We start from the raw sequence: 72,089 nt of genomic DNA on the forward strand, positions 1-72,089 counted from the left end.
TAGAAGAGAAGAATGAGGGGGATTTGATAGCTGCTTTCAACTACCTGAAAGAGGGTTCCAAAGAGGATAGATCTAGACTGTTCTCAGTGGTAGCAGATGACAGAACAAGGAGTAATGGTCTCAAGTTGCAGTGAGGGAGGTTTAGGTTGGATACTAGGAAAAACTTTTTCACTAGGAGGGTGGTGAAGCACTGGAATGGGTTACCTAGGGAGGTGGTGGAATCTCCTTCCTTAGAGGTTTTTAAGGTCAGGCTTGACAAAGTCCTGGCTGGGATGATTTAGTTGGGAATTGATCCTGCTTTGAGCAGGGGGTTGGACTAAATTACCTCCTGAGGTCCCTTCCAACCATGATATTCTATAATTCTATACTTATGTTACCCCAAACCTCCATGGTTCTGTGTTTTATTCCAGCTGCCCTTGTCCCCACTGAGCCAGTCTGGTAGCTGGGGATCACTGAGTTGTAAAGGAGACTGGGCCATACACTTTCTTCCTCTGCCATGTTTCTTATGTGGTGAATATATAGCTCAGGAGTTATTTCAGCGGCTCTATGTCACCATTATGTTTCCCTAAAATAAGGAAATTCTGAAGCAATTGTTCAAACCTCTTTTATGGCTGCTTTCACTGCCAGAGCAGCACAAAACGGCCTTAACATATCAGAAAATCTGGCATTAAATATTTGGTTATTACATAAAAGCATAGGCATAATTTGACTTCTATATGTCAGGGGGCTGCTCCAGACAAGCCAATGAGGCTGTGAGTGGAGGGCAAATTCCAGACCTGTCCAAGGCTTGCAGTTTGGGGGGGCAATGCCCTTCCTGGCCCTCCAAACTATGCCCATGCTAGAGGGCAGAGTCTATCATCTTTGTACCATCTTTGATGTAATTAGGAGATCCACTTTGGGTGGAGGGTAGTATATTATGGTGCACTGGTTAAGGTTATGCTACAGAGTGCAGAATTTTTTGTAATGGTGATGAAAGATGAATTGATACAGAAAGAATAAGAGTTCAACTATCACCCCTTGTGGTGACTTTTTCACTGGATTGTCTCACTTTTCCTGTTACTCCATTTGCAAGAAATCTAAAACACTGTGAGATCTGACCCTGGGCAACATTATTGTTCATCATGTGCTGATTTCTAGAATATTAGTTCTACACTTACAATGTTTTCTTCTAAACCATTTTATAAATTTTTAGTCCTAGTGAAAACGCCAAAGCAAACCCCCACAATTATCATTTGGCCATAAATCTCGGGAGAAAGTTCCTTGTCCTTGGAAAAAGGAATCCAGGAGTTCAACTCTCACTTCTTGCTACAGGCTGTTTAAATTCTCATGCAATTCAGCACTCTTATTATTTACTACAATCATGACACCCAACTTAGAAAACAGGGAATCACTGATAAACACTCCCTCCCCCATTATTTAAATAAATTAGTACAGAACTCATGCAAGCTCACTCCAGGCCCAGAACCTGGTCACTAATATGACAAACCATAAAACTTATCTGCTGCCTCACCCTGCCTTTCAGAGTGACTAACCCAGTTTCACGGATCCTACCACTATAAACCACTGCCTGGATCCACAACTGAACCCAGAAAATCACTGGAAGGCACAAAGCTTGAGTTATCCACACAGGGGTCTGTCTACACTGCACTTAACCCCTGCCTGGCCCCGCCGGCTGGCTCTGGCTCAGGGAGCTAGGGGCTGTTTAATTGCTGTATAGACGCTCAGGCTTCAGCCCAGACGCTAGGGTCCTGCAGGTGGAGCCCCTGTGTGCGACTATCCCCCCCTTGCCCAGGGGGGAAGCGGCGTGGCACGGGACCCGCTAACCCGCCTGGGGTTCGCCCAGCGAGCTGCGGTGCGCGGGGGCTCGATGGACGATGCGGAGTCACGGGACGGACGTGGCCGCCTGGAGCCGCCGCCGCTGCCCCAGGGCTTGTAGGCAGGGCCGGGCCGGGCACGTCGCGGCTGCAGCCCGGTGGGGGTGGGGCCTGGGTTCAGGAGATGGGCGGGCCCGGGCTAACCACCCTCATGGTCACTGGTTACCATAGAAACAGCCGGGAGGGCCCGAAACTGCGACCTCTGGCCTGACGTGGGTGCTGACGTAGAAGGCGCGCGGGGTGACGAAGGCGGAAGCGGGGAGCAGGATGCAGCGGCACTGAAACCCCCCCGACCGCCGCGCCGGGAGCGGCCCCGCCATGGAGGTACCGGGGGAGGGGCCGGCGGCCGCTGCTCTCCCTGAGCGGGGCCGGGGGGGGGGGATTAATCCGTCACTGGCGGGCGCCCCCACCCCGCACGCGGCGGGACTGGGGCCGCGGCAGCATCTCGCTGGGTGGGACCGTGGGCGCGTGGGCCCCCTCGCTCGTCCCCCTCCCCGCGCGCCACCGGCCCCCTCCTCCTCGGCGGGGCGGAGGAGATTGCGGGTGACCCCTCCCCCCATGTGCAACTGCTCCCCCCCCCGGCTTCCTTCCTGGGGGGACCCCACAGTGTGCGCCCCCCCCCCCGCCCCTGGCTGCTGTGAGGGGCTATAGGGAAGCCGTAATGTCACCCCCGGCTTTACACTGAGTCTGTTTATAAAACGAGAGTTCAGCCTCATTTCTGCCTGGAGCCCGGCCCCTGTGGCAACTCTTCTTGGGAAGCCACCACTAGCAGAGAGGGGTCACCGAGAGTCCGCTGGAAAACTGCCCGTCAGAGGTGTTTCTGTGTTGGCAGGAGGAGAGCTGTCTACATCCTCGCACTTCACACTGCTTGTGACTGTTTTATGGTAACAGCAGGGTGATGATGATTGCCCCAGTAAACCAGACCTCATGCACTTTTCCAGTCTGGTATCTTCCTTGTGGGAATAGAGCCAATCTCATGCTTCAGAGGAAAGTGAAAACACTGATGCACCTGCTGGGTTAGTCAGTGTCACCGTGGGAGGTAAAATTCCATCCTGACCACAGTTGGGGGTGACTAGATCAATACTGACTTAGAAGTTTTATAAAGTCTAATAAGAGTACTCAAGAGCTCTGTGGGACCTTGACAATATTTTAGAAATATGCTAAATGAATAGATTTCCTCAGTTCTGCAGGTCAAATGAAATAACCAGTGACTACATAAATATAATGGCAAGTGTCAAGTAATTTCTATCACACAAGCACTTATATTTCATGTAACTTTTTTGCAGTTACAAAGAGAAACAAAGATACTTCCAAAGGAAGTTTCAAGTCATTTGTATTTGCCGTGTGGAATAAACTGAAAAATCCAGTGTGATCCCTGGACTTTCCTGATACATAACTGTTAAGTTATGTGATCACATCTCAGAACATGGCATAGTTTGGTATGCTTGGTTTAAAGATTTCTAGAACTGGTATATTTTCTACAAAACTGTAGTTTAGGATTGGTACTTCTGTGTAATCTGTTTGCATTGTACCTACCTAACTAGAAGCCGATTTAATTGCAAATTATTAAAATAGACTATCAAAATTTTTACTCATGTAAAATAAACATGAAAGTAAATTCATCTGGTCTGATAGTGTGAAAAGAATGGTGAATCAGGCATACAATTTGTATATTATGGAAATACTACCTACAGCATGGCAGAAAAGTCTTATGTTGCTACACAGCTTACTCTGTCTCTCATCCTGTCTGTTCAGAGTTGCTGTAAGGTCTGTGTGTGGAGTCCAAATCCCTTTTTCATATGCCCTTGCTTGAACGTTGAGCTTATACTAGCATTGTCTCTTCATGTTCAGAGCTCTCCAATGACCCGAAAATCAAAAAGGAATCCTACAAAAAGTGGAAACAGACAAACTGCTAAGGAAGAGTACAGAAGAGCACAAGCATGTACAGAAAGGCTAAGGCATAAAATGAGTTACGCCTAGCAAGGGACATAAAAGGCAATAAGAAGAGGTTCTTTAAATACATTAGGAGCAAGAGAAAGATGAAGGAAAGTGTAGGTCCTCCACATAGAGAAGTGTGATTTAGAATTACTATAAAGTGAAAGACTGTTCTTGAAAAGTAGTTTTCAATGTTTGTCAAACTGGGAGGGCACATCTAATGGGGGTCAGTCCTGGGGCTGGTTCAGTTAAATATTTTCATTAATGACTTGGGTAATGGAGTGGTGAGTATGCTTATAAAATTTGTTAATAATACCAAGCTGGGAGGGATTGCAAGAACTTTGGAGGACAGGTGTAGAATTCAAAATGACCTTAAATTGGAGAATTGGTGTGACATGAACAAGAGGAAATTCAGAGAAGACAACTGCAAAGTCACTTAGGATGGAAAAATCAAATGCACAGCTACAAAATGGGGGAATAACTGGCTAGATGGTACTGTTGAAAAGGATCGGGGCATTATAGTGGACCACAAATTGAACACGAGTAAACAATGTGATGCAGTTGTGAAAAAAGGTTAATATTATTCTGGTGTACATTAACAGAAGTGTTTCATGCAAGACATGGGAGGTAATTGTCCTGCTCTACTCAGCAATGGCGGAGGTCTCAGCTGGAGCACCGTGTCCAGCTCTGGTCAAAACACTTTAGAAAAAATAGATAAATTGGAGAGAGTCCAGAGGAGAGCAACAAAAATTATTAAAGGTTTAGAAAATCTGACCTATGAGGAGAGGCTGAAAAACTGGGAAAAGAAGACCGATGATAACAAGTCTTCAAATATGTTAAGGGCTGTTATAAAGAGGACAATGACTAATTGATCTGTCTCTGATGATAATAGGACAAGAAGTAATGGGCTTGATCTGCAGCAAGGGAGATTTAGGTTAGATATTGGACAAAAATTTTCCACCGATAAGGTTAGTTAAGTTCTGGAATAGGCTTCTAAGGGAGGTTTTAAAGAATAGGTTGTGCAAATACCTGTCAGGGGTGGTCTAGGTCTACTTAGCGCCAGGAGCTGAACTGGATAACTTTTTAAGATTCCTTCCAGCCCTGTATTACTATTATTCTATCTTCCCCAATATACATGAACATTAAATCACCTTCCAAACCCAGACCAAGATGATGATGTAAACCTCTTTGAATGTAATTTGGGAGATCCTACCATAAAATCACTGTTCATTTAAATGCTGCTCCTCCAATAGCATTTTCATTTGTCCACATCTTTAAGGCAGGCCTTTTGCTAGGTTATCAAGCCATACTTTCCGGACCAGTTGTAAACAAAATAAGTAGATTTTGCCCAGCCTATGTATACCAGCTCTTTGGATAGAAATTCCATATCTAAAAGACAGATTTCTAAGAATATATTGGCTCACGACATCATGCTGTGATGCATCTATCCTGATCCAGCTATCTGTGATGGATGTCTGAACTCATTTCTTCCATTCTTCTTCTTCTTTTTAAATCTTAATTTTCTTGAGTTCCAAGTTCTACTAGAGCTGTTATTTACTGTCAGGGTACCACAGGCTCTTAACCAGTTCCATTAGTGGTCTAATGAAGAGTTCAGTTCTGACATGCTGTGCTTTTTGTTTTTCAGGTACAAGATGCTGGACAAGATATGGTGGCTTCCTATGCCACACCAGGAAGCGGTAAATCGAAGGTAAACTTTCTTTACAAATATAACTGATTTGGACAGATTTACAACCTGCTACACTAGCTGCTACTGGGGGAATAGTCAAGAGAGATTAATTTTAAAAGGTAAACATTGACTTCTCTATTTGCCAAAATTAAATTGTGGTTGTTAAACCTAGAGAGCCCTGTTAAACTTTGGAGAATGCTGAAGAAAAATCTAGTTAATGCTATTGGCAGTTATTACTGGAAGCAAATGTACTAACCCTTTAGAAAACACTTGGCAGCATCCAGTTCAAACAATGGACTTTTCATTTCTTTAGTGTATAGATTTCTTCATTTAAATTTACTTCTCACTTGTACAACAATGTTAAGACAGCATGCCATGTTAAAAACATTCAGCAATTTACATTATTCTCAAGTGCCTCCTTAGCTTTTTCAATTTGGCAGGCCTTATCTTTTTTTACTTGTTTGAAGATTTTTAATCCATCTCTGAATGCTAACCCTTCACAACTGAGTCTTACTTTCACATTGATATTGCCTACTTAAGCCCTGTGGAGTAAACTTGTAAGAGTTAATGTAGAATTAGTGGGTCACTTATATTGCACTATACGTTTAAATTGTGCTTACAGACATATGATAAGATGTGTTTCATTCCCTAAATTTTAATATCTTGAAAGTCAGACATTTAATATTCCTTGTTTTCAGTGTTATAGTCCTCAGGCATAGATTACAAAACATGCTTTCCCTATCACATTCTACAGCTGGATACACTGTCCAAAGAAGATCTCATCAAATTTGCGAAGAAGCAAATGATGCTTATGCAGAAAGTGAAGTCAAGATGCACAGGTACCATACAGAAAAGGGATTTATTTGGCTGTTCCAAGATTTTTATATTACACCTCTACCTCGATATAACGCCGTCCTCGGGAGCCAAAAAATCTTACCGCGTTATAAGTGAAACCGCATTATATCGAACTTGCTTTGATCCACCGGAGTGTGCAGCCCCACCCTCCCGGAGCACTGCTTTACCGCATTATATCCGAATTCGTGTTATATTGGGTCGCGTTATATCGGGGTAGAGGTGTACTTTAAAAAAAAAAAAAAAAAAAAGTGGGTGTAGAGGGAAGGGACTGCTGTATTGACTTAATGGTAGTGTTCTCTGTTACAGTGTTTGACCTCTGGATTTGATTCCCAGGGGAAAAATTTAAATTTTCCAGCAACCCGTTTGGTTCCATTTTCCCTATTTCTTTGAGAGGATAGAGGTAGAAATCCCAGAGTGGAGGGAAGAAGAGGCATTGCATTGATCTTATAGTAAATTTTACTAACCAAGCAAGGAGGAGTGTGATGGGAGAAAACAACTTGCTTAAGAGAATAACTGAACTGTATCTTGAAGTGGGGCCTTTCATTGAGTGTCTGCTCCCCATACTTGCTAGAGTGTTTGCTTTTTCATGTCATGGCATACAGTAGCAAGTTTTGATGTTGGTGGAGAGAGGGTGGAAACTCCAAGCCAAATAATTGATTTTACATATTAAACAAATCATTATCATGCAACCCTGTCTTGGGGGTACAATAATATTTTTAAGTAAGTTAGCTATTGTGTAATTACTCAATGTTACTTCTTTTGAAAAGAAATAGTAAAAGATTGCAGACACCATTTTGGGTTAATTATGGGAAAGCTTATCTGGTTTAGAAAAAAGCGTGAGGATGGTAGTGTAGAGGGGTTCACTCACCTCTCGCAAGTGCCCCCTGGTTGAGTGTGTGCAGGCCTGCACTTTCTCTCCATGTAGCCCAGTGGTTCTCAAACTTTTGTATTGGTGACCACTTTCATACAGCAAGCCTCTGAGTGTGACCTCCCCTTATAAATTAAAAACCGCTTTTTTTAATATTTACCACTATTATAAATGCTGGGGGTGAAGCAGGGTTTGGGGTAGAGGCTGACAGCTCGCAACCCCCCTCACAACCTCCTGAGGGGGTCACGACCCCCAGTTTGAGAACTCATGCTGAAGGCCTCCTTGGGCTTAGACTATGGGACTAATTAAGAACCTATCAGTGGTATTGAGCTGTACCCAGGGCTTCCCCCAGGAGGCAATGTCTTTGCCCTCTCTGGGTGTTTCAGGTCCCAGCTCTCCTGCTGGGCCACTAAAGAGTTCAGTTCCCCTTCTGGGGCACCTCAAAGTCCAGGCCACTTCCCTCAGTGCCTAATGGGGTGGGGACCCAGACCCACCCACTACTCCAGGTCCCAGCCCAGGGATTCTGTAGATAGCAGCCATCTGCCATGTCCCTTTATCTAAGCTATGCCACTTCTCTGATTCCATGGGCCACTTCCCCACAGCCCTGCACCTTCTTCACCCTTATCTCAGGTAGGGTTACCATACGTCCGGATTTTCCCGGACATGTCCGGCTTTTTGGACCTCAAATCCCCGTCCGGGGGGAAATCCCAAAAAGCCGAACATGTCCAGGAAAATAGGGACAAGCGGGGCCGAGGGTGCCGGGCCGGCGGTGCTGGGCCGGGGGTGCTCGGCCGGGGGCTGGCCCGGGGCCGGCACCCCAGGGCCCAAGCCGAGCCAGGCTGGAGATGCCAGGGCCGGAGGGAGCTGCTCGGTTTCGGGGGCCAGACTGGGCCGCGCCTCCTCCCCCCACCTCCCCCCCCCAGCTTACCTGCTGCCTGCTTCAGGCTTCCTGCGAATCAAATGTTCGCGGGAAGCAGGGGAGGGGGCGGAGTTGGGGCGGGAACTTTGGGGAAGGGGTGGAGTTGGGGCTGGGGCGGGGCCAGGGCCCCGTGGAGTGTCCTCCTTTTGGACACTCAAAATATGGTAACCCTATCTCAGGGCCTTGTCCTAATGGAGTCCCAACAACCAGCCCAGAGTTCCTTGCTCTTCCCCCACCCCCATTTCTGCCAGCTCTGCTCTGGCTGAGGTCCTGTCACTCCCTCAGCTAGCCACACTCCTCCAGTTCCAGCAAGGAGTTGATCTCATGCTGGCCCTGCAGCTCTTCTTATACTAGTCTGCTAGGCCCTGATAGGGGCTGCAGGGAGCAGCCAATTTGACAGCTTGGATGACTTTGTCCACTGCCCTTTTCTGGGGTGGGGTGTGGCAGGGCCACAAGGCCTCCAGCAGGGGCCTCAGAGGGTCACAGGTGGAGATAGAACTAAATGTTTTGCTTTTTCCTTTCACTGATATAGTGCTTCACAACTTTTAACCCATCTATTTAAGGCAAATACTACATTTTTATATACCAAGTTTCAGCCTAATGTACATTTTGATGACTGTGACTTTTGAATACTAATATGCCAGGAAATTCTTAACTTACATTGAGTTGGTGTTTTGAAATTTTTAAAATTTGATGTCATTACTATACTATTGTAATACATTAATTATATTTATAATCTCATAAAGTTACAGATTCTCTTCTGAGTTAGAAGCTGCTCTTTGAAATGTGAAACAACCTTATGGTGAATTTTTTTTATATAAATAATTTTTTTGTTTTAGAATTGGAAAAAGAGATTGAACTCAAATCAAAACCAGCTGCTGGAGAAGCTGATGATATTATTCAGGTGGGACTATATAATTGTTTTTGAAGTACTATACATAATAAATGACCCCTGGAAATCTTTCCACTGGTGGTGTTTACTGAATAGCAAACTATTTTACTCAGACTATCTGGGACCAGTCCTTCTCATGCACTTAAGACACTTTCTTTATCATCCTCCACCAAGTGTCTTGTGAGTCTTGCATCATATATGGAAATATTAATTTTTGTGTCAGTTTATGAAAAATTACTAGTAAAATGTTAATCTTCTTTTCTTAAGTTTCTTCTTCTATAGGAGAATAGTCCAGCTCCTGATGAACATTTGCACTGCCACTATAAAGAAATGGGGCAGCAGTTTTACTCAGTCCAACAGTTAAAGTGCTTTTTATTTTGTGAATTTATCACAATAAATACTTCTCAACTATTTTTAGATTTGAACTGGCACTTTGAGTTTAGTAGTGAAAGCATCTATCTTGCTGAAAGTGTAGTAACTTATGTAACTACTCAGATGAAAAGTTAGTGTAAGAACCTGTAAACTACTGAAACAAGATTCTAATTGTTTAAATATTAGTTTAATGGTTAAAACAATTATTTACACACAGCTTTTTTTCTGGAGGTATAAATAATAAAATGGGAAACCAGTTTTCCAATGTAGCAAGTTCATTCTGCTCAGTAGATTAACTGTGAGAGGTGTTTTGTTAGCAGTATAGCTGTAACTATACTCTGTCTTCTCTCTTTGGAATGAAGGTAATTATTGTAACGGGCTTGGTTTTCTGTTGCACAATGTGCAGAAAATCTCATGGCCAATATCTGAGCTCTGTAGCATTGCCTCACACAGGTTGCTGAGACTCTGCATTTTCACCTTTTTTTCCAACGGTCTTCTCGCTCTCTCTCCAAATTAGGCGCTCTCAGAAAGGCTGGATGCTGTTCTTCTGGAAAAAGCAGAGATCCAGCAGCAGTGCATAGCCCTCAAAAAAGAAAATGCTAAAAGGAAACAAGAAGCAGAGGTAATGAAATGAGCAATAACCTGTTTCTGCTATAAACATTTCTAGTCCATAGTATTTTTGTTTTCTAGTTTAATAATTATGATTGTGTGGTTCACTTTTTAATCCCTTTTTTCCTCATTCTCTTTTGTTCATTGTTAGTTAATAATACTCATAGTTTGTATATTTTTAATTATAATCACCAATGTAAATACTTTCCCAAAATTATTACAATACCTGTTTGCAAGTCTTAAAACAAATGGGTTATGCACAGACTAAATGGTCTGTGTCAAGTTGTCCTGCCCTGACTCAGGAGCGTGGGTACCTAAGTTGCCTCTAAGCTGCATGTCTGCACACCAGGCTATCAAGGGCAATGCAGGCGTGCCGCTACAAGGGCCTGGACTGGGGAGGAGAGAGGTGCATCTCCCCCAGCCCTAGGCTGCTGTGGCAAGAGAGGGCTGGTGGGGAGTTCTCTCTCCCCATTGCAGCCCCGGGGCAGCCTGCACTCCAAACCCCTCAGCCCTGGCCCCATCACAGAGCCCACATCCCCAGCCGGAGACCTCAACACCTCCCCCTCTCCCCGAACCCATCATCCCCAGCCCATCCCCAGAACCCTCACTCCCCACAACCTAACCCTCTGCCTCAGCCCTGAGCCCCCTCCTGAACCCCAAACCCCTCATCTCCGACCCCCACCTCAGAGCCCACACTCCCGGCCAGAGCCCTCACACACACACCCCGCGCCCTAACCCCAGCCCTGAGCCCCACCTATACTCCGAACCCCTTGGCCCAACCCCCACCAATTATCACCTCCATATTGGTGTACATAACAAAATTAATTCCACACATGGATGTAAAATAGTAGAGGGAGCATTGGTGAGTACCAACCTCAGGGCAGACTATTAAGAACCAGGGCACAAACCCCAAATTGGCTTTGGGTTTTATAGTTAGATTTCACCAATCAATTTTCAAATGTAAACTCCTCGGGCACTATAACAGCTTAAATATGGAGTCACAGACAGACTCCTTGGGCACTCCAATCTATCTCATCACCTAGGCAAGCCTACCCTTGTGATAGATGGTCGAATCTACCTTTATACCACGAATCACAACAGCAGTCAGGTTACTTCCAGTCTCAAAGGACTAGTCACTTACCCCAGGTCAATTGCTCCTTAGATCTCACACCAAAGACCACACTTGTAGCCAATCCTATAACAAACTACATACAGATTTATGAATAGGAAAAGGGAAAAAAGAGTTATTCACAAGGTTAAAACAGTTAAACATACATACACAAATGAGTTACAATCTTAAGTTTCAAAAGGTAATATAGAGCTTGCTTATTATAGAAGCTTCAATGACCTTTAGAGCTAACCCAGGCTAAGCAGCTGGGGATTCCTTGCTTATGTCCAGAAACCCTGCCTCCAAAATCCAAGCAGCAATGAGATACAGTTCCTCCTTGGTAGGGGTTTTTAATTCCCTTCCCCCCTTCTGCTTTGAGCTGCAAACTCACAGATGGGAGGAATTCATTTCCAAAATTCATCTTCATGGGGAGTGGGAGAGAGTAAACAACAAAATCTTTTGTCCTCTTTAATATTCCACTCCAATCTGTCTGGTGTTGATGCTCCTTCTTTGTTGGGAGAGACATAATACCTTCTGTTGGAGACCAGCATTTCACTCTAGTTAAGGTCTTTCTCCTGTCTAGTGATTTACACAGTTAAAAAGGCTTACAGTGCAAATCCTCAAATATTACCTTACCATATGGAATACAGATGTTATAAGTGAGAGTAATGCTTTCAGCAACTCACAAGCATTCAATAAAGTTTCCACACTAAACACGTTGGAATCCCAATACCTATTGTAACAATACTAACATACAGGTGAACCAGACTGATTCCAGCTAGGTAGTTGTCAGTATTCAGTCAAGGCCTGGGGACCATCAACAAGTTTAGGCTTGAAATTAGGCGAACGTTTCTAATCCACAGATGAGCCAAGTTCTAGAACAGCTTTCCAAAGGGAGTAGTGGGGGCAAAAAAACCTAACTGGCTTCAAGACTGAGCTTGATAAGTTTATGGAGGGGATGGTCTGATGTGACTGCTTACAGTGGCATGTAGCCAGTCTCTGACTGCTAGCAGAAAATATATCCAATGGCCAGTGATGGGGCAGTAGGTGGGGAGGTTCTCTGAGTTACTACAGAGAATTCTTTCCCAGGTGTCTGGTTGGTGGAACTTGCTGAAATGCTCAGAGTCCAACTGACCACCATATTTGGGCTCTGGAAATAATTTCCCCCTGGGCCAGATTAGCAGAGATCTGGGGGGGGAAAGGGGGGTCGTCTTCCTCTGATCATGGAGCGTGGGTCACTTGTCTTTTGACCACCCATCCTGCAGTGAGTTTGCTGTTCCTAGTGTGCCCTTTATCTCACCTAATTTGCTTGTACATTTTTTCTCCCATTCTAAATTAAGTCCTCAAATGTCATTTCCTTGTTCCAAATAATTTAGGATTTTAAGGTGTTTCTTCTTAGGCCACAAAACTTAATATGATTTCCATCTCTGGTACACTAATCAATATCAAGGACTCGTTTATTCCAAACTCTTTCCCGATTTCCTTGGTCATCCATGAGACAGAGACCTTTGCAATTCAGAGATCACAATATCCAAGTTTGCAGGTATCTGAATTACTTGATAAATTATTAGGTTGTAAAATTTAACCAGTTTAATTACTAATATCTAACTTCCACAATAGCATGAGTTCAAATGGCATTTATTATGCAGATGAATTACTTTGTCACTGATTTTTCAGTTGGGGAAGTCATATGCTGGGTTTTCATCTATTTTTGGTTTTAGTTTGTCTGTTTGTTTCTACGTAATTATTGACATATATGTTTGTTTTAGGTTGCTGTAACTAAGACAGAAGAACTGCAGAAGCAGTTGGAACAATCAAGCATTGACCACTTGAAAGATATTGAAGGCCTTAAGAATGAAGTAGTAAGAGCACAGTCCAAATACAATGAAGACTTAGCCAAACTGCAGAAAGAACTGCAGGAAGAAGTGAAGAAACAAATGGGGCTTGCAGAACAGCTTGAACTTCATAATAATCAACAACAGGAAACTAAAAGACTACAAGAAGAGGTCCAGCAAATTAAGCATGCATATGAGGAACAGATTTTATGTCTGAATAAACAGTTGGAAGCTATCAGTGAGGATAAAAACAAAAACATTGAAAATCTGCAAGAAGTTATCAAAAATAATTCTCAACATTACTGTAGTGAAATCAATAATCTGCATGAAGAGCTTTTACAGCTAAAGGGTGCACACCAACAAGAGGTTTCAGAATTGATGTGTCAGCTTGAAGCCACTTCTAAAGAATATGAAGAGGAGAGAAACCAGATAAATCAGCAAAAGCCAGACTTAACAGAGCAGCACTTGGTAAAAGAAGAAAGCATGAAGGGTGAATTATATGCTAGTAATGAGAAATATGAACATGAATTGGAACAACTAAGAGAAGCTATAAATAAAAATCAAGAAAATGAGACAGATGTAACAGATGTACAAAGAGACACTTATGGGGACACAAAAATGGAAGAAAAGGTCAAACACTTAGAACATATTTTAAAAGAACTGGAATCTCAACACAGTATATTAAAAGATGAACTAACCTATATGAATAATGTTAAGTTAAAACTGGAGGAGGAAATCCAGCACACGAAGGATGAGTATTTTCATGAGCGGGAAGACTTGGAGTTTAAAATTAATGAACTGCAACTTGCTAAAGAAGATCATTGTTGTGTAATTGAAAAACTAAAATCAGAGCTCCAAGCAACAAGACACCAATATGAAATCACTGAAAAAGAGCGTAACCTAGAAGTTCAAAGTTTGAGAGAACAACAAGAGAGAGAGATTTCGGAACTACATCAGACTTTATTGTCAAATTCAGAAAAAGAAAATATGGTATTGGTTTTTGAAATACAGGATCTTAAGGAACAGTATCAAAAGCTCATACAGGAGAAGGAAGAAGCAGTGTTCAATTATGAGAGTTTGAGGGAAACCCTGGAAACTCTACAAACTGAATTGGGGGAATCAGCTGGAAAGATCAGTCAGGAGTTTGAATCAATGAAGCAGCAGCAAGCTTCTGATGTCAGTGAGCTACAGCAGAAACTCAGAGCTGCTTTCAATGAAAAGGATGTTCTTCTTGAAACAGTGAGTCGTCTTCAGGAAGAAGCAGAAAAATTATCATCTAAACAAGCGGAGGCGGAAGAACTTAAGCATAAAATAGTCAGCTTTCAGGAGGCGAATGAGGCAATGGTGATCTCTCTTGATCAAAAAGAGATCACAATAAAAGAACTGGAGGAAAAGGTGACTAGTCTTGCCTTTCAAAAAGATGGTATTTTAAGTGAACTGAAATGTTCAGGTGAAGAAGTAGAAAATCTCCAAGAAATGTGTAAAAAAGAACAAGAAAAGGTCCTGGAACTTCAGCAACAAGCAGAATTTGTTAACCAGTGCAACAGTGAACTGAAAAAAAATGTAGAGGATTTAACAGAGACACTAAAAGAAGCTTTAAAAGAGAAGGATGAGAATAACCAAAAGTTAGTGCAATTAGAGGAACAAATGGAAGCTCTCTCACTTGATAGAAAGAGTCTGTTATCTCAAGCATATACTCTTCATAAGGAAAATGAGAAAATCAATAAGGAAAAAGACAAAATAAGTAGTAATCTGGAAAAGGTTGCCTCTGAAAAGGAGGATTGGCTAGTGTTTAAAGAACAAGCTGAAAGTTTAGAAAAGAAATTACAAATTGCTGTTGAAGAAAAAGACCATTTAACTATGCTACTTGAAAACAAACAAGCACATGCATTACTTGTCAAAACTCAGCTGTACAGTTTGCTTGAGCAAATAGGGTCCAGACTTTCAGATGATGATGAGGAACATGATGCTATTAATTTACTGCAGATTGCAAATGAATCCTTGGCAAAAATGAAAGAAGAAAAACAGAGCCTTACTTTGCAGAATGATGAAAAAGTTCTTCATTTACAGCAGAAGGTTGAGAGACTTCAGGAAGAAAATGTAGTTCAGTGTGCAGAGCTCAGATCTTTGCTGGAAAACTTTGAAAAAGAAAAGTCTCTCTTAGCAGAAAAATTAGAAGGAGCTTTGTCAGAAAAAGCAGCCTTGCAGCTAGACATCCAAGAGATGAAGAGTGCCAATGAGAAAGCAAGGATTGAAAAACAAGATCTTCTAGCTTGTATTGAAGAGATCTCTCAAAAACTTGCATGTTATGAAAGCCAAATACAAGAGCAACAGAAGGAATCTTCTACAGAAGAGCAAGAAAACCTAAAACTCAGTCTAGAACAAAGAGAGGCTGAACTTAGAAATGTGAAAGCTGAACTGACCTTTCTAAAGGTTATGCTTTTTGTTATTTCAGTATACAGACTAAACTTCTAACACTTAATGAAGGTTCAAAAGTATTTTCACATTATTTCATGGCCCCCTGCCCCCAATCAACTGATCTGTTTTTTTCAATAAGTATTTCTAATGAAGAGTGCCTCACCAAAAAGGCAACACTAAAAGTTACTTTAGCATTAAAAGCTTGCTTGAGCAAAATATAACCTTCCCCCTTTCCCACCAGTACCTCACAAATGATCTTTCATTTACAGAAGGATGGCCTAGATGACTTAATAATGTCTCTTAAATGTTATAAATCTACAACTTAAATAAGCACAACTTAAAGTTGGTGTTAGATCAGTTATCTGCCCTGCCCTGTTTGTGGTAAGTTTGCTGGAACTTCCTTACATCAGAGCATTGTTAGTGCCCGATAATGACTGAGAAATAGCTGGCCAGAACTACATGGTCTGTTCTTTCTTGTTCTTGACTGGGTAGGATGGAAAGCAGTTCCTATGAGGATGATTTCCCTGCCCTTACATTTTAAGTATCTTTGTAAATTATCAAGAAAACATAAAATTGTACATAAATCGTAATATTTATGTCTCGTTCATATAGAAATAGCCCAGATTCTGGGCTTAAATTTAATATATATGAATCAGCTTCTGATTGTGACATGCAAGGAATTAGCAAATACCAAAAATGTTTGTAATATTTCATTATCTTTGTTTTATATCACAGGATTTCCTGGAGAAGTCGTCTGTAAAAAATGACCAACAATCTTCAGTAGCAGAACTACAAGAAAAAATTGGTGCTTTTCTTACTTCTTTACATTTAATTAGTTGTGACTTTTAATCCATTATTTAACATACTTCATCTTTCATTTTTTAACCCTAGTTTATGAGAAATACTTAAAATAAGCAAATGACTTCCTGATGTCCAATAAGGTTTCAAAATATGCCTGTGGTCTGTTACCCTAACAGTTAATACTTTTATTTTAAGGTAGACATCTGTGTATCACTGGCTCTGTACAATTGACCCCAATTAATAATAACTGTGTCAGATGGAGGGGAAGAACTAATAAACTTAAATATTTTAAATGGGTAACGGTTAAGATGCCACTGAACAATATAGCTACTTTGAGAGAGAAAGCTAAGCCCTCTGAGCATTCCGGTTGGCTTTCAAAAGAAAATTAGCACTAGGTGGAAGCAAAACCATTGAGTTTCACCAAGAGGATCGGTAATGTAATAAAACAATAGGCTCCTCATGGACTATTTTAGAGTCTAACCTGTTTTCTCAGAAATGTACTTGTCAGCTGTTCTTTATAGTTCAGTGTCTTTTTCATTTAAAAAACAAACAAGATGACAGTGCAGATTAGTGGCTAGCTTAATTATATTAGAAAGCTAGTCACTTTCACATATGAGGATAGCCCAAAGCATTAAAAACTAGTAAATGTTAGTGGATGGCTTTGTGACTTAGAAGATGTTGTTCTGCATCATAGCCCTGAGTTTGATTGCTCTCCCAGTTTTGCTCCCTATAAAACCCATGCAGTCAAATAAGGAATAGTGGTAATGACTTGTTACAGAGATAGTCTTGCCCACTTACGTGTATAGAAAAATAATAGCAAGGTGTTTTGGGGATATATATATATATTTTTTTTTTTATTTAAGGGAAAATAGTTGTGTGGCTGGGACAACTCTTCAGAGCTGCCTCATGAGAAGAGGGAGGAAATAAAATCTCCCGCCTCTCAGACAAACACCTCACCCGTGCATTCCTACAACATGTAATGACCAATGCAGTTACTTTAAAATGTTATGTTAGGGAGGAAGTAACGGCAAACTGAAACAACTGTATTTGTCACAGGAGTAGCTGGAGACATGTTTTTTGAGTTTTAAAATCCTAACAAACCAAAGTTTGCTAATGAAAGTCTCTGGAACAGTGGAAGTGTTCACTATTATAGCTATTTTTGTTGCTGGGAATCTTAGCCTTCAAACCAGGCCTCCAAGAGCTTAAGTGAATGAAGTGTTTTAAATGTCTTCCTGTTTTTCAGTAGTAATGGATGAATATACTTTTTTGTTTTGCTAATGTTTTCAAAATCACGTAGATACTAGTTTTGTATTTTACTTATTCCGTTGCGTAGATGAATTCGTTTCTGTTTTTTGTGTTAGTATGTCTGGAAAAGCAATCTGCAGAGAGAGAAGAGAAGTTAAATAAAGTTAAAGCCATTGCTGTGAAAGCAAGGAAAGAACTAGATTCCAGTAGAAAAGAGGTAACTTATTTAGACGGCATATTGAAGAGCTTTCTGGCATTGTAAGGTTCTGTTGTAAACTGTTACGTATTGCTTTGAAATAAGGTGCAGTCTTTGAGAGAAGAATTAGAGTTGGTACGATCAGAGAAAGATCAGTTGTCTACTTCTATGAGGGACATCATCCAAGGAGCAGAAAGCTATAAGGTAAGAGGTACTAACTATATCTTCAAAAATGTTTTATTTATCAGAAAATATTATTTAGAGATGGCATTTCCTAGCCTGATTCCAGTTTGATGTGTCCATGACTCTCTACTGCATAATTACAGTCAGCCTACCTAATTTCCCTCTGTAGCTACAGGGGTCTTTGCTTCCTGTCCTAAACTATTGTACAGTGTTGCTGTGTGTTGTTCAACAATTGCCATATCTCACCTCAGAGGTTTCAGTGGTGGATGAAGTGATCCCTGCATTTATACTTGGCATTTAGTAGCATATATTACACTTATTTTATTAAATTTGTTATTCACATGAAGTGTGTGTGTGGTGGGGCACTAGAACAATGACAATTATGTTTATAATTAAAATTGCAAGAGTTTCCATAATAATCCCTGTTTTTATGGACTCAACTTTCAGAAACATTCATCCTTGTATATGGAAATATTCCATGCTCAGTACCTGCCCTTAAAGTTTGCTTAACTTTTCTGTGTTATAAGCAATTCACCTTTGCATGTATATTTGGTTTAAAAATACATAAATAAATCTAACCATACTTTTAAATATGGGCCTACGCCTCAGTGGAGTTGTGAGGTTGTAAGGTAGCATGTTCAGAAGTAGATTTTTGTTAATATGCTTACTGCCATTGATCCATTCTATCTGGCTGGAGTGACCAGATGGTCACACAAGGACACCAGTGATATTGAGAATGCTTTCGTGAAGAAGAAAACTGTCTCCTTAAAACATGCACAACAAAGTGCTCCCAAAAATTACCTTTACTATCAGAGACCAGAGAAAACCATGGATGCAATATTTAAGTTTTTCAGCAAACTTCTGACATTCTTCAGTTCTTTCAGTTTTAAATAAATTCTTTTTCTGGTCGAAAGACCGCAACTATCAGAATATAAATCAATAGAAAATGCTGCGGCCTTGTGAAACCAGAGTTGTGTAAAAACTGTATCCCACCAATCAATACCAGCAGCAAACTTGGGGATTCCCTTCTCCTCACCCCATTACTTCCATTGAAGTGTGAATTTCAAAGTTTAATTAGGACCATTTGAATGCTAATGTTAAGTTTGGACAAAGAAAAATATAATGGGAAATAACCCTTGTTAATGCAGTTAAATTGCCAAATCAAGAAACATAAATAAGGTTCCAACAGCCCCCATTTCAAAAAAAATCAGTCATTTCTTTACTAATACACCCTTTTTTTAAACATCTGTGGTGACTTAGAGCTCTTCAGTGAATGACTTAAATCTAGAGAGGAAAATTTGACAGAGCTGTTTTCAGTAGAACCTAGAATGGAACTGCAACTTTAATTCACCTATGGTACTTCTGATGTCACAATAAGAAACATCAAGTACTGAACAATAATAAGAATGTGCAAACACCCATTTATTTCCTATAAGCACACCACAGCTTCCATGTATTTAACAAAAATTAAAGTGCTTTGTGCATGTTTCAAGAATCTTTTGCTGGAATATGACAAGCAAGCAGAACAGCTGGATTTGGAAAAGGACCGAGCAACTAATCTTGAACATCAGATGGATGGCCTTACAAGACAGCTACAGACTTCAACTCAGCAGGTAGCTTATTTTGTGACTGAGCAAACAATTTTTATGACAAATATGAAGTAATTGATCTTAAGTCCCATTTCAGTTTGATAAACACATACTTACGTAAATTATCCCTGTAAATATTTTCATAATTCCTTCTGTATTTTTGAATAGATACAATCAAAATAAACTAATATTTGTGTTCTGACAAGGTAGGAATCCCAGTGTTTGGAATATTTGGATCTTGAAAAAAAAATGAAAATAGGGACATTATAAAAATATCTAAATTTCTCTCTGAACTGCAAGAACATAGGGGCCTGTTTGGAGTTATAGAATCAGGGCCCAAATCCGAAATTAAGCCGATTTGTCAACACCTGTAGTACATGAGCTTGAGCTGGCTCTCAGAAAAGAGCAGCTGCACAACACTGACAGTGGTCATGCAGATTTTAAGTCCTTTATATCTAATGGGTAGTACAGAGCTTTATCTACCCTTTATTGATACTATCCCTTCTGTCTACTTGACACAAAATACAGCAGCCATTAGTAAGGACTGAGAAGGCAAAATGTGTCCAGTCAACACCCAAAACATCTGAAAAATGAGTGGGTTCTAAGATGGCCTAAATCCAATTATTGATTAGCTGAAATACTCTCATGAGACTTTAAAATCTCCTTTTTTGCCCCCCAATCTCACTCTTGAATACATTCTACTGGTTATTCAGCAGGTGAATTTTTTCAAATTGATAATATGAAATATTTCTTGAACAAAATATGGCCAATAATTTTACTGTTTAATTTTTTTTCCCGTGTATTCATCCTTAATTCTGGATTCACATAACAAGGGGAAGGACAGTGAGATCATATGGTGAAAATGCTGATGGTTCAAAACCAGATAGGGACAGATTTCTTACCTGTGCCTTAGCTTTATCTTATTTAAAACAGATAAATTGGCAACATTTGGTGGTATTGAAGTAACTTCTTTGGTGTAGGGGTTGGTGTCATTAACATCTGCTCAGAACTATGGCAGCTGTATTTGAGCAGAGGTTGGCATGCTGTTCCTGAAGAGCTAGTGAATAGTTTTCCAAGCTTACCCACTGTTCTCCCTCAACCCCTTAAAAAAACTGCAACAGGGTTGTAATATAGTTTCAAAATTGTGTTGTGGGAGTGTCCAAATTGTGCCACCCATTTTTAAACCAGACTATTTGCTATTCTGGTTTTAAACTGTTGGTATGGACAGGGTTTTGTCCTGTCATGTTCAAGCATCTGCAGGAATAGTTTACAAAGGGTGTTGGGTGGAAATCGTTGTGTATTTTCTAAACAACAACAACAAAAAACCACAGTCAGCATCTCTGCCTGTAAGAATTTCAAGAATATTAACTGCCACTTTCATCTTGTTACTAATATTCTAGCAAGAGCAACTAAACTCTGCCAATGAAGACCTTATGGCTCGTCTTGAAACTCTACAGTCTAATGTTAAACTGCTAGAAGCCCAGATATTAGAAACGCAAAGAGCCAAAGCAAAAGTCGACAAAGAACTGGAAGCTGAAAAATTTCTAAAAGAGCAAAAGATAAAGGTAAAAGCAATGTTGTGGGTCCATAAAAAAAATAAAGCACAGGCTCTTCCCTGAATTAATTGAAGGGAAGACTTCCTGAAAGTGTAGTAAATGGTCAGAGTGGAATCTTTAAAATATTTTAACTAGTTTGGTTCTGTTGCCTTTATAGATCAGATAAAGCATTGTATTCTGTTGCCTGGCTGACCCTTTCAGTCTTGCCCCCATTGACAGTTTTGTCATAGTCCGTAGTGAGAATAGAATGGGGCCTTAGTTTAACATACAGTCATAAAATTGCTATTAATTTTATAATCCATCTGGGATTTAATTTGGAGGGTAGGAAGCTTTTTTTCAAAAACCTGTCATTCTTACCTACATAAATTTTGTGACCTACACATTATGAACAAACATTCATGAACTCAAATTATGTAACTGAAAAGCATTTCAACTAATTTTCAGGACCACAGCAGTGCTGTAAGAGAACTTGAAGACCTTCAGCTTCAGCTTCAGAAGGAAAAGAAACATCTTCAGAAAACTATGCAGGAACTAGAGCTGGCCCGGCGGGTAGGGTAATTGTTTCTGTTACAGTAGTGCTTGGAGGACCCAAATAAGGTTCTAGCCCCCACTGTGTTATGTGCTGTACATAACACATGATAGAACATCCCTGCCCCCAGAATTTAAAATCCAAGTATGACAAAGGGTGGGAGACAGGAAGTCTTATCCCATTTTATAGATGGGGAACTGAGGCATAGAGAAACTGTTACTAGCCCAGATCACACAAAAGACTGAATGGAAGTGGAAATTGAATCCAGATCTCCTAAGTCCCACTCCAGTGTCTTAATTACAAGACTATCTTTGCTTTTCCAGAGCCAAATTCCTTTAGAATGCTTATCAGAACATGCTAACCAACATTTTAATATTGTAACTTGTTTCTTTGTTTTGATTCTGATACAAGCAAATGAGATTTAGAATGCTGATGAGTATGTGGCTATAGACTTTAACAAAAATCGGAATGGTGAGGAACAGTTTTGCAGTACAGAGTAATCAAAACAAAAATCCTTCAGATCAGCCCAAGCAATTTTAAACTGGGACTACAAAATATGTAATCTACAGGATGCCCAGAAGAGCACACTAATGGATATGGAAATGGCTGATTATGAGCGTTTAGTGAAAGAACTTAATCAGAAGATTACAGATAAAAACTGCAAAATTGAAGATCTTGAGCAAGAGATCAGAATTCAAAAACAAAAACAAGAAACACTACAAGAAGAAATAAGTGAGTAAAATATTAATTTTTAAAATTTCTCATTGTCTGCAATGGGACTTCTTATATCCAATGTGGTGGGGAGGCAAACAGCTTGGGAACATCATGTATGTATATCTTAACATTCTCAGCTCAGGAGACAAGAAGGGCTGCCAAGAAAGAAGTTGAAAGAAGACTTGTAAAAATCCCTTTCTTATATGTTAAATGAATTATTGTAGTTCATCTGTCACTTGTTTACTAAGCAGTAAACTAATAGTCAGATATGTGAGAAATGCAATTTGTCCAGTAAGATGTCTGTTAATCCGAGAGCTAGTGAGCTAATGACACTTCAGAATCTTTTTACAGAGCTGAGTGACTGAAAACCCCTAATAGAGTTATAACACTCTACTTAAAAACATTATCAAATAATGGTGTGTTAAATATTGCATTTTTTTGCCATCCTTTTAAGCATAACCCCAATTTGCTTGAGGATACTTTTTGTTAGAAAACCAGTATGATACCAGGAAATTTGAAGTTGAACTCCTGGTGAATTGCTAGTTTGCAACATTCGTTTTCAGTTACATTTACAACACTTTTATGAAAGCACCCTATACGATTTTTTTCCTTTGCTCATCAAAAATTATCTCTGCATTAGAATCCCTTCAATCTTCTGTGCTACAGTATGAGGAAAGGAACTCCCAAATAAAACAACTGCTAGTGAAAACCAAAAAAGAACTGGCAGATTCAAGGCAAGCTGTAAGTGCTTATTTTACTGCACATGCTTTTTTATACCAAATGCTTATAATTTAATTTCAGGTTTGGATTTTGAAATAAAAAAAAATTATTTAATGTTTTAAATTAACCAAGTTATCTTTATCCTGCAGGAAAATGACCATCTAATACTTCAAGCATCATTAAAAGGAGAGCTAGAGGCAAGTCAGCAGCAAGTGGAAGTCTATAAGGCAAGAAACTTCATTCTTTGTTGTTAGCACAAACTTTCTGACATACGAAACTAGAGAGAATGCTATGGGGTAATATACGCTGAGTGCTACAGAATGTAAGCAGGTTGTTACAAAAGCTGTATCACTGATTTTGTTTTTAATCAGTTCTCTCAATTGTCCTCAAGTGTTTCATTTAATATAGTACCCTAAGTCTTTCAATTTCTTGTAATTATTTTGTGCTTGTGCTAAGGCACAGGAATGATCCGCGGTGATTCTGATACCAAGAGGAAAATCTGATGATGATTCTCCTGAGCTACATCATAGCCTTTCACTTCCTTCAGAGTGTGGACACTGCCAGGAGTGGGTCCAGCAGTGCAGTTTCTCTCTCTGATGCCCAGGCCCATCCAACTCCTCTCTTTCCTCCCTGACTTGTGTGTAACCAAAGGTGTAGAAATAATAATTTCCTAGGGTTTTTTTTTTTTTTTAAATAAAAATTACATTTAGTGACACTTAAGGTTGCTCCAGGACATTTTCCATCCAGTCAGAACCTTAAAAGCATGTACGTAAGAAGTCTTCTACCATCCTTGCCACCTTCATATTGTTTACAACATTATCAGTGACCCGCTCTTAAGATTTTCACTTTCATCTCCAACGGATGTTGAAAAGCAATATGTACCCCCAACTTCATCACTTATGCAGTCACACACAACCTCATATACCTACACATGCTCCAGCATTTTAAATTTACAAAGTACTTCACAGACCCTAGTTAGTCCTTACAATAGCCCTGCAAGGTAGGTAGTTGTGTGTATTATTATCCCCGTTTCACAGCAGGGAGACTGAGGCAGGGAGATGAAGTGACTTAGCCAAAGCTACACAGCAAATCCGTGACAGAGGCAGGATTAGAACTCAGGATCACCTGTCTTCTAGCCCTGTGCTTAAACCTCATATGCTCTTATATTTACAGATCAGTTCATCTGTCATACTGTCAGATGTGCTGATCTGTTACTTTCATATGAGGCATATCTGACTCGCAGTCCATTCGTTTGAGAATTTAATCTGCTTTAACATTGCTGAAATCATTGTTTAGGGTTTGTGTGATGGCATGAGTGGTGAAATTGGAGTAAATAGTACAATTTCTATATATACTTTTTCCATAAATGTAAAAACTATATCTGACTGTCCTTTTGCATCTTTTTTATGATGTTTCAAGTTTAAAGCCCTGTAAAGTGTAAGTGCTGCTGCTGTTATGTTTCAGAATTGATGCACGTCAGTTCAGATATTCAGTTGGCTTGCTGCTTTCTCCCTTTTATTTTTAATCTCTCAATAGAGAATTAGGGAATCCAAGTCCTATGACAAGGATATATTTTTTTAATCTACCTTTGGCCATAATTAATTAAACTTTGCTTTTTAAAAAAAGTGTTTTATTTAAAACACATTGCCAGCAAAAATCCTTAATATAAGGTTAATTTTCATCAGTGTGAATTTTGATAGCTAGTAACAGGCATCTGCCTTGCTGCCAAATGACACATTTGTTGATTTACAGAAAATAGGGATTGTGCTTTAAAATAAAGGAAAAAAAAGCGATTGAGGAAAAAATGAAATAATTCCCTAGAAAAATTTGTCTGCACACTTCTTCCCATTATTTTAAGTAAGATTCAAATGATAAATGATGCGTGTGGTACTGCTCAGATACATTCCAACATATGCCTTCTTCACATTAATATTATTTAAAACCAGATCTTAATTTTATTGTATCTAGTCATTTCTAGGTTTCCCATCACCAGAATATCTAGATGCTTTGTTTCATTCTCTGTTCACCTAATGAAAAGGAGAGTCAATTCTAAAGACTACATGCTAGTTTTGTTGAAGTGTGTGCTCATTTTCAGATTCAGCTGGCTGAACTAACGTCAGAAAAACACAAGATTCAAGAACATCTGCGGACCTCTTTGGAGCAACACCAGCGCACTCTGAATGCTTACCAGCAGAAAATTGCAACCCTACAAGAAGAGTGCAACACAGCAAAGGTACTTTTTCATAAAATAAGTAATAGCTCTTCAGACTGTTAAAAGACAAAGTTACTGAACTTGCACTTTTGCTTCTCTAAAGCTGTCGTCTTGCAGGATTCTTACTCCTGGATCTTAGCTCCTTGGCAGATGACTGGAAGGAATTCTCGTAACTTGTAATGGTTTTTGACCTTTTCAGCAATAGCAGCATAGAGCACAAGTTAGGCCTTTTACTACTTGTTTTGCACCGTCCTCCATGGAATATAAATGCTGCCATCCAAACACTATAGTCAGTTTCTTTGACTGCACCAGAGCTGAGGCTCTGTTGTGATAATTGGGCTGACAAATGTACTGTAATAGTGAGCTCAATTGTAAAAAGTATGTAAAAGTTTGTAAGATGATACAATAACAAATGTTGGTGGAAAGTAAAGAGACCAGCTGGGTGAGGTAATATCTGTTATGGGACCAACGTTTGTTGGTGGAAGAGGCAAGCTTTTGAGCTACACAGAGCTCTTTAAGATGGGAAGTACATCAAGTTGCTTTCAATAACGAATGTTATAAACAGCTGCAAGAGACCTGGACAGAGAGAGACTCAACTAGTGCAAACAAAAAAAGGCCACATTGATATAATTCAAGGACTAAATTGAAATCATGCTAGGTAAAAATAAAAAATGTAGAACCAGAAATTTAATGAACCAAAATTGTTTTCAAATATTAGGCCTAATTGATGGGCAAAATAATGAGGGGATGGGGTATTCCATCCATTGTTCCTTTTGTGGGTCCTTTAAAGAAAAAAACTTAAGGGGAAAATAGGAGAAGACAGACAGAGGCTACTGAAGCAAGCTTCACTATCATAGCTGCCCGCGCCACCATCTCCTGGCAGCCTTCCATCATACAAATCCCGAGTAATGTCCTGACCAGGCCAGGCCAAAGAAGAGGGATCCAGATGAGATCGCCACTCCTACTAGCCATCTGAATCCCAAATACCACTAGAGATAAAATAGGATCAGACTTTAACAGCAGCAACAAAAGCTCCAGCCCATCTCAGCTAACATCTCTTTTTCCCAAGAGGACAGTTATTACCATCTGAGAAATGGTCAAACTAGGGGATTTTTCATTTAAACTTCTCTCCAGCTAAAGGAAAAAGGAACAAAAAATGCTGTTAAAATACATTTCAAATGCTTTAACTATGTTTCCTTTTCTGTAACTTTAATAAATTGTTAAAAAGATTTTTCATGTGTTTACCATAGTCCTAAGTCAACTGAGGTCTATGTATACCAAACCTCGTTTAACTCTGTTTAATGATAGGTAGTGACTGGGTTATGTTAACACCTTTGGCCCATTTATTCCATTTAAATTAATATACAACAGCTCCCAGAAAAAGAAGCCGCCTCAAGATGATCAACATATGTGTGCCTTGGAGGAAAAAAGAAAATAACCTCACAAACCAGAAACTCCAAACTCTGTGAGGGAGGTGGGTAAGGGAGTGTCCTAAAGACAACATTGTCTGAAAAGCAGAGTTCAAAAATAAGTAATTTTCTCTTTGGAAGATATTATTTTTGCAGGATTCTCACATCCCAAATGAACATGAGTAGAGGCGCAATGACCAGCAATAGCAAAGCTAGTGCCAACTGTGTGAAGAGGTAGAGGTTTTTGTTAATATTTAGCATAAACAGTAAGAGGTGTAACAACATTCAAGTCTGTGGGAAGAGATCGCAATTTGAGAGAATTCCATGCTGAAAATAAAGGACATCGTAACATAAAATTCTTCTTACGGGAGGCAAACGTCTGGAATCCCCCATCTTGGAAAAGTTCTGGAGCACAGAGCGTCTTGTGGAAACTGAATACAAGGAGTAATACTTTGTAAATGTCTGGAGAGAGGACCAAATAGCGGCTGTGCAATTCTCTGTGGTGGATACATCCATCTAATCAAATAGGCCTTGACATGGCTTCCAGATAATAGCAATGTGAAATGCCTTTGGGACATAGTTCTCTTTGTGACAGCATTGCTCAGCAAATTTGGTTTCTTAATCAAATAAAATTGGGTGGAGTTAGTCTGCTCCAAATAGACTCCCAAGGATTTCTGACACTGATGGTGGAACACTAACATAACTTCGGATGGGAATCTCAAGTGAATCCACGTTACCACCTTATCCTTGTAAAAATGAATCTGGTATAAGGTGCATCCATTCACTAGCACCAGGAAAATTACTGTCAGGCTAGGTCTACACTACCCGCCTGATTCGGCGGGTAGAGATCGATCTTCTGGGATCGATTTATCGCGTCTCATCTGGACGTGATAAATCGATCCCAGAAGCGCTCCCCCGTCGACTGCGGAACTCCTGCTTGCTGAGAGGAGGAAGCGCTGTCGCCGGGGGAGCTTGCCTGCGCCGCGTGGACCCGCAGTAAGTAAACTTAGTTCGATCTAGGAAACGTCAACTTCAGCTACGCTATTCTCGTAGCTAGCTGAAGTTGCGTTTCCTACATCGATCCCCCGCCCCAGTGTGGACCAAGCCTCAGTGTAAGAAACATTAGTTCATAGGAATTAGTGTTTTAAAGGCGCTTTCATCAGGACCACATTTGCATTTCTCTGCAGAGCTGGTGTTTTTTTTAATTGGAGGTTTCAGAAGTGTTGAGCCTAGCATGAAATGACAAAGGGTTGCAGAGACACACTTCTACCTGAGACTGGTTCATGATAAGCCAAAAAAGATATTTCTGGAAGGAGTTAGTCTATACAATAGACTGAGACAGGCGAGGAAAGTAGTCAAGCAGTTTTTGTAGCACAAGTAAAGGAGTCCATGTGGGCCTTATTGTACTACACTTACAAACCTTTCCCACGGGAAGCCCTAGGTCCTATTTAGTAGATGGCTTCTGAATCAGCTGCTTGAACACACCATACCTACAAACCTCTAATCTGTCAGAAGCCAAGCTGTAAGGGGGAGAGTTTCTTGGAGTCAGACCTATAGGAGTGTGTGTGTCTCGTTTGCCTCAAGGAAAGTTTGGGGGCACTCAACTCACCAAATTTCTTAGCTATCCAGGGCAACCTTTGTAGACTCATTGGGCATTTCCACACATCATGGCTGCTTCCTTCATGGGCAATGCAAAGCATCCATCCTGGATGTAGTTCTGCCACACTGACATGGTATGAAGCTGTTGTGTGGCCAGCCCTCTTTCTTGGATACTACATCTGCAAAAGAAAAAGAGTACTGACACCTCAGAAGAGCACGTGACCAATGAAAAGGTGAGCATCAAGATAGTTGCCAAGTCACAACTAAGAAATTAGGTGCAAAAACAGCAGAGCAAGTGAAGATGCATCAAATACAACAAAGGCTGCTTATCAAATATTTTGGGGGTGGATTACTTTAACTCAAGTGCCTGAATGAAAGGAAAAGTGAAGGACTTGTTCTAAAAAAAAATTATATTGACGAACATCACTGGAGCCAGAAGAGCTGTAGCAATGGCTGTTGAAGTACAGTCTCCCCATGGAAGCCCCTTCACCAACCACAGTTAAGAAACGACTGGAACATTCAGAGAGACGTATTTATATTTAGCAGGGGGTAGTGTATTACATCCAGTAGAGGGCATGACATGTGTTGTCCTCAATGTTTTAAAAAAAAAAAAAAAAAAAAAAAATCACAAGCTATGGGAATTCCACCAGCCACTTGCTGAGATTCAGGAGAGAAAATCATGCACAGATGGTATTTTCAGAGAAGGGGAGCACAAAACATTGAATACTGGATGAGCAGTGCTTGTCAAGTCAGTGTGATTAATACACACTCTTCTGGCTGTAAGAGTCGTGGTCAAAGATGAAGCTACCTGACTCTCTTTTTTTAATGGCAGGAAATTTACATTAACATAACTTTAATTTACATGTTAAGTGATTTTTAGTATAAGCATAGTAAAAAAACAGAAAATAAACAGTATATACTTTTTTAAAAACAAAGTATAGAATTTTTCCATCTTGTTTTCTTGAACAAAAATACCAGAATGACTCACAAATCCAGTCTTAGTACAAATAGATGTCTGATTATGACTGTAACAGTGACTGACTATGACACAGCCTGTGTGTTGACAGAGGAAATGATTGTCTGTGTTGTTTCTATCGCCATCTTGTTTTGGAGTTGCTATTTATAATATTTTGTTGGTGGTAGTTTTTATTTTTAAGGACTTTGTAATGTTTTATAGTACTATTTGTATGTTACAATGTATTATATACAATTGTGTGTTTGTAAACTGTCTGAAAGACAGATGTGATTAACACTAATGTTCTCCCTATACCAAAAAAAGTTTACCTACCAATCATGGAATATTGCATTTTAAATGAACTGGCTCTCTTATGTGATATATTAACCATTTTAATCATCCCTTCAACACAACAAAAAAGGAAATGCAACTGTTCATATTTCTTGATCTTTAAACAATGTAATATGCACGTGGATCACAAAGTAAAACTGAAACTATTTGGTTTTATATAAATGACATATATAATTCAGGGTTTTCTTTTTTCACATTATAGGCAGAACAAGTTGCTGTTACCTCTGAATTTGAAAGCTACAAAGTCCGTGTTCATAATGTTTTAAAACAACAAAAGAATAAATCTGCTTCTCAGACTGAAACTGAGGGAGCCAAGCAAGAAAGGTAAAAATTATGTCTATAAGTGCTCAGTAGTCAAATCCTAATGAAGCCAACAATAAGCCAGACTTTTTTTGCTATTGTATACCTATTTAAATAAAGGGGCAGGGGGATGAGAAATCCACTTCAGTAGTCTTTTTGGCTAACAAACTGCAATAATGTGTCAGAAATGTTCATCTATGTTATGATTCTTGGTTCACAACTAATTTTTGGCATTCATATTTTATAACTGAGGATTACTGAAATACCCAGACAGAACACTTGAAAGGGATGCCATCAACTTATAAATCACATTTCAGTCCAAAATTTTTTCACAGATCTGTTACTATAGCTAAAAGATTTTTAAAATCCCTATTTTTCACTAAGATTATGTTCTGCATTTGATATTACTTTGAAAAATAAAAAATTTTCACTATTTCCCCGAGGGCTACTAGGTACTACAGTAATACAAATAAATAATATATAGTCAGCCAATTTCTCCTGTTTCTGTGGGGTCTTCCACATGAAAAAAAAAATACTGGTGGGTGAGGGAATAGTGTTGTGACTATCAAACCCAAAAAACTGGCAGGAAAACTCAAGCACAGATTTAAAACCTGAATCTAATTTTAACTCATTATTAGAAATGGGGGAAGGGACAGCTCAGTGGTTGGAGCATTGGCCTGCAAAACCCAGGGTTGGGAGTTAAATCCTTGAGGGGGCCACTTAGAGGTCTGGGGCAAAAATCGGTACTTGATCCTGCTAGTGAAGGCAGGGGGCTGGACTCGATGACCTTTCAGGGTCCCTTCCAGCTCTATGAGATAGGTATATCTCCATATATAAATCACTTGATTTCCAAGTTGACCATACCCCTTTTTCAGTAACTAGTGCTGGGACTGCTAGTTTGAACATAATGGCTGTTGGCAAAACACTTTGAGTTTGATACATTTACATTTTGTTTTTATATAGCTATATAACACAGATATCTTAGAGTAAGGCTTTATTTTCTGGATTTAAAAGAAAACAGGTAACCTTTATTCCTGAATGAATGTATGTTTACACTCCCTTTCTCCACCTTCTCCCTCACCAAAACTTGAAACACTTTTTTTTCCTGCATGGATTATCTGTTTTCTCTTGTCCCCGCTTGGATGGGGATGGACTCTTGAGGTTCAGAATAAAGCTGAAATGAACGTCTGCCTTTTGGTCAACAGTTTCCATGTAAGCCTGATTTGTGGCATGAAAATGTACTGCTGAAAATAGTTTTCAGCTACAACCTTCCTTACAAAAAAGCTGCTGTTCACACCAGCTCAACTGAACCATTGTTAGCCTCAGCGAAGGGCGAGTGTAGGCAATGCTCCAGGGGCTAGTCCAGTTCTTACCAGCACGTCAGTTAGACTTGCTTTCAGCAAGGTTAACTGACATGGCGGTTTAAAAAAAAAAAAAAAAAAACCTAAACCGTTCCAGTCCCAGAAAACTTGCATACACAACAGTTTTACCCATTGTTACCCTTTCTTTTGTAAACTTTTCCTGGCATAAACATGGTGAAAAGGTGAACTGAACTAGTACTGAAAACTTTTAAATGCAAGTATAGGCCAGACAAATTCAATGCAGTTTCAGAAAGTCTTAGACTTAATTCCACGTGGGATCTACGCTAGCAGTTACCTGTTTCAGGGTGACCATTCCTGATGGTCATAGTCAAAAAGTGGTCAGTGTCCTAAAATGACAGTTATTGTGCATAAGCCATGGTTAGGGGTACAATTTTGTCATGGAAGTCACAGAATCCATGACTTCCAGAGAACTCTGTGACTTGAGACCCCAGTGCCTGGGAGCTGTAGGGGCCCCTAACGCCCCTGGTGGCTGGGAACTGCGGGGGCCTGAGCTCCCAGCCGGGATGGAGGCAGGGGTGCCCGGAGCACCGAGGCAGTGAGGAGACCCCAAACTCCCCACCACTGCGGGCAGCAGGGCTCCCAGGAAGTCCCAGCCACCAGGAGCAGCAGGGGTGCCCCGCAGCTCCAAAGTTCCATGGGCACCCTGGGGCTTGGAGCTGCCGCGGGCGCCCCGGAGTTCGGAGCCACCACAGGTGGTGGGGGGACCTTGCACCTCTGAGCCAGGCCCCTTGGTTGATGTGGGGAGCTGCAGGCATTTTGTCATGCATATTTTTAGTAAAAGTCACAGATAGGTCACAGGCTTCTGTGATTTTTTTTTTTTTTTTTTTTCTTTCTTTATTGCCCATGACCTGTCCGTGACTTTTACTAAAAATATGCATGACAGAATCTTAGTCTTAGCCTTGGTTAACTGATCTTTGGCACAGGTCTGGAAATACTGCTGCAGATCCAGCAGAGGGAGTCCTATGATTCGTTGGGGGGGGGATCCCTGATAGAAACTATTAAATAGCATCTGAGCTGCTGCCTATTGGAAAAAAAAAAATACTGAGAATTCGGAGGAATTCTTCATCAGATTCTAGCTAGTCAGAGCATGAGTTTCTTTGAAACGAGATCGTTGCAAGGGAGTCTCATTTACTTATCGTCCCCTTTTGTCAGCAGAGGAATTCAGATGGGAAGCAGTGTTCTGTTACTACTGGACATAGGCTGTTGGGGAAGGGTTAATTTCAGAAATTGGTAAGTCGGACAGTTTGATCAACAGTTGAATAATACAGGATAAAATTTCAAAGGAAGGATTACTCCCCAAATTAAAGGGTTATTTTTACAACTCTTAACCATACAAATAGTTCATTTTAGAAGTCAATAGAATTATTCACATCAGCAAGGACTAAGAGCTTGAATAAGCTTGCAGGTTCTTAAAGTTGTATTTTTCTCAAAATTGGGACAGGTGAGTTGGCCTTTTTCCTCTAGTTTCTCTTGCCTGAATCAATTTATCTGAATATAGCACACTGACTGGTTTTTCTGGTGTTAATTTTTGTGGGTTGCCACCTTCCCCTCTCCCCCCAACCCAATTTTTCACAACCGTCTCCTATTTCTTTCCTGTACCTTGTGTTCACCCCTGCCAGGCTGGCACAAAACAAACAAATACAAAAAACGCCCAAGAGACATTTCTTACCTAAACCTGCACCCCACCCATTATCTATTTTCCTTCCCACCCACAGCTTCTCTAGCTTTGTCCCCCATAACTTGTCTAATGCTGAAAGGATTATTAACAACACTCTTTCACTCCTCTTCCCCCACCCCCCTTTAATCAGGCAATGCTTCAAGCTGTTCCAGGAACAATGGGACACAAGCAAGCCATGTGTTCCTGGGACAATCCCGAAATCAGCTATTTTGTTGTCATTTCAGCTAGGGTTAGATTCTAGAAAGATTTCTGTCATAACACTGAATCATTCAAATCATTTAGTGTAATGAAAAGGTAATTCAGATCTAATAGAATAGATTACCCAACATATTAATGATACATTTGGCGGTTCTGAAATGGGATAACTCTCTTTAAAATATGTATTCTTTTTTTCCTTAGAGAACACATGGAAATGGTAATAGACCAACTAAAAGTAAAGTTACAAGATGCCCAGCATAACTTACAAATCAATGGAACTGAACTTCAAGCATTGCAGTCTGAACATGACACCCTGCTGGAACGGCACAATAAGATGCTGCAGGAGACGGTGACGAAAGAGGCAGAACTCCGAGAAAAGTATGGTTCTCTGATGAAATATGTTGTATTATTGTGTGTCCAGTTGGTGCCAAGCCTTTGTTTGTTTGAACTCTCTACATTCATGAAAAGGGTATAATTGTGCGCAGAAAGTTAGCGGGATTTCCATAAGGCCTGTTAATTTCTTGCTGTCAACATCTTCCTACTCAAATTTCCCTAAACCTTTTTTCTGTTTAACTGTCTACTTTCAAAGATTACATTTTTGCAGCTGATTGAGTGCTGCTTGCTACTTCTAAGTACCATGTACAGAATTCCCATTGTGTTGAAAAATTTAATCTAGTGAAGTAATCTGCTGCAAATGTCCACTTCTAACTAGGAAAAGAGTTCAAATCTCTAAATTGCAGTACAGACAGAATGGTGGGAATCCCATCATTGCCAGTTAAAGTCCAATTAGTGCCCTTGTGGAAAGGTAACATTTTTAAATATCTCCTTCCCACAATCCCCATTTCACTATTTTAGTCACAGTGAGCATCTGTGACTTTTTTAATTTTTCAGACAGTATTATGGGTGTCTTAAATGTTTCTGCTTCAGGGCACTTCAACAAACTCCATCATTCCCCTCATCTCTTCCTGCTTCCCTGTGTAGTACTGTCAAACTTCTTTCTTGTCACAGAGAGTGGGATGGAATAGTATTTGGAATTGTTGACATTTGGTATGGGTGGAGAGTAACAAAAGATACTTTCAGCTCCTGTTGGCCATAGAAACAAAGACCAGACCTGATACTTGAACCTGGGTCTTTTATTTAGCAGTGAAGCATGAGGCACAAATTTTTTCCTTAGGTTGGCATAGTTAGTAGAAAAAAATAACACAATTGGGAATCATCTATAAGGTAAACATTCACCTTTCAGAGTCTGTACTATACAGTCTGAGAACATGGTGTTGAAGTCAGAGCATGCACAGACTGTGAGTCAGCTGACGACCCAGAACGAAGCTCTTCGGCACAGTTTTAGAGATCAAGTGAGGCATTTGCAAGAAGAGCATAGGAAGACTGTAGAGACCTTGCAACAGCAGCTATCCAAGGTAGAAGCCCAATTCTTCCAACTTAAGAGTGAACCTAGCACAAGAGGTAAGTTTGTACAGTCATGCAGCCCAAAAACTCCCTCTTTGTTGATTATTCATGTTTAGCTAAGTGGCAGACTGATTCATCACTTCTCTGTAGTCGATAATCATACAAACGTCTCCAAAAACATATGGTGTACCCATTTACCAACTGTGTTTTACATATAAAATGGTAAGCACTGATATTGGTCTCAACTATTGATACAGTACTTATGTCAATTACGTCACTTTATTTCCTCTGTGACATCTGGGATTCTGTCTCCTTACTGACAGAGGGAGGAAGAGTCATTCTAGAAATTAAGAGTCATTATTGCTCTGCCTGTCCGTTTGTGTCAGGTTTTGGAGAGCCCATTAGACATCTGCTTCCAAGATAAGGAGTAAAGCTACTGATTCGGCACATATAGAAGAAGCTACAACTTCTCATCGCAACAGACAGCTGTGTAGCTTAGATCTTGGGTTAGCAAAAGAGCAATAGAATGTGATAGTGTGTAGTAAACTGTATTTGTAATACATTCTTAAATGTTGTACCAAGCAGTTATAAAACCCCTTTTTAGCCATATATAGATCAGTGGTATATGTGTCTGATAGAGATAAGTGTTGTCTTGTTTTTTATTATTTAAAAATTTACTGAGAAGCCAGGGTATTGAATGGTTCAGGGTATTGATAATAGGAAATAGAGCCTTTGAACTCATGGTCATGAGTTGAAGCCTAACCTAAGCTGGTAGTCCCCAAATGCTATTTGGCTACACAGTGACATGTATAGAGTGAATTGGTGGTCTCAGCTCATTTCCTAATGGGTCAGTCTGTATTATAAAGATTACCATCCAAATTGGCACCCTTGTTGGCAGTCTCAAAAAATAAGTTGAAGACTGATTCTGGAAGCTGAGCTAAAGTCACTTTTAGAAGGGGTCTCCCCAGTTCAGGATCTAGGCACATTATAGATGAGGGAGGGGCACGCAGGGAAAGAAGGGGCTTGTGTTTATGCTGCTTCTGCTTGTACTTTATTTCTTCTGTGGATGTGTCTCTGTCTCTTTCTCCACATCTGTCAACATGCAGCTTTCAAAAGCACTAAAATCCCTTGAGGTTTAGTTTCTAAATTGAAACAATCTACAATATTATTTTTAAAAAAATCCCTCACCACTGTTACTGAACCATATACTAATTATAGTTAAATGAACAGGTGTGCTGTGAAATGCTTACCCTTCCAAAAGAGTAAAAAAACTAACCCTTAGTCCGTATCTTTCTAAAGGTAAAACCAGCACCATCCTTTCATATTTTCAGCATATGTACTGAAAAAAGATATGATGATCCAAAATGTTTTCTGCTGGGATTTGTGTGGGTGAGAAACTGGACTGAGACAACCCATTTGGTTCATAGGTGCAATCTCTTAGGGGGTAACTGTCCAGCTTTTCACTCCTTCTTTCCCTTTCACTGTGGCTGTAGGATTAATGCAGCCTCATCTCTGGTCTTACTTCTCACTGCCCGCCACCATCCAAATTTAAGATGGTTACACCAATGACTTGTTTCACATAGGCCATTTAAAAGACGCTTTAAATCACTGGTAATCTCGGCTCTAGTTATAGTGGTGTCTTCAAAGTGAAAGGCTGTGTTTTATATTGTGAAATATGCTTTATTCATTCTTTAAGGATGACTGAACTTCTCACATGATGCTTTATTTCACTTTACTGCTTGTGTGCATCTCCTTAATGCTAAAAGATGTATTCAGCGTCTTTAGTTCTCACATTCTCCTTCATATCCGGTTGAGTGGCTTCTGGGTGATCATTCCCAGCATACAGCCGTGTTATTTATTAATGTATGCCATCCGAAAGAAATTCTTTTTCAGGTCCAGCTGTTTCAAACCTGCCAGTGAAGAACTTGCGAGAACGGAGAAACACTGACCTTCCTCTTCTTGATGTGCACACTGTAGCTAGGGAAGAGGGAGAAGGAATGGAAACAACTGACACAGAGTCTGTGTCTTCTGCCAGTACCTATATGCCATCATTGGAACAACTTCTTAATTCTCCTGAAGCAAAATTTGGCAAGTAAAACCTTTTTTAAATAGATGTTTAAGTACTTAACTAATTTGAGTTATAGAATCAATATTACTTGGTACTTTTTTGGGCACCATAGAAAGTTGTCCCTTAGAGGATTGAGATACTTATCATTCTTTCTCCCACTTTACTACCATAACTTTTCCCCCCTGGTGTTGCAGCAACCTTGGGTGGGATTTTCAAGGGAGACTTAAGCACCTGACAGCCACTTCAGATGCCTAAGTCCAAAATCTAGATCCTCAAAACCCCTGTTCAGCTGCCGCCTAACCCTGTAGGCACCTAAATTTCCACTGGTAAGGTCCCCTACATGCCTAAATTTCTGCCAAAGATCTCACTTGCAAGACCCCATACAGTAGATGTTCTCATAGGCCAGCATAGATCACATCCCCTGGACTGGGCCATGCATAAAATGGAGGAGAATGTGGTGGTGATGACCTTTTACCCAGTTGCCTCATGGTTAGAGCACTCACGTAGGATGTGGGAGGCCTAGGTTCAAGTCCCCCTTAGCCTGATGTGGAGCAGGGACTTGAATATGGGTCTCCCACATCCCAGGGGAGTGCCCTAACACACACTCTCTGCTCTCGCTCTCTCTCTCTGGTGTAATGATTATTTTTAAATATATTTTGTATAAGTGGAACAGCTTCAACAGAAGAGATTGAGAGTCTCACCCAGGAATACCCCTTAGCTCAGTGGGATGTGGGAGAGCTGGGTTCAAGTCCTTGCTTTACATCAGGCAGAGTGGGGATTCAAACCCAGTTCTCCCGCATCCTGGGGGAGTGTTTAACCACTGGGCTATGGGCTGAAAGTGTCTGTGTGCACGCGCGTGTGTACGTACGTACATGTACACACACAAAAATGAGTGACTTGGATTAGGCACCTATCCCCAGGAGATGGTTTGTGGCTGTGACATCTGAATGGAGATACGCACCTAACTCCCTTTGAGGGGCAGGACTTAGGCCACACCCCTCTCCTGAGCATTTCCTACTGGCTAGCTTAGATGGCTAGATAGGCTCTCCGCTCAACATGTTGGTTTCTGTAAATCCCCCTTTTTAGGTACCTGACTCTCCTCAGGCATTGTATAAAAAGCCTGGGCTCCTAACTCGGGGTTGTGAATTCCACTTGGCAGCAGGTCATCTAAAAGTTAGGTGCTGTAATGCTCAGCCTAAGCTGCGCCTTAAGAATCCCACCCCTTGTAATAGAGCATTGGACACTGCTGCTACCACAAACATTGCTCCCTGAGGAGTTGGCTGAGGCTTATGAGAGTAATTTAGCATCTCTTAGGGGTTAGAAATCTGAACTTTGATTCCTTCATATTGCAGACACTAGACCCCTATGCATTGTTAGCACTGCGTGTACATTGACATTTATTAATTTTTGTCCTTGAATAGGGATTAAGAGTTATGTTTGTTACAGTTTTTATTCATGGATTCCAAGACTTCTTAAAATTTGTTTAAAAAAAAAAAAAATTGTATTTAGGAACTTACATGGGAAAGAGAACAGATGGTTGCATGAGTAGGTAAACTGTAGGAACTGTGAGTGTGAAGAGAACAGCTCAGAATACTGCATAGAAAGCTATTAAGTTTTCATCCAACTCCTATTAAAATCAGACACACAACTTCCACTGGCTTTAATGTGAGCTGAATTGGGCCACTGGAGAACATAAAATCAGCGGGAACTTGTGCTAAAGTGCATGGATTTGCTTTTGAAGTCACAAAAAAGTAGAGCAGGGAAATGCAGGACAACCAGCTAATTCTACAGAGATGACAAGCAAGTCCAAAAACAATTTTGAGGAAATATTTAATTCCTCTGAAAGGAAAAACAACCCAGGAGTCCCTCCCCCAAACTTTTAAAGAAACACTGAAGTCAGATTCTACAAAAATAGTTTGGTTGCTACAAACTCTTTTTAGTACTTTTTTTAATTTTGTGTATATACAAAAAAAATCACAAACCAAAAATTTGGCAGCAAGAATAGAAATGGGTGGTGATGTAAAATCTGATTTTTCAGAGGTTTTTCATTTTTGTGATTTAGTGTTGCCACCATGACACCAGTGTAATTCTGAAAAATGACCCTGATAAACCATCAGTCCAAATGTAAAGTACTATGTAAAGTAAACTCCAAAGTAATCTTTTTTTGAAATATAACATTGCAGAGCCACCTCAATGGCAAACAGAACTCACCAAAGAAGAGCTGGTCCAGAAGCTAAACACAACAACAAAAAGTGCTGATCATTTGAATGGATTGCTTCATGAATCGGAAGCAACCAATGCAATATTAATGGAACAAATTAAGGTTAGTAGTCATGCACTCACTGACATTTTAGATATGGCTCTTTAGGGGGCGTTGTTTGTTTGTTTTGTTTACTGTATGTATGTATGTGTTCCAAAGCAAATCCTTTTGTACCTTAATACCAAATTAGTTGTTTCACAGAACTTATTATTCAAACTGGAATGTTTGCAATTTGGTGAGATGCAAAATTTAACTACCTATAATTTTTTTCAAATTCCACATACTGTATGTACATAACATTGACAAAATACACCCAGTACACCTCTACCCCAATATAACACGACCCGATATAACATGAATTCGGATATAACACAGTAAAGCAGTGCTCGGGGAGTCAGGGGGTGGGGGGACAGGGATACGCATTCCTGCGGATCAAAGCAAGTTTGCTATAACGCGGTTTCACCTATAACGCAGTAAGATTTTTTTGGCTCCCGGAGACAGCGTTATATCGGGCTAGAGGTGTACTTGGTAAGATAAAAGTCAGTTCTCACATGCAAAAAAAGATGACATTTCTTCTCAGAAAAAGCACAATAGTTTAAGTTAAATTATTCTTGCCATGTAACTAATTTTCCTTCTCCCCCCCCCAACCCCCCACCTTTACTCAATGGATGTAAATGTAGGTTGAGCTTAAGATTCCTTGGATGCTCGAATACTGAGCTGATATAGCATCAGATGACTGTTACTTATCTAATTTTATTTTAGAAGCTACTCAATTTGATCAGTATTGGTGGATTCAAAGGTGCTGTTTTCAAAGATTGTGTTTTACCTCTTTAGTTAATAAAGCCAATTTGCATTTTCTACAACTGAAGGTAACAGCTTTTTGAAGCCAGTCTTCAAAACAGCATTCTTGTGAGGTGCACAGTCTATTAATATCAAAATTTGGGTGTGTACTGCTTGTTTTGCTATATAAATATTTCCTAATTAGATGAGTGAATAGTTTGCCAAAACATAACCCAAGTACCATATCTACTCAACCCTTTGAATTTTACTCCTGATCACCAGAATTGCAGTGTCTGTACCTTGTTCCCCCATACTTTCTTTAAAAGTAATTTAGTTGTATAACTAATATTGCAAAAATTATCCAAAAAGATGTTTAAGATTATAAATAGGTTAAATGAATTCTGAAACAATAATGTTATCTGGAGGCCAGCTGTACATTCAGGCCTCATGGAATCTTTGCCCAGAACACAACTTATGTAAACTACTGAACACTTTCAATACCTTATTGCATGTCTAATATACATGTGCTGTGTTCCCAGATTAGTTTGTATTCAGTCGTTCATTTTATAAAGATCAATAAGAAAATGTAATATTTAATGGTTTCTTTCTGCCTGCAGCTTCTTAAGAGTGAAGTAAGACGACTGGAAAGGAACCAAGAGCGAGAGAAGTCTGTTGCTAATCTGGAATACTTGAAAAATGTTCTGCTGCAATTTATATTTCTGAAGTCAGGCAGTGAAAGAGAGAGGCTTCTTCCAGTAATGGATACCATGTTGCAGCTCAGCCCTGAAGAGAAGGGAAAACTTGTTGCAATTGCCCACGGTATGAGAGGTACTTCTGTATTATCAAAAAGCTGCAGAAACAGAATATGAAAGTAGAAAAGAAAAATGAAACCTGGTGTGACTTCCTTCTGTGCAGATCTTCCAGAACAATAAAGATCAAGAAAATGGTGTAAACAGACAGGGAATAGAACTATTCTGGTCATTTAGGAGGGAGTTAAGATATTCATAACTGTAATAAAACAAGACTTAGCCAAAAGTTAAAAATAAAATTATCTGACGTAAAAATACAACCTTTAAGAAACAGTTAGATATAACTTCCTTTCTTGTTAAACCTCATAGCAGACATAGTTACTTTTCTGAAGATCTCATTCAAAGTGATATGGGGAAAAAAGGTACTGTGAAGTAGCTCCCGTGGCAGATGCTCTCCCAAGAAACTAGAAGTTATAGTCTAATTTTAATTAATAAAGGCCATATTATAAAACTAACTTTTTAGTGGCTAATGTCTCCTTCTGAAAATACTCTCCAACAAATATCCCATAAGTACAAGGATCTAGGAAAATTCAGGCCTCTGCAAGAATTTTGTAAGTAGACCGCTCCCTCTTATGGTAAGTGTTAAGAGTACTTGTCAAACATAATTCACTCTACAATTTGCAATAGGCTTTTTGTATTATCCCATTCAAAACATTTTTATTGGGTATTTATTGTCATTTTTCCTATTTAGGGAAATTGTAATTAGTTAAACATTTTCGATTGTCAGCTGCAGGTTGTGCACTTTCCAGATCATTTTTTAAATAAGGAATAAGTCAGTTACTCCTGAACATAAAGTAAGGAGAAGTGAGCATGACAGTGAAATGTGTAGAGACACTAATGCACTAAGTGGGAGGATTTATAATTGGAATGGCAAGGCAGAAAAGGTTCCTAGCATTGAATACTGCTGTTCTGGCAGTCCCTAGGGAATAGAGCTTACCATTAACATGGGATCTTCAAGGTGAAGTCAATAAAGGAGATGAAACAGGCCTTTCATCTCTTTGCCAAATATAGACATGCTTCCTGAAATACTCTAACCCAGTGGTCACCAACCCGTAGATCGCGATTGACTGGTCGATCTTGGAGCCTCGGCCAGTTGATCGCGATCTCCGGCTGCTAAAAGTCCAGCGATGTAGCGGGGCTAGGCGGGCTCCCTGCCTGCACCGGCCTCACTCCCAGAAGCAGCCAGCATGCCCCCACGACCTCTGGAGCAGGGCAGGGGTCTTCGTGCACTGCTCCTGCCTGCAAGCACTGCCCCCGCAGCACCCATTGGCCGGGAATGGGGAACTGCAGCCAATGGGAGCTGTGGGGGCAGTGCCTGCAGAGACTGGCAGCGCACAGAGCCACATGACCCCACCCTCTTCTCCCCCAGGGGCTGCAGGGGCATGCTGGCCGTTTCCGGGAGCGGGGTGGGGCTGGGACAGGCAGGGAGCCTGCCTTAGCCTTGCCGCTCTGCTGACCGGAAGCAGCCTGAAGAAACTGCAGCCTGGCGGGAACCTGCAACCCAGCCCTGAGCCCTCTCCCGGAGCCAGCACCCCAAATCCCTGCCCCAGCCCTGAGCCTCCTCCCAGATCTAGCATCCTGTATCCCCTCCTGCACCCAAACTTTCTCCCAGAGCCCGTACCCCCTCCTGCACCCCAACACACTGCCCCAGCCCAGAGCCCCCTCCTGCACCCAAATTCCCTGCCAGAGCTTGCACCTCTCACCCACTCTTGCATCCCCTACCCCAGGCTCAGCCCGGAGCCCCCTCCCATATTCCAAACCCCTCGGCTCCAGCCCAGAGTCCGCTGAAAGTGAGTGAGGGTCGGGGAGAGCGAGTGACTGAGGGAAGGGGGGATGGAGTGAACAGAGTTGGGCCTCAGGGAAGGGGCAGGGTAGGTCCTGGGTTGCACTTAAATTCAAAAAGTGATCTTGTGTGTAAAAAGGTTGGAGACCAGTACTCTAAACAAAGTGTACACTGGACAGTGGTGTTTCATGATGACAAAATCTGTCAATGTGGTATCAGTTTTCCAGAGTGTATTTTAAAAGATATCTCTTCAAAAAAGATAACTGGCGAACATAAGGATGGGATTTGAATGTAGGAAAACTGATAGCAGTAAATTTTTTGTGTCTTTCCTGAATAAGACTGCATCATTCAGTTCACTTGTGCATAGTTGTTGTTCAGTGCTGGTGAAGATTATAAGCATATTTTTCCTCCCTTCAGGTGAGGAAGAAAGTGCATCACGGCCTTCTGGCTGGGCTTCGTACCTTCACAGTTGGTCAGGACTTCGATGAGACAATGGAAATCTTTTTAGACATTTACATTCCACAATTGCACTAATAGAGAAATTTTACTATAGAAGAATGAACCTTACATGTGTAGCATTGACAGTTTTATTTTTCTGATTTTGCAAATTACCTTAAGCAATGCATCTTAGCCTAAAAATGGGAATAGAGGGTTTCTAAAGAATGTGCTCTATTACTTTCCGTCTCCAGGTTCTGACTGCACCAAACTATTTTATTGTTTCTTGTAAACATTTTTAGATTAAGCAAGTTGGTATTCAGGAGTAAAATGAAAGGAGTGAAAAGTTTCTGATTACTTGAGAACATTATTTGGCAAACTGGTCACATATTTTATTTTTATTTAAAATGTCACATAATTTAATAGCTAGAACAATAGGTAAAAATTCTTAATAAAGTACTTCAAAAATACATTTTCAGGATGCTATTTTCACTCAATGTATTTGAAGAAAACAAATAATTTTGTATTATAATAAATCTATTGTCCATATATTATAATGTCAAAGTCAAATAAAACTGTTTCCACTGCATGATGATCTTTATAAAATATTGCATGGCTCTTAAGAGAATTTGGAGACACATGGCATTTTCTGTTTTGACTTTGGCTAAATTCTCAGTAAACTTTGCATCAAAAACAGATTCAGAATATAAGGCCTAGGGCCAAATAGATTAGTGACCCCTAAAAGTTGTCCTGTGTTTAGGATATTAATACGTTGGATGGATATTCAAGGCCTAACATTGGATCAGAGGCTAGAGAGCGTTCAGGGAAGGCCCAGGACAGACGTTTTCAAGAATCTGGCACATGTGGGCTGAAATTCTAGGAGAGAGGGCTTAAACTAAGGTATCTTTGTCTGAGGTTGGAATCTGCATAGGCAACTTGAGGGATGAGTAACAAAGACTAGGCAAGAAGCTGTAAGCAGGCACTTACACTATCATGCTAGACTGAAATAAAGGGACTTCGTTATAAAGAATGACGGTAGGAACAAGGAAGGAAGGAAGGGTCTGAATTTGCTGACGTTTACACATCCTAAATAAAACTGCCAGGAAAGAAGGAAGTGTGTTTTCTTGGACAACTTTTATAGCAGATGCAGTTTGCAGGCATTCTAATGTAAAGAAATTACTCACTTCTTTCTCTTTTCACTCCTCCCTCTGTCTCTGCCTTTTGGTCAAGTGGTTTGTGCTTCATTTTATTTCTGCTACTTCATGGCTTTTCTGGAAACAGCACTTCCATCTGTAAGAATAAGTATAATTCTATTGTAAACAGTGCGCTCATTTTCCCCCCCCCCCCAGCTTCTATGTTTTGTTTTTTACTTTTTTCCTCCTAACCCATGCTGTCTTTTTCCACTACATATTCCAGTTCTGTTCCCTTAATTACTCCATTACTTGTGTGTACATTTATTATATATACATATGCATTCTTCTCACCTACTATCCAAGACTTTTTCAGGCATTTGTCTCCTCTTCTCCAATATGCTCTTATTCAGTCCTAAAACTACACTTCTGAACACAGAGGAGAGGGAAGATGCACACTTAGACCCACCAGCACATCTTTCTCCACTACAGATACTGCTGCCAGACCACACTTTACAAAACTAATCAGCAAGACCAGGGTTAGGGAAAAGCAGTCCTGAGATTCTGGTGTCCACTCCCTGAATAACATAGTATTAATCAGGACTGTGGTTAATTTGGCCGCAAGAACAGCAGTAGAGATTATCTTGCTATGAGAACAGAATGTCTATAATGAGTAGTTATTGATATGAAAGTGACTATATGTAAATGACTTCTTAGTCATCTCTACTTCCTGTGACTTACTATATTGAGGGGGAAAAACATTTTTTTTTAATTGCTATTTGCTGTTAGCACTGCAAAGCCAACATAGTTACTATAGAGTAAATCCTTTTTGGCACAAATCAATTACCAACGCACTTCTTAAATTCTACTTGCAGAATTGTCCTGGGTCATAGATGAGTCAGAAAGCATCCAGTTTGACTTTCCTATCTAGGATTGCAGGCCTCACAATTAGAAAGACATCTTTTGAACAATTGAAGATGCCACTGTGGTGTTCTTACAGTCATTTTTGGACTATAAGCACCCCTTCCGCATCATTGATTTGTTCTAAATCACTAGATGTTAATCCTAATTTTTCTTTTTCACAGTCAGCTGTGATTAGTCTAATTAAAACAATGCCAGGACAAAGTTGGTGGTAAAAGATTTCAGTTCATAATATTTCACTCATATGCTTACATTTTTAAATCACAGCAGGAAAATGTCTGCACTGTTTCTTATGTTGATTTCAAAACTAGTTCAACTGAACATTTGCTGCTGTCATGATTCTTTTCTCCTTCAGTCTTTTGTGCACAATATCTACTCAACTGTCTTTGTTATAGAGAGGCTGTGACAAGTGAATTTTTCTCTTTTAAAATGTGTATTTCAAATCCTAAGATTTTTTTATTTAACTTTGCAAACTGTGAATAACATTTTATGCTGCTTGCATACTTTAACATGGACTGTATTAAATAGCAATGGCTTTTTGATTTGTTTTCAGACTTTTGACTTGTATATCCACTGTGTTAGTGAAACTCAAATATTGTGCTCCTGAATGTAATATACACTTCTTGCATATGCTTCTGCTACAAAGGAACATTACTGAGGCCTTGAAAGAGTGTTGTCGAGAATATTTTAATTATTACAACTAAACATATTTGTATAATGTGTGTGATACAATTGTCAGTGCTTTCAAAACAGAACAAATATCTTTCCAGGCTGTGGACGAAACTTCAGCTGTAAGTAAGTGCCTGGGTTTTTAAATACATAGTTACAGTAAACAGGATAGACAGGACATGTGGACTGGAAGCAGAATTATTTTGAATGGTAAATATATATTTCATTAACTTCCATTTTAGTCTGCTAATAAAGCACCCTAGTTGTGACTCAAATTCCAAAAGGCAATTTAAATTGAAAATTAAAGCTGGCACTTTGCTCACCTTGACACTGTGCTGCTCATTTTTAAAGAGTATATGTTGGCCTCACTTTGAGTCTTTGTTCTGTTTACTATTTTGCAGTACCATATTATCCTGAGTTGTTTACAGACTTGTAAGAAGACATGACCCCTGCCCCACGGAGTTTACATACTTAGGGCCAAATTAGGGGCTCCCTAGCATTAGGAGGAAGAGGGTGTGAGGAGTAAGATGACATAACCCTACTTTCCACCCTTGGCCACAGTTTGATTACAGATGCTGGGGACTTCAAAAGAGCCTGTCTGTTCTGAAGCTAGTGCTAGGAACTGCAGAGGGAGAGTGTTTGGTTAGGGCCATGGCCCCACCCCCTGCATATCTGTTGGACTGTAGTTCAGCAACTGCTACCTACACTTGCACAAGTCTGCAGCCCACTCCCTTTTATTGCCTTACAAAGGTGTTGTTCCTGCAGGTGCCACCATTTGGCTTGTGCTTCTCTTTTCACCTGCAGAGGCACAGCTGTCCAGAGAGCCAGTCACATTGAATACTTTTTTAAAATTCACTATTAAAACCTCTTTCTGAGGAGCATGCTTTAAAACATATCCTGATTTCTTTTGTAAAGAAATGAAACACACACACTTAAAGTGTAACTGCTCCTTTGTTTATTCACAAGGAAATTTTGAGTGGTCCTGAAGGCAACACCACTGAGCATGCTCAGGTCCATCCTTTCTCTCCCTTTTCCTTTCTCTCCGCACATCTACCTCCCAACCTTTTTGTACTAGCTCTGCTGCTGCTATGACCATTAATCACCTTTTTGCAGAGCCTGGGAAAGGCGGGCAGCATCCGCAAAACAGTGAAACTGGGTGTACACGTTGTCGGAGGTGCAAAGTGAACAAATGGAAGAGAACTTCTCTTTCTGTTGTAGTAATCGTAGGGGTTACTTGTAACAAAAGTAGATAAAAATGTTTGTTGGAAATGTGACTTTAATTGATGGTCTCCTAATGTTCTGTTGTACATTTTGATAAAATGCATATTCACCTGAGTGTGTGCCTTTGTTCTGAATGCCTATTTTCTTTGATAAATTGAGTAAATGTTATTCAGGTACTTCCTGTTATGGATTTGTCCTGCAGTACAAAAGTAAAAGGGTTTATGATGGTAAAAAGTTGTATTATGTGAGTTATGGGTTTACTATAGAAATACTGGCACAATCCTGACTTGGGGATAGCATCACCATGTTGAAAATGAATGTGAAAATGTGTGTGGGGAGAAACATACTTTTAGAAATGTAATGTAAAATAACTGTCTTAGTATATCATATTAGGAAAAAATATAAATGAACTTTAAAAAAGATTCCTGCTTTCATTATTTTGTCTGGCATATGCTACTAGACAGAAAATGGCTGACATGTAGTAGCTGAGACTGATTAAAAAATGCCGAATGTGTGGTGTTAGGGATGGGGGAGCTGCTTCAGAGATTCTCTGGTTTAATTTACACACCAGCCACTCTAACCTGAAACTAACACTTTCACAAGATTGGACTCTTCATACAAATAGCATCCAATTTCTTATGTCCAAGAATCATTTAAACTCAAACATATGTGCCTCTTGTCCAATTCCCCCAGTCTGTTTTCCTTAGATAAATATATACAGTGACTGTGAACTCATCCTGGTAAGAGAGGAAGGGTGAGGGAATAAAACTGAAGGATCCATCTCTGTTGTTCCTTTGCTAATTAAATCTGCTTTGGCCTTGATCATCTTCTTTGTTGTGAATCAAGTTTTTGGGAAGCTTGTTGTGAAAATGCAGGAGAGAAGAAAGAAATGTGCCAGTAGGAACCACCAGCTTGAAATTTCAGACCACATCCTCGTAATTTTGGCAAGAATATTCTGAATCTGAGTGTCAGGTTTTGCGTCTAAATCAATTCTCATTTATTCTGGAAGCCCACGCCCAAGCTCTTGAAAATCTAGGAAAGACTGAAGGTATGTCTGCACACCAGAGACTATACTAGCATGGCTATGCTGGCATAACCCCATAGGGTAGCTCCAGTCTAAACTGACAGAAAGGGGTTTTTCCATCTGTGTAGGAATACCAAATCCCCGAAGTAAGCATTCTTCAGTCAACATAGCTGTGCCTACACTGAGGGCTATGTCAGCATAGCAATGTTGGTCAGGGGTGTGGTTTTTCACACCCTGACTGAGGTAACTATTCCAATATAAATTTCACGTGTAGAACAAGTTTAAGGTTTGTGTGTTTTAAGATTAAACATAAAGATGCTTCCATTATGGTAACACAGATTTTTCCCTAAACGAAAAGATGCAAAATCATAGCTAACTAGTAACATAATGGACTAGAATAAATATGATTCTCCATTGCCTTGTACCTTGCATACTCATTCATACCTGTGTACAAGAATGAGTGTAAAAATGCAACCATTCTAAGTGGAGGTTTCTGATATGCTGCTGTTTACATCCACCTTGCACTTTGGAATGGACTAGTACTAGAAAACAAAATTCATAGAAAATAAAGTCCTGTCTTTCGCCCCCACGAAAATAAAAAAAAATGCAGTTTCATTGCCATTCTCCTTTAGCCTTTGCATTGTCCAAGCCCCAGCAATTTACATATCTAAAAGTATCATTTTGATTTTCAGCATCTAATATCCCAGATAGAGTAGTCTAGTTACTTTGAAGGCCTCCCATGATAGCAGTGGTCTGTTTGTTTTTTTAGAACCTGTTAGACCTTATATCCACAGCTGACGAATATTTTCATTGATTTATGCTCTGTCTCTACTAGGCTAGAAACCAAGTAAAGGTAAGGTACTTAATTAAAACTGTTAAACACTGTCCTATCTACCTCATTGCAAACAGTGTTTGGCCCCACTATCCATACTGTTATGATCCCCCCTGAGCCTTGGCCAAGTGCTTCTCCAGTGAAGGTCTCTATTCTGGTAGGTAAATTTCAATTCTTGTCTTTAATTCAGACCAAGAAAAAAGATACATAATATCTTCTGATATTACAGCTTTCCAACTCTTCAGTATTGGAGATAATCTTAAAATCCAGCCATTAGTTAAACTGTCCTCTACTTATTTCAAGTCATATAAGAAGTATTTAAATTTATTAGGAAAATGTCTCGGGTGAAAATGTACTGATATGAAAAACTTGCAATTAAGGTTCCCAAAGACTAGTATATTTAAATGGTAACAGCTTCTGGGTGGAGCGTAAGATCTATTTTTACCTTAACCCTAAATGTTTTGGAATGGAGTGGGTGTACCTGACAGACCGCTTCTTTATAATTATGATACTGCTACTGTTGTAATAAGTAGGGGCACAAGCTTAGAATTTCTGTTCCATGGGAAATTTTTAAATTGGGCGGGGGGGGGGGGGGGGTAGAGGGATCAGCATCAGACCAAAACCAGGCAATTTCAGGATTTCCCAAAATTTTCTATTTGACTTTTTTCAGAATGAAACTGACAAGCTTCCCGGAACTGCCTGGTGTTCCAGTTGCCCACGTGGCGGGCTACCAAGAAACCAGGAGCCCAGTTGCCCAAGCTTGAGCCAGGGTTGCCTAGCTCCTGGCTCTATGGGAGGTAACCTAGAAGCCCTGAGAGCGCTGGGTCTGTAGTGGGCAAACTGGCAGGAAACCAGGTCTGGCTTCTATTGGAAGATTTGACAAAAACAAGAAGTTTGCACAAAATGTTTCCTTTGATAAATCAGCATTTTCCAATGGAAAAACATTCAATTGAAAAATTTCTGACTAGTTCTACTCAAGCTAGCAACTTTCTGAGGTGGATCCTACATTGGAACTCCCTTCCCAGTTTGGTTCAGCAGAGCCTGGATTGGTGACCTTACAGCACTCTGCGAAGCTCATCTATTCTGTTGGGAGGGTTAGGAATTTGGGATGGTTGAAAGAGGTGGTTATTTTATGTTGTGTGGAGTACATGAATGCTCTACTGGGAGAAATGGGAGTAGTTTTAAAAAGATTTGTAAGTATGTACTAAATTTTATGTACCCTTTTTTTTTAATATTTTTGTATGTCTTAATGAATAGGCACTTAAAATACATGCCCTATATTTTCAAAATAATATCACTGGCGCAATAAGTTTTCACATTAGAATTCAGGAAGTTGACTGTATTGTATGTAAATGTAGAGTACATGCTCAGATAACAAAAAGATGTTAGATTAACTAACATCTTTGACTAAAAGTCACTAAGCCAATGTTAAAAGTACTTGTTTCACTGTTGTTTCAGATTTTTGCTATCACAGCTGGAAACAATATAAATACACATCCAATTACTGACCTACTCACAGAACTGCTATTCTGTTGGTAAATGCTGGATTTTTGTTTTATTATACCAGTTTTTCAGAATTGGAGACTAATGTACTGAACCGTATCCCTTATGGTCTTGCTGCACTATCCCCTTTTGTTTTCCAAGAAAACTGAAATCTAATACATTAGGCATGTCTCAGGATCAGATGGAAACTTGGCATTGAACCAAAGAGGAAGTCAAACTGATCAGTAACATAAGTCTGTCAATATACTTAATGTAATCATGCCCTATTTTTAAGCTGTAAAGGAAGATAAAGCTTTGTTCTCTACAAATGGTTTTGTAAAAACTAAGTACAGCAGAAACAGTGGTTGGACTGAATAGATCCATGTGTTTCTACACATGAATTATGAAAGATTATAGATACTGAGTGGAAATAATACAATGGACAGCCCAACCCATGTGTTAACTGCTGATTCATTAGAAGTTTTACTAGGAATTTTTAGTTGGATATCCTGTATCCAAAAATTTCCCATGCTGAAAGTTTTAAAATGCTATTTAAGACATCCAAAAATAAAATGTACTTAATGCTGCAGTACTAGTACTTCCTCCTACTCTGTATTTAAGTTTACGGCTTAGAGTATAAAATAAACCCTTTTTATCTTAATATAATCCATGCAATATAATCTGCAACTCAGCATGTAACTCCTGTGCTAACAGGCACTCAAAATCAATAACAAAGCATGAATACAAATAGCATCTGCAGTTCCATAAAGGTCTGAGAAGTAGCAAAAGTTAAATGCTACAGTCTAACAATGTGCCCTGAAGGTTGTAGACACTGGCAATCTCTCAAGGGCAGCAACTTCCAATGGCTGGAACCCTCAGCTAAGAAAGCCCTTCAGTGCACCCCCAGGGACTTTTAGCCTGGGAACTGACAGCAAGAGCTTCACTGTGCCAGTTAAGACAGTGGAGAGTATAAAGGGATATGTGATTGTCAGATAACTGGATCCCAACTTATTCAGGGCTTTTGTAACAGGGTGGCCTGCTCCTTAAGGGCCAGGCACCATGAGGTTAGCTAGCACTGTTCAGTTCCCCCACTTGTGCCATAATTAGCTGCCTGCCAGTCTAAGGGACAGGACTAATTAGAGTCAGGTGACAGCCTGTTAAGTACCAGGACCTGACAAAAAGGCAGAGAAGCTCAGTTTGGGGAAGGAATCGCAGGGAGCAGCAAGTTGGGTACCTGTGGAAGGCCCTGAAGTAGGGTCTGGAAGGACTCCAGGGAGCAGCCTGGATGGTCAGGCCTCTATCCCACATTAGAGGGACATAAAGGGAAGCTGGAAGGAAGGCCAAAGAGGAGCCCAAAGTGGGGTGGAAGTGCTTTTGGTTTTCTGCAGTTGCAGAAAAGGACACTTGTTATCCCAGAATGGGTTAAGTTTTAGTTATTGACTTGGCTGGAAAGCTACGGTATGGCACCAACTCCTACTTGTATGGGGAAGGCTGAGGGACCCACTATGGAGGAGGAAACTGAGGTAGAGAGCACCTGCAGTGCCATGTGCAGCCAGCAGAGTGTGCAAAGGGGCAGACATGCATATGACAATGTGGTACAGGAAGTGGGATCATGAGACTCCCCCACCTCTCTAATCAAGGAGGGATTAGGGGACAGAAGTATAGATGCCTTCTTTGACTGAGGAACATCCACCTTCCCAGGCTGGTGTACCCCTCCTAACAAAAGGGAAAAGAGTGGAAGACATGCAACACCTGCTAGCAGTGCAGCAAAGGTAGATGCTGGCAATCCTCTGGTAGATTTTGGAGGACTGACATAAGCTGCAGTGCAGGAAGTACCCCACTACTTTTCAGGAAGAAATGCCCTGGTGTGCTTTTGGTGTGGAAAGGTGGGGCACAGAAGGGTTTGACCCTTGAAAAGGGGAGAGGGCAAGTCCCTAAAGGTAGGATTTTTTTTATGTGGGAAGATAGGACATATTAAAAGTTTCTGTCCCATGAAGAACTTGAACTTTGGGTAGAAAGACATAGCAAGGAAGCAGTCAGAAGGCAGATAATTGTATTTTTCACCCGCTTGGTTTTATAGCTGTATCTACAGACAATTGTTGCTGAAACGCTCCCGCCAGCACTGCAATAATAGTTTTATCACTGGTGCCAGCACTTTTGGTCATCTAGGCCTGCTCAGAGCAAGTGAGCAGCCTACACTGTGATTGCCACACTACTAACCCTAGCCGTGTTGCACTGGCACTTCAACAATAGTGGGAGATTTTGAAAGAAAGATCTTTGTATACAAGGCCAAAAGCATAGCCCTAACTAAAGCTTATTTGTCATCGTCTAGCATGGAGGTGCCAAAAGCAAAAGGAGGAAGGATTTGTCAAGCGGTTAGAGTGCTAACCTAGGACTTGGGAGCCCTGTGTTGTTTCATGCTTTGTCACAGATCTTGAGCAAGTCAATTAGTCTGTTTCCTCACTTGTAAAATGGGGCTAGTAGCTCTTCCCTACATCACGATGGGGTTGTGAAGATGGGTACATTAAAGATTGTGAGACCTCAAACACTAATGGGGGCCATATAAGTATGTTATGTAAACAGTGGTTGAAATGAGTGGATACTGCATTAGAAGGAAATAGTCAAAGTCTAAATGTATATAGCACCCAAATGGGTTAATCATTTTTTGCATCTTTCAGGATATTTTTGAGGAAAATAGTTTAGTGACAGTGAATTTCACAGCTTCATTAGAGTACACATATTGTAGTGGAATATTGTCTGAGTCTATGATATTGTGTACTACCAACGAGCAGAAAAAAGACAACGGAGATTAAATCAGCACCCTGACTGAGATGGTAACCACCACCCTAGGGAGGGGCAGGTATTGGAAACCATTAACTTCCAGATTTTCTTATATCAGCGTTTGCAAAAAGTGCTTTTTTATATTTGAGCTAAATTTGTACATCTGTTGGACACAGTCGTCTCCATGATTACCAGTGCCTTCATCACTTTAACATTAGATTATTAGTGCATTATGCTTTATATGGGACAGTACTAAAGTCATGCAAAAACTGCATGTAGTGCAGAACACATCTGCCATCTTATTAAATGTTGTTTCCTTTAGGAAGCACATGATAACCAATGCACACCAGTAATCACAGATATCAGTTGATTTCCAGATAAAGTGTAAAAGGTTTTGAAGATTGGGGGGGGGGTAGGGTAGGGTAGGTGGAGGAATATGGGATCATGTAATTAATGCAAACACACAAGGGGGCTGAACTGAAGTTGCACAGGCTACCTTAATTCTTCCATTTACCAATTTTTGTATGCTTGACTTTGCAACCTTGATATTATTTTTAATATTGTGGCTTTTGTATGTGTATATATATATATATATAGAGAGAGAGAGAGAGAGAGAGAGAGAGAACACCATTCTTAACACAGATTTATGGGGTATGCTGCTATCCAACTCTGTCAGTAATTGTTCTCAGGTATTTGTTCCCTGGCAAACTGGAAAATGACTAGTTTTCCAAACTCAGCCATACAATCAATAGATTGCTGGCTTTTCATAGAATCATATAATTATATAATATCAGGGTTGGAAGGGACCTCAGGAGGTCATCTAGTCCACCCCCCTGCTCAAAGCAGGACTAATCCCCAACTAAATCATCCCAGACAGGACTTTGTCAAGCCTGACCTTAAAAACCTCTAAGGAGATTCCACCACCTCCCTAGGTAACCCGTTCCAGTGCTTCACCACCCTCCTAGCGAAAAAGGTTTTCCTAATATCCAACCTAAACCTCCCCCACTGCAACTTGAGACCATTACTCCTTGTTCTGTCATCTGGTATCACTGAGAACAGTCTAGATCCATCCTATTTGGAACCCCCTTTCAGGTTGTTGAAAGCAGCTATCAAATCCCCCCTCATTCTTCTCTTCCGCAGACTAAACAATCCCAGTTCCCTCAGCCTCTCGTCATAAGTCATGTGTTCTATCCCCTAATCATTTTTGTTGCCCTCTGCTGGACTCTCTCCAATTTTTCCACATCCTTCTTGTAGTGTGGAGCCCAAAACTGACACAGTACTCCAGATGAGGCCTCACCGATGCTGAATAGAGGGAATTATCACTTCCCTCGATCTGCTAGCAATGCCCTTACTTATACAGCCCAAAATGCCGTTAGCCTTCTTGGCAACAAGGGCACACTGTTGACTCATATCCAACTTCTTGACCACTGTAACCCCTAGTCCTTTTCTGCAGAACTGCTGCCTAGCCATTCGGTCCCTAGTCTGTAGCAGTGCATGGGATTCTTCCATCCTAAGTGCAGGACTCTGCACTTGTCCTTGTTGAACCTCATCAGATTTCTTTTGGCCCAATCCTCTAATTTGTCTTGATCCCTCAGTATCCTATCCCTACCCTCAGGGCTAGCTCCAGCTTTTTTGCCGCCCCAAGCAGCAAAGTGGGGAAAAAAAAAGAAAAAAGATAAAGCCCATCGGCGGCACTTCGGCAGCAGCTCAATCACGCCACTTAATTCTTCGGCGGCAATTTGGCGGCGGGTCCTTCGTTCCCTCTCTTCCTCTTCGGCGGCAGCTCAAAGAGGAAGAGAGGGACTGAGGGATCCGCCGCCGAAGACCCAGACATGCCGCCCCTTTCCATTGGCCACCCTAAGCACCTGCTTCCTTCGCTAGTGCCTGGAGCCGGCCCTGCCTACCCTCCAGTGTATCTACCACTTCCCCCAGTTTAGGGTCATCTGCAAACTTGCTGAGGGTGCAGTCCACGCCCTCATCTAGATCATTAATAAAGATATTGAACAAAACCAGCTCCAGGACCAACATTTGGGGCAGTCTGCTTGATACCGGCTGCCAACTAGACATGGTGACTACCTATGCAGCCTGTGCAGTAGTTTGATCTGGCCTTTGTCTGTATTGATTACTGGCTATACATTCCTACTTTGCTTCCCATCACTGAACCAGATTTTAATTAATGACAGAATTTTACCTCTGATCTCATGGTTACCGTCTTTCCCTCTTTTGAAGTATTAAGCCTATTGGAAAAACTATAGCCACAGATTGTTCTTTATTCATTCTGAATACTTTCCAACATGTATTGCAAGAAAAGCCCAACCTTCTCTTTAAAAAACCATGCTGCTTTAAAGAAATATTAGAAAGGCTTTGTTTTTCTGTTGAATTGTTGACCAGGATACTGACTGTGTCAATAATAAAGCCTTATACTCTGCCCATATTTTTTCTACATCTTGATGTCCTAGTGTTTTTCCTCCTTTGTTTTGCTCATATTGTTGGCTATTTTGATGACAGAGGAATCTCATCTGTAAATAAAGACATCTTAGTTTGGCACTGGCATTACCTTCCCCTACAAGAGGACTGGTAAATAGCATAGCTGGATTTGAAAATAAAGCTGTTAAAATAAAATTTGGCACTGGTAGAGTAGAAAGTGTTGAGATAAGCACCTAAGGAATAACCAAGTGTTGAGTCACTTTTACTTGGGGGAAAGAGAGAGAGCAGATCTGCCAGTGAAGTTACTGAGTTTCAAAGCTGCATAAATTCAGTATAGAACATATACTGGAAGAAGAATTAGAATGAAATGTTATTTTGATTTCAATGTACAGTTCTGAGAAAATAGTCCTGTTCATTCCTGGGCATTGTCTAACATAGTGGTTCTCAACCTATTTATCATTGTGGGCTGCATATGCGGCCCCCAATGTGTTACCTGGGCCGCGCGCAGCACCTCCTCTCCCTCCCGCCCCTCAAGCCTCCCCACAGACCCCTATGCCCAGCACCTCCCCCTCACATACCCCTCCACAGAGTGGGGCTGGGAACAGAGGCCTGGGCGGGGGGCTAGGCAGCAGGGATCCCAGACTCTGTGGGGCCAGGTGGCAGCCCCGGACTCCAGTTGGCCAGCTAGCAACCCCAACCCTGCCATGCTGGGCGTCCAGGCAGCTGGGAACCTGGACTCTGAAGGGCCGTGCGGCAGCCCCGGACCCCCACCACATGGGGCTGGCTAGCGACTCTGACCCCACCAGGCTACCAGGCACCTGGGAACCCGGACCCCATACAATCCGATGACCTTTAGCACACAGTTGGCCCGCAACTGTGTACTACTTGGTCCCTGAGTTGAGAACAGCTGGTCTACTGTCTACTTCATTTAACTCCTCTTGGCTTTCTTAATAAAACCATTTCCTCTGGTTGTGTTTCTCTATAGAAACATAAAATATGTGGATAATCTAATTACATGATTGTGCATTGACTACATTTCCTTTGAAAGAATTCATATGGGCATTCCAGATGTGGGTCTTGAAAACTTTACAGGAATTTGTTTCTTTGAGTAGAAAAAAACCTGTGGCCCTTCTAAAAGAGGGGAAAGGGTCTAATCATTTTTGAGTGGGTTTGGGGCACAGGCAGCCTCTGTACTTAACATCCCGTGGAAGCTGCAGGCCATCGCTGTCTCTTGGAAAAACACTCATGCGTCAGGAAAATAAACTGCAACCATTGAACCTTTACTCAAGTATGCTCTTAAATTCAGTGAGAACATGTATTAACTGAATAGCAGACTAGTGTGGCTTTTAAAAACAGCCCTCAGGAGATGATTTCAGTGGAAACTATGTCAGCTGCCAAAGTAGGGAACATGATGGCTTTCTCCCATCTTCTTCCAGGCTCATTCTCCCGTCCCTTGCACGGACCATTTAAAAGTTTGGAGAAGTTTAAGCAAAGACCAGCCCTACAACAGGCTAAAGTGGCTGCTCCTACTGCCATTTACAGCAGTGCCAAAACTCCGCTTGAGTTCGGCGCTGCCAGCTCACCGCGTGTCAGTCAAGCCTGTCTTCAAAAGGCTCCTGCGGGCGGGCTGAGCGTGGCAGGGAGGGGGACAGGAAAGAGGGTGGCAAATGCTGCTTTGCTCCAGCCCCGAGGCCAGCCAAAGTAAGGGCTGGTTCAGCGCCGCGGGAGAGGGCCCATCTCTGTCTCGCCTTCGCACAGCACCTAGCCCAATGGGCCGCTGCGAGCTGCCGCCAGCCGCTACCCCAGCGCAAGTAGCTAGCGCGCCTAAAGCCCCGGGGCCAGCCCCGCAGTGTGCGCGCCCCGCGGCCGGGGGAGGTGTCAGCGGCTCGCGGGGCCAGGGAGGCGGTGTCCGGCTGGAGCAAGGCGAGCCGCGTGTAATCCTGTACCCAGGGGACAGCAGCAGCCGCCCGTGGCCGGGCTGCAACACCCACCCCGCTGCCTAAGGCGGGAGAGCGCCCCGGCCAGCAGCAAGCCCGGCAGCGGCTCAGCTTGGCCGGGCGGGGAAAGTGGGCGGGGAAAGTGGGAGGGGGCGGGCGCCGGCCGCGCTCCCCTCCCTAGCGGCGGAGCAGCAGCGCTGCAAGCAGCTGGCCGGGACGCGCCATTGCTGCCTGTCCGAGCCCCGCTCCGCCTTCCTGCTCCTCCTGCGGCGCCTCCTCGCTGCGGCGCGGAACTTGCCCGGAGCAGGGCGCGAAGTTGTCTGGCGGGAGGCGGCTGCCGGGATGTTGGGGGTCGCGGCGGGAATGACCAACAGGTAAGAGCCCGTCAGCAGCGCCAGCCCACCCGGCCCCATTCATCCCTCCCGGGCCGGGCTGCGCCGGGGGCTCTGCAGCTCCCCCTCCTTGCAGGGCGGCGCTCGGTCCCCGGCCTCCCCTGTCCTCCCGGGGCTTGCGTGTGCGGTCAGGGCGCTGAGTAGGAGCCCGCCCTGAAACTTCCCCGCAACCTCCCTGGGTGCGGGAGGTGCTGCAGTGGCACCCCAAGTCCTGGGGATGCGCTTCACCGCTCCGCAGCCGGCGGCGGCCAGGCTGGGGCGTGTGCGCGTTTATGGGGGTCGTTGGGAGGAGAGCGGCGCTCCCCCAGCTGGGTCATGCGGGCAGGGGCCACGCACCCCGGCGGAACGGGACAGGGAAGGAAGTAGCTAGTTCTGGGCGGACTGCAGAGACCTTGATTATTAGGCAGAGCAGTGGGGTCACTACCAGGTGGCTGCTTCTGGGGGCTTGTTAGTAAAGTGGGAGTGACAAAGCGCCGGCTGTTGAACACTGGGGGCTGCTTCTGCACCCCTGTTCAGCTGGGCCCGGGTTAGAAGATTTTAGGCAGGGGTGGGGTGTGACTCAGATTCCCAGATGCAGCGTGTGACCCGCTCGGGGTGTTCCTCCTGCTGCAGGGTGTGATCTGCGGTTTACAAAGCCTGCGGGCTTTTGCAGCCACACCCAGGCGTGGGTTAGTTTTTTGTCAGTAGTCCCGCCCAGGCTCCCGTTGTGAGGTAACAGCACCTGCAGTTCTCATTCATGCTTTCACAGTGACCCGGCGCTCACCAGGGGCTAGCAGGAATTTCCTTCCAGCTTGTACTTGTAGAGTTTTCTAGGAATTTTTTGTGTTGGGGCAGTGGGTGTGGTATCCCCCGTTCTCTCCTCCCCACCCCCCAGTCATACACTAAGGACGTGTCTCCATTGAAACTCCTGTGTCTGCCCCAGGAATGCTTCAGCAGCATAGAAATACTGGCAAAGCATGCTGGATGCAGCAATATCAGTAAAGCTGTGTTTTGTACCCATATACTAAACTAAAGCCACCCCCCACTAGTGGCAAAAGCACTGCATCTGCACTAGGGACTTGGGCCAGCCCAGCTGTGTTGGTCAGGGATCTACACCCCCCTGACAGATGTAGCTGTGCCAGCAGAAGTCCATAGGGTGCACATAGCTTTACTCTGTTTGAGTTAGCCTACCTCAAATGAGAGCAGCTACCCTGCGAAGCAGTACTGAAGCTGCACAGAGGGACTGGATTAGTGGCTGATGAATTATGCTAACTCAAGTTTCTAGTCTGTAGCTGCACCCCCACTGCATTACTAGCTCAAGCGTTGGCAGCACCAATGCTCCTGACAGGCTGGTTATCTCAAGTTTAAAGGACAACTGAACTCAAGCTATACATTTTTGTGTGTAGACAGGAGCTTTGTTAGGGGTAACACTCAAATTGTACCTTGAGTTAACACTGCAGTGAAACAAGCTGTTCCTCGTGAAAGAAGCAGAAGGTTTGGCTCTTGAGATCCAAAGGTCCTGTGTATCAGTCCTAGCTCCCAGCCTCACACTCCTGAACAGCTTGACTTCTGCAAAGTTCATCTTGCCAGGGACTCTTCTAGAGCAGCTGCTCCTGGAAACTACCATCAGGCTAGTTTAGATTAGTGGTGGTGAGGAAACTTAGACTGTGTGGAAATATTGGGTGGTTGGGAGGGAGGGGAAAGGTGCATAAATGCACTTTTCCCCAAGCCTCCTCCAACTCACTAATGACCAAATCCAGCATGACACCTCCAGCTGGCTTGAAAGGACAGAATGAAGCCAAGAAGGTAGTATTTAGTGCTTTTGCACTCCCTGACCCAGATGCACCAGGTTCTTGTCCACTCTGCTCATCTGGAGGAAGGGATAATAAGGCTGTATGTTTCATTTTATTTACAGTTAAAGCTCTTAGTACAGGGATTTTGGTTTTGGTGATTATTTTTTAAAGCATTGTATTTTTTCCTCAAGTTCTTTCATGTATTTAAATGCTAACGCAGTCTAAACAATTGATGTAAGCAGAATAACATTTTGTGTAAACATTTGAGTGATTCAAAGTGTTTCTATCCTTTGTGTACATCTTCACAATTGTGACTTGCACTGCCTGTGATAACAGACCCATGTAATGATGCTCAGAGCAGAAATTGAGAGAGCACAGTTAATTCTTACTAAAATAAAACTAGTAAATGTGTGGAAGGAGAACATAGAAGAACTGTTTATCATTTGAACCCTGCAGTTAAAATGTCACATTTTACATCTATTTAAATACCTTTGTATGGTGAGCAGGGTGTCCACATTGAGGTGAACTTAGAGACCATTCTACCAAAAAAAAAAAAAAGTGTGCTTTGTCATTTTAATTCCTTCTCCCTTTGCTTGAGCATTTAATTTTTAGATAGACTTTTTGTCTTTCACCATGCAGCTTCTTTGTACTGTGGTATCTAGAATTGTAGTGAGGACCTAAAATAACTAGTGTAACAGCATAGATGTTCCTTGCTTCGGATATAAGGGATTTAATGTTATGACTAGGCTTGGCAAACTGGTCAATTGACAGGCTATTATTTAACCACAGTCAGACATTGTCACATATTCCAGCAAGAATGCTCTTTATGAGACGGTGGCCAACGTTTTAAATTGCATTATGGTCTTTCTTTCTTTCTTCATTTCATCGTGTTTTGCATTTTTCTGAGTTAAAATAACTCAGTTATGTAACTTGTTCTTTATAATTAGGTACAAATATCTAAGCCTTTCGGAGCCCACAGATTCTTACTTTTTTTGTTACTGTTGTAATTGTTCTAATAAATTTAGTGCTTTAAAATATTTGACCATTTTTGACATTTTATTTGATACTATTTGACCAGTCAGTTGACCTATGATTTTTGGACCGGTCAAATGCTCAACCCTACTTTATGACTTAATTCACACAAGAAACAGGAGCATGACTGTTTGACAAACAGTAAATGTCAAAGAAAATGATCATCATTTGTTGAGCATAGGAATGTGTCAATGCTGTATGTAACAGAAGACATTTATCTCTGCCCCAAGGAGCTTATAATTTTAATGAGACAGGACAATAATTAAACAACCCCAGGTGGAGGTTCATGTTATGGGACTATGATTTTCTGTGTAGATTTTGCAATTAGTGTAGAGTCATGCATTGAGTAAGAGTTAATGTGGAGGAGTATGAAAAACTAATAAAGAATAATGAACTGTTTCACTAATTACACAGCATTGTAAAGCTTCACCCGCCGTAAATGTTTCTTGGAAACATATGTTCCAAATTAAAGAATTTTATAAGTCTTATGCTAATATGTCACAATCTTTCTGTGGCAGACAAAAATAACGAATACAGTATGTAGTCCCCAGTTCGCTGAGACCTAGAATGCCGGCAATTTAATGGATGCTGGAAATGTTTAAAACAGCTAACTTGCAAACTGTAAACCAACTAAAGGCTATCCTGTCTTTTTTTTTTCCCCTTCTCCCAATCCCACTACTTGGTCCTCAGCTATTGATTACCAAACCTTGTCTCTAAGAAAACAAAGACGTACTTTGGCTCAGTTGTTTGACTTCACTAGTGTTAACTTTTATTTATAACAAACAAAAATAAAATTTTAATTTAAATGGGGTACAAGAGCATTCTAGCCAGTGATTGTTTCTGAAAGATGCCAGACTGACAGTACTTGAAACGGAGGTTCTCTCTTTATCCACAAAATAGATACAACCGCAGGCAGTAGCAATGCACACTGCTGTGTCCTGCTAATGTGCCTTAGCTCTGATGTGGAGGGACTGCCTCTTCAGGTCATAGAACAATTAAGTCCTTGGCATCTTTTCTGCTGAGACAGCCACTAAATGCTGCTCTGACACATTAATCGGGAGATGAACTGAGACAATCAACTAGGTTGCCAAACACCCAGAGAGCAGTAATGAATTTTGAGGCAAACTCAGCTTGGAGTCCGCACTTGCAGAAACTTGCTGAAATGAACAAGATAAAATGCTCCTGTAGAAGTCCGTAATTCTTGGCATCTCATAAGTCATCTGGGAGGAAGTTTCTGCAGTGCAAAACAAACAAATTGTGTCCCTCTGGGATATATGGGTAGCTGGTGCAGCACAAGAAGTGGATGGTGGTGGGCAAAAAGGTGGTGTGGCCAAGGGATGTGCTGATTTAGTACATCCCCATGGCAGCTTCTCCTAGCAGGGCTCCTGTAGGGCACTGACTGCAACTCTAGCAGTTCTTCACTGGTAGAAATTGCCAGGCCTGCCCTTCCTTGGAGTGAATCCCTCCTGTAACTGAAGGAGAGCGTCTGAATCTGGCACTTAGGCCTTGTCTACACTGCCACTTTACAGCGCTGCAACTGTCTCGCTCAGGGGTGTGGAAACCCCCCTGCCCCCGAGCGCTGCAAGTTTCAGCGCTGTAAAGTGGCAATGTAGACAGTGTACCAGCACTGGGAGCTATTCCCCTTGTGGAGGTGGTTTTTTTACAGTGCTGGGAAAGCTCTCTCCCAGTGCTGGTGCCACACCACATAGCCACATGGCAGTGCTTTAACATTGCTAGTGAAGACATACCCATAGTCACTACTAACATGCTTTGACTATGAACCAGTAACCCGGAAGTGACTGATCACCTGAATTGTCCCCTTGTTTGTGGCTTTCTCCCCTTAAAAGTAGAATATTGAAAAGAAGAAACCATTATCTGCTACAGTAGCATTTTGAGAGGATGTCTTTCTGGCATCAGTAACTGTGAGGGTTGTGGAGCTGCCACATACCAATCTATGAAAATGATATGTTGTAATGGTGTGAATATTGTAAGTGATCTGGTCAGTAAGGAAAAGTTTCTGTCTAACTGTGGAGGGTTATCAGAATTTCCTTTATGAAAGTATTTGATCTAATTTGATAGGGGCAGTGAGAAGAACAAACAGGGAAGCGGCACAGTGACTTCCCAGAAAAATAATCTAGGTATATGTTTGAAAAACAATGGAGCAGGCTTCAAAGACCCTGTCTCCTGTTGTAAACTGTTTTGCCAGAGTGCGGAGTTGCTAGATCAAAGGGTTATACACAGTTAAACTTGTATTTATTCCTTGGGAAAGTGTATGTGTGGGGAGGGAATTTCCATAAGTTGCCAAGAGTGTGTCAGTGAACTCTGACAGGCCGACAGTGAGGCTCTAACAAAGAGTATATAGGGAATTAGTTCTTCCAGGGTGTCCATGTGGAAGATGGTTAGACAACCTACATGCATGTCTGCTTATCAGGTGTTTTATTGCTTTTAAGATCTATTTTCTCTGAAATGTTCTAAATAAATGATACTGTGCTTTAAGGAAACTGTTTAGTCACTGATTACCCCTGACATTATCCTGGGGGGAACAGAATTGCAGGGTATGGACATATGTCAGACTTGCTGAAGTAAATTGTGGTCGATACACAGGGGACTGCAACCCAGGGCTCACTTTGAGAGTGGAAGAGTCACAGGATTCTATGCCAAAGAGACCAACTCAAAGAGGGGTCAGAGGTGCTGTTTGCTTGGTAACCGCGACAATACTGTAGTGATTTTCATTCTAGGTTAATAGTGGCCATTTCTTGCTTGTGATGGTCACAAATCAAAGTACAGTAGTGCTTTTTTTTGTTTTTTAAATGTACTTGTATTATATATAATCTGGATCAAAAGAACCTTGAATTTTATGCCAGCACTTCAGATGGAGAGCTAAGTCGTGTGTCTGTAGAAAGAACTAGGTAACTGATTTTGTACAGATTTTTGACAAAGGTATTCTTATGCTTATGTAAAATTAAAAATAGTCATCCTGGTGTACTGTTATTGGCAGAGTAGGAGTTTCTGCTGGGACTATTGCAGTAAATTGCAAGCTAGCATTTCACAACTGCTTACTGAAAATATGATTTTTTCAGTCAATTTACCTTGTGCTTATAGTGCCCAATTCAAAATTTTTTTTCTCATAGTGATATTTACAGGCAAACATACAAGTAAAATATTGAGCAAAGAAAATGGATCTATATCCAGAGCATTTTAATAAGTTTGAAAAATCAGTCTAGACCACTGCCTTTTTAACTTTTATTCTGTATATTAGAGTGGATGATAAAGCTGCAGACTTCTGGACTCTTATAGCATTAGTGACTATTGTGCATGCAGTGTTTAGGGCCTCCGTAAATCAGAAGCTGTATATAGTACTGGAATGAAATCATACTGTAACCCACAGATTCTTTTTTCTCAGAACTGTCTCCAAATGCTTACTGCAGATAATCATTTAAAGACACACAATATACTCTGCAAAGCTTGAATGGTTAACAAATTCTTTTTTTTTTTTTTTTTTTCCAAGTTGTAGTAAAATATTTATGGCGAAGCACTTAAGGCAAGCTTTTTAGTGTTTTCTGTTGTGGTTTCACGCTGTGTGTGTCATTCTGGAAATTCTGATTCCTCTGCATTTTTGTTCTGTTCCAAATTATCATTTTAAGACTCCCCACCCATTGTAATGCAGCCTGCATTATTCTTTGTCCATACCAGGATATGTTAAATACTGTTAACATTGTCAAAGTTAAAAACAGGGCTTTTCTTAGTGAAGGAAGTGGTTCATCTTTAGGGCCTGTCCACCATGACAAGTTCTGATGAAAGGCCAAATCAAAAGAAGGCTCTGATCTGTTATGTTTTGTTAAGAGCAGCTCTCTATGAGCTGAGTGGTGAAAACATTATCTACTATCTGTTATTACATACAAAATCTAGAGATTGAAGAATCAGACAATTGACACTATATATATATATATATATATATGGCATGTAACTTTTAAAATTCAAGGCATAAAACAAGCCTGAGATTAAGCAGCAACTTTTACTATGGAGAGATTGTTATCATTGTCTGTTTATGGAGTTTCTTGTTCTTTTCTCTGAAGCTCTTTCAGTGACCAGGCACTGGATTATTCGATTTACCATTGATTTGATCTGGTGTAGCATTTTTCATGTTTCTAGACTTAAGAGTGCAGGAAGGTAAACTACTAACTTCACTTTGTTTTAGAAGTTTCTGCCATTTTAAAATCGGATATTTTTGCTGTCTGGCAAGAGCACTGAAAACCTGGGAGACATAGGGAGTTGCTTTCCAGTATTGCTGACACGAAAGCAATTATGAGTTTAGTTTAAAAATAACAGGATTATTTTTTTAAATACACTTCGGATTCTTTTTATTTGCCTCCTTGTTTTGGAGTCTTTACAGTGTATTTGCATCAAGTTTTCATGTCTTTTTTCACAGCCACGTAGGCTAGTAACTCCCTTTTTAACTGAAAGCTGAGATTCTCATGCAATAATTTATTCCAGAAGCGGGGCAGGAAAAACACCAAATATTGTAACACTTACCATGGCAAAACCACAAGAGTTGGCAATAACCGTTTCTCATTTGGAGTTTCTTCATGGATGTATTCTGCCCTCAATGCCTGTGCATAACACGCATTGCCATTAATGTGTTTTCTGCATATAATCAGAAAATTAATCCTCCAATTCAGCTCCACTGCTAGCCAAAGGTTTGAAACATCTTGAAAATACTGTGCAATTTTTAATTGGCTGTACAAGAGTCTCCATGAAGAGATTGTCCAGCTGGTCTTAGTTAACTCTAGAGCCTGTTACGCACCACAGTTAATTCATTTTTTTCCATCAGCTGGAGAACATTGGGAGATAAATCATACCAGACAAATGATAGCCTGTGCAGTGACAAAATGTTTTGAAACAAAGGTCTTGTCTATGCTGGCAATTTACAGCGCTGCAACTTTCTCTGTCAGGGGTGTGAAAAAACATCCCCCTGAGTTCAGCAAGTCTCAGTGCTGTAAAGCGCCAGTGTAGACAGTGCACCAGCGCTGGGAGCTGCTCCCCTCGTGGAGATGGGTTTTTTTAAGAGCGCTGTGCCGCGACCACACAAGGCATGTTAAAGCGCAGCCGCGGCAGCACTTAAGCATTGCCAGTGTAGACTAGCCCAGAGTGACCATCCTTTCTGTAGTCTCAGAACAGAAATTTGGTGTGTCATTAACACATGTTTAAATGGTGTGTATTTGAGCATTATAGAAGTGCCTGATAACAGCTCCATCGTTCTAAAATGGGCTTAAATCGTGGCGTAAATTCCTTTTTGTTTCTGGTAAAATGTTACACAGGGTTAGATTTTATGTTCTTTGCATTTTCAGGGTCAAATGTTTGGTTTCTCTTTATTAATTTTTAATAGGAAATCTTGGAATTTGGGTGGCTGAAATTTGTCCATGGAATTCCTACTTTTCATCGTTGACTGATACCTCTTAAATAAACATTGACTGTCGATTTTTTTTTTTTTTTTTTTTTTTTTTTTTAAAACTAGGTAGGGAGGTGGGTCCTAAGTAGATCTGGTACAATGGGCAGCTTGTGTTTTATTTAAATGTTGGATTTAGGGTCATTTTAGCTTTTTTTCCATGTTAGAACTGTAAGTTTTTAAGTACTGTGCACACAGGCCTGAATGATGAGTGGGCTGTTCCCCTTCCTCCGCCCCTCTGCGAGTCTCCTCAATTCCAGGAGTTCCAGAGGCTGCTTCCTAGAGCAGTGGGGGAATGCCCTGGGACACTGAGGATGGTGTTCATGGTTGGTGCAATGGATGGGGAGTTGCTGTGTAATAATCTGAGAACTTTGAGGAGATGTAGTAATTTTATGAACACTACACGTGACCTGGCCAGGAAGGAGAAGTCATTGTATGTTGGGCTATAAGACTCCCCTGTTTGCATGTGATTGCTCTAGCTTAATAAGATGTTTTGGGGGGAGGGGGAGCGCAAAGGAAAGAAAAACACAATACACCTCTACCTCGATATAACGCTGTCCTCGGGAGCCAAAAAATCTTACCGCGTTATAGGTGAAACCACGTTATATCGAACTTGCTTTGATCCACCAGAGTGTGCAGTTCCCCCCCGGAGCATTGCTTTACCACGTTATATCAGAATTCGTGTTATATCAGGCTGTGTTATATCAGGGTAGAGATGTAGTTATTCTCAGCAAACATTGCGGGGGAGTTACAAGACAATGGCATAATTCCAGGCCCCAGGTCATAGTGACACAGCTGTTCAGTCAGTGCTGGGAAGAAAGAGATCCAAAGAACACTAAACAGTTAAAAACCCTTCTCAAGAGAGGAGGGGAGGTCAGTTGTCCTGGGCTGACAGAGGGAGAGGGGCTCTGTGGAGAATGGCATCTGTATGGACTGCTGTCTTTATAAGGTCTGTTTTCTCTGAAATCCTGTTCTAAATTAATTGTATTTTGCTTTAAGAAGGCTATGTGGCTAATGGATACTGCTGTTTGCCCCTAGAGAGAACAGAACTGCAAGCACTGAAGATAACTCACTCCTGCTGAGGTAGTCATGGTTGATACACAGGGGACTGCAGTCCAAGGCCTTGTCTGAGAGTGGGAGAATCATCTGATTCTACCAGGAGGCAGGTGACAGCTTGAGGTCTGAGACTTGAGGTGGGTGCACTTGAGAAACCAGGAGGGATCAGGGTACAATTCACCCAGTAACTGTGACAGTTAGTAGTATTGGGTGGAGCCCGTGAGCTGGGGGTGAAGACCGTAACAAAGTGTGCAGAAGTGAAGACCTGAGTTGGAATACTTTTTGCCAGAGGCAGGGAGAAATTTGTTGTAGAGGAAATGGTGGAGATGAAGGTGTCACAGTTCAGGACAACTGCACCTGTATTCCCCCTCTGTGGTCCAGCCAGGGCACCCACTCTAGGCTTCAGCTTCCTGGGCTGTCACCTCCCTTGAGTGGAGACCCACGTCTCACTCCCTTCTGACTGGGGTCTTTCCAGGCTGCATAGTCCCCTGACTATACTGTGAGATCCTAGCAAGAAACTCTGGCTGAGCAGGCCTGCTTACTTTCTTTTCACAGACTAATGATAATTTCCCACAGTTACAAGGTACCATACTGCACTTCCTATGCAAACCTGGTTTATTCTTAAGATAAAAACATTACAGAGAAAACATACTAAAAATAGTAAAAGAACCTACTCACATGCTAATAAGCTTAGTAGTCATCACCCCATCCCTAATGCAGGCTCTGGCAGGAGTAGTCCTTCAAAATCCCACCCAAAAGCTTTCTTTATGGTTTCAAGTTCCTCACAGCTTCAGCTTAGAACAAGCATCCAAAACCTAAGTGAGGAAGTTTAACTTGCTGATACTCACACCTTCTTGCCAACTGTTGGAAATGGCTGAGGTCCACCTTGATTGCATTGGCCTCGTTAGCACTACAAAAATAATTTCCCCTCTCTTGATATTCACCCCTTCTTGTCAACTGTTGAGAATAGGCCACTTCCACCTTAACTGAATTGGCTTCGTTAGCATTGACCCCAACTTGGTAAGGCAACTCCCATCTTTTCATGTGCTGTATATTTATACTGCTTACTGTATTTTTTCACTCCATGCATCTGATAAAGTGGGTTTTGGCCAAGGAAAGCTTATGCCCAAATAAATTTGTTAGTCTCTAAGGTGCCACAAGGACTCCTCGTTGTTTTTGTTAATTCAGTAAAGTGTCTCTTAATTCTATAAAGTTTGTCAGGGATATTGCAGGCTATTGTCAAGTCTGTCACAGAAGGTTTGTGAGAATGAGAGAGAATGAGGCTCCAGTGCCAGTATGATAAGAGGACAGAGGGTGCTATAGTTCACCCGAGGTGGTGAGGAACATATGGAAGGGGAAATAGCCTCAGTGGAAGCTTGAGGACAGATTCAGGAAGCAAATGCTGCAAGCAGCAGGAAAGAAACTCTGGGTAATGGTGTGGGGCAATGGTGCAGATTGGTGGGCAATGCAAATTAGCAGATAATCAAGCAGTGGGACACTGACAGACAGAAAAACAGTAGTGCAAAATAGAGATGTAAATAGCGTTTTAAAAAAGTAACTGTTTAAACTATGAAAATTGTATCAGTTAAACATTTAACTGTTAACGAGTTCACAACATAGGCATGGGAACTATGGGTGTGGGGGGGTGCTGCAGCACCCCCATGTTTTACGCAGGTCCCAGTTGCTGGCCCCGCACTCGGGGTTCTGGCTGCCGGCCCCATGTAAAACGTGGAGGTGCTGCAGCATCCCCTGCACCCCTAGTTCCCACACCTATCACAGCAGTTCCATAGCAATGGTCCTGATGCTTTTCAAGGCATCTTGGGTGTGGGGATTGCTAGGATAAGCTAATGGACAAACTTTGGGCACCCGTGAGCTGAGTGAGATAGACTGATTATTATGCATACTGTAAGGAAAGACTTGCCTTTTTGCAAGTTCAGTACTGATTGAGCAAAGCAACCACTGCTTACAAAATCCTATAATTGTGGTAAATATCCTGTTGCAGGAGAACATTTTATAAATAGCTGCATGTATGCAAGGTATGAAACCTGACAGATTAAAGCTATACGTTTCTTAATTTTTTTTTGTAGAGGAAATATGTGGAATAAGTGTGTCGTTTCTGGTGGGAGAGAGGTCTTCCTTATGACATCTGAAGAGATGCAGGTTACTAGAAGAGCAGAATTGTACACAAAAGTATGCTTTTGTGCTATGGTGAATTTGCAATAAGAACACCTATGCACAAAGCATTTTTGTAAGCCTAGAGATTTTGTTTGTATATTGTGCTTGCTTTTTTAAAGATATGTTTGAATTCGATCTTTCTCCATCCCATTCCAGCTTCTCCTTCTGCCTGGTCTTGCAGTGAAGTTACTCCTGTATGGATTTAATCACTCTTGCCATAGAAATAATTTTAACAAATTCAGCCTTATGACTTCGTTGCAGGATCCAAGGGAAGGAGAGCCTCATTTGTCATAGTCATAAATGGCTTATAATTAGAAGGGGCACAGAAAACAGAAACAGATCAATGTATGTTTAAATATATGTTAGTTTATGTATCTTCATTCAGTGGCTTCACATTTTTACATTACATTGAGGAATCAAAAGCTGTTCATATTAGCATATTGTTTATTTTTGTGGCATTGTGTATGGTGCATTATTGATGGTAAGATCCCGGTGCAAGTTAAACCACATATGGAAAAACTGGGTGGTGGGTTACTACATTCTAGGAAAATACATTTGTGCTGTCTTTCTTGCTCTTGTGAAATGCTGAACTTCAGAAATGCAGACAGTATTGTAGCAAAGGATATTGTAACGGGGGTTTGCAATAGACCTCATGGGAGCTGGAGTAATCTGTCAAGGGAATATATTTATGATGAGTTCCTGTGCTACTTTTAAATATTTCAGAGAGTATGTAGAGAGAGACACATTTTCAGCTGTGAAAACATTCCTGAAACGTGATTGAACTCAGACTTTTAAAAAATTATTGTATATTTTCAAGTATATTGAGTTTATTTTCTATTACAAGATACAGCCAGTATTATAATTATGTTCAAAGTGGATTGAATGGGATAATGTCAAAGCTGCCATTCAAAAATCTTTGCTACTGCATTCACATTTTTTCCTTTTTGTTAGCCCACTTTTGGCTTGCCTTATTTTAGTCAGATATTTATATATGACGAATCTTCTGGAGAGGTTTGTTTCAAAGGGTTGTTTGCTTTGTAACTGGATGTTTAAGTTCTGAGTGTTCGCATATTGTAAGATATTTGCAAATGTCCCTATGTTTCTGTGGCTATGGGGAGATGTATACAGGTCTGTCGCATCTTACGCGCATTTAACATGCGTGATTTCAACTTTATGCGATCGGCAAAAACAAAAAAACAAAAACAACAAAAAAAGAGAAATAACAATTTTAATACTATACCTGTAGTGCGGGCGATTTCGCCCACCATTGAACTCAATGGAATTTTGGGTATATGCGGTTTTCGCTTTACGTGCTAACCGTGGAACGGAACCCCCGCATAAGATGAGACAGACATTACATTTCAAAAACTGTAGGAAAACAAGATGATGAACTGCTAACGTATAAGTATTGTGACAAAGTCAGACTGGACAGATGTAAGAGAATGGGGGAAGGCAGGTATGTCAGCCCTAGAATGGTAAAGTTTCTTTTCTCCCATTAGCTGAAAAAAGATTAACTCAGGTCAACTAGGGACACTTGAGTCCAATTAAGGGCTGCTTGTGACCTTTAAAAACCTCTCTTCTGGTGAGATGGAGGGAGGGAGAGCTAAGCTATAGCAGGGTGAAAAGCTGCTCTCCTTAGGGGAAGCAACAAGCTAACTTCCTGTTTAGGGAAGGACTGTCAACCTAGAGTCCACATAACAAGGCAGCATCCCAGAGCGGGGCCAGGGGAAAATGTTCCCTTTTTGTATTATGATCTTGATGTATTATGTACTATGACCCAATACTGCTTGGGCCTGCCCAGAGGCCCACTGTCAAGGCTGATTCCCCACTCTGGCACTTTGATTCTAAAAATTAATACTGGCCACTCCAGGCTGGTATTAAACTCCCAAGGTTACAACTTCTCTCTGACCTTGGATGGGTAGATGCTGCTACCACCCAACTGCAAAAAAAACCCTTTTTGGGACCCAGGAAGGCAGACTTGGGAATTCCTTTCTGTGGGGTACCCTCAAGCCCTTTCACCCCCTCTCTGGGGAAGAGCTGAGAAAGAAAACAAAAGAAATCAGCTGTTGCCACCAACTAATTAAACAACATATGCACAAATCTCTTAGGAACAAAAATCCAATACTGTTCTTAAAAAAGGTAAATTTTATTAAAAACAGAAAGAAAGGAAATACATCTGGAATTTAGGCTTTTTGCTGGATTAAAAAAAAAAACAATTACAAAATTAAGAATCAAGATAGCTCTCTTGAGGTCCAGCTTGAAGGTTACAAGAAAAAAACAAAAGCACCTGTGGTTAGCACAAAGGAGTCCACAACCCATAAAGAGATAAACCTAATTGTGTCTTGCTAGACATTTCCTGATCTACTTACATATCTGGGGGTTTCAAATGAGTAGTTTCTAGGTATGATCTGGTGATTTTTTCATACCTGGCCCACAGCTTTTTTACAGCATAGCTCCAGCCCTGTTTCTGCTCTGTCCCCTCTCTTGGTAGAACAACAGACAGACAAAGGGAATTTTTTTTCACTATTTTATAAAGTTCTAACCCTCCCATTGGCTCTTTTAGTCAGGTGCTGACTCCCTTCCTGTTACCTATGGGCTTTTTTAACCATTTACAGGTAAAGCAAGTAGAGAACAGCTACTAACAGGGATTTTGTAGCTAATTGGCTGGCTGGGTGTCCATAAAAGTAAGCTCCTCCACCCCTTCATTTATCACACCCACCTTGTAAAATACTGAAAAATAAAACCTGAATGAGGAATAAAAACTCTCGGGAGTGGAACTACTTTATTCCAGGACCCCCCCCACTGCTAGAGGGGGAAATGTTGAGCCCAGTGAGGCGGTGGAAGTGCTTTTCCACAGTATAATTCATATCATGCATTTTAAAAAATCTTTTAAAAATAGACTTCTGGTCATTCAAATTTTGCTGAAACTGTAATGTATCCAAGCTGTTTATAAGCAGTTGCCTTCAATTAAGCCTGGGGTCGGCAACCTACGGCACGCGTGCCAAACATGGCACGCGAGCTGATTCTGAGTGGCACGCAGCTCCCTCCTGCGGTCTCAGCCCCCCCGCCCACCGCTCTCCCCTGCGGGGGCAGGAGGCAGAAGCTTGGTTCTGCAGCAGCCAAGCGTTCCTCCTCCCCTGCTTCTTCCCCCAGCGTGGTGTTTCCTGCCCCGCCTCCTCTCCCTCCCTGCGCCAATCATCTGATGGTCCTAGCGGGGAAGAGCAGCAGCGTGCACACAGCTCCATAGAGGATGCAGAGAGAGGT

General features: G+C 41.3%; 2 protein-coding genes across 2 annotated transcripts in view; both read left to right on the forward strand.

The window, feature by feature from the left end:
- Positions 1-2,111: 2,111 nt before the first annotated feature.
- On the forward strand, positions 2,112-46,891 carry GCC2 (GRIP and coiled-coil domain containing 2). Its single transcript, XM_034758068.1, has 23 exons — positions 2,112-2,198; positions 5,455-5,517; positions 6,251-6,335; positions 8,978-9,042; positions 9,920-10,024; positions 12,889-15,387; positions 16,108-16,177; positions 17,535-17,635; positions 17,720-17,818; positions 19,291-19,410; positions 20,787-20,951; positions 21,387-21,491; positions 22,041-22,203; positions 22,826-22,926; positions 23,055-23,132; positions 25,001-25,138; positions 29,634-29,755; positions 33,191-33,367; positions 34,233-34,450; positions 36,287-36,481; positions 38,645-38,784; positions 40,119-40,320; positions 42,511-46,891. Exons 1-23 carry the CDS (start codon positions 2,193-2,195, stop codon positions 42,579-42,581), a joined length of 5,088 nt encoding a protein of 1,695 aa, XP_034613959.1. The 5' UTR covers positions 2,112-2,192; the 3' UTR covers positions 42,582-46,891.
- A 10,281-nt stretch (positions 46,892-57,172) lies between these two features.
- LIMS1 (LIM zinc finger domain containing 1) overlaps positions 57,173-72,089 on the forward strand; it is a 127,687-nt gene continuing 112,770 nt past the window's right edge. Inside the window, exon 1 of the mRNA XM_034758074.1 lies at positions 57,173-57,326. Coding sequence (XP_034613965.1) covers positions 57,295-57,326 — 32 coding nt within the window. The 5' untranslated portion in view covers positions 57,173-57,294. The remainder of the gene's footprint in view (positions 57,327-72,089) is intronic.

This window comes from Trachemys scripta, chromosome 1 (assembly GCF_013100865.1).
Source record: "Trachemys scripta elegans isolate TJP31775 chromosome 1, CAS_Tse_1.0, whole genome shotgun sequence".
Taxonomy (NCBI): domain Eukaryota; kingdom Metazoa; phylum Chordata; order Testudines; family Emydidae; genus Trachemys; species Trachemys scripta.

What these genes read in the sequence shown, in the direction of transcription:
- GCC2 (XM_034758068.1), top strand. An exon ending in GAGGCAGAACTCCGAGAAAA is followed by an intron (nt 33,368 to 34,232) that starts GTATGGTTCTCT and finishes TTCACCTTTCAG; the next exon opens with AGTCTGTACTATACAGTCTG. An exon ending in ACTTGTTGCAATTGCCCACG is followed by an intron (nt 40,321 to 42,510) that starts GTATGAGAGGTA and finishes TCCTCCCTTCAG; the next exon opens with GTGAGGAAGAAAGTGCATCA.